General features: G+C 36.2%; 1 pseudogene; it reads right to left on the reverse strand.

Moving 5' to 3' along the window:
* Positions 1-349: 349 nt before the first annotated feature.
* On the reverse strand, positions 350-31238 carry LOC141487800 (solute carrier family 22 member 16-like; annotated as a pseudogene).
* Between the last annotated feature and the right edge of the window lie 40851 nt (positions 31239-72089).

The following is a 72089-nucleotide window of genomic DNA, read 5'->3' on the forward strand; positions in this document are numbered from 1 at the left end:
ATTTAACCTCTTTAGACCTCAGTTTCCTCATCTCTGAAAGGGGGGTGATAACAATACTTGCCTCTCAGAGTTGTTGTGAGGATAAAAATGAAATAATATTTGCAAATACTTTGAAAATCTAAAGGTGCTAATTAAGCCCTAGCAATTACTGTTTTAAATCTATTCTCAAAATGAATTATCTGAGAAATCACTTTAGAAAAAAATCTTGAAGCTCAAAAAGTAAGAAAAAGAAGGAGAAGGGGGGTACAAATTACAAAAGAAAAATATAGCCTCTTCCTAATAATAATAAATTGAGTAAAGAAATAAACATAAAGTGTCTGCCTATGTTTAATCTATTAGCAGATAGAACATTGTTTTTATAAAACTTCTTTATTTATAGAAAATATTTTCTAAAACTCCTTAAAAAGGAACAATACAAATATGCAGAAGAGGGGTAAATAAAATGATATTAATGGTCAATGACTTTTGAAATGACAATCAACATATAAAACATTTTTAGCCATGGGTATGAGAGGTCCCTTGTTGAATCATCTCTATTCTCTCTGGCTCCATATTATTTATTGTGGGAGGCAATTTGGCAGGAGAAATGGTTTTCTCCACTCCTAGTTTTTCAGCTTCCTCCCAAGTGTTGGTCAAAGGTTTCCCGAGAGTTTCGGGGAGCATCAGCGTTAACATTCCGGTCAGAAAGGCCATAATACCAACCAGCAACTAGAAGAGATAAAATAAATCAGCAAATCATCAACAAATCATTCTAGAGGGTTTTAATAAATGCCTACCATGTGCCAGACATGTGCTAAGCACCGATAAATGTAAAATGAGGGATAAAAAGTTGTTTCCAAGAGAAAACCAAAAAAAGAGCATTTTGGAATTTATATCAGAAGACGATGAATATACTGTCCTACTTTGCTATGATTTTTACAACTATGAGAAAGTGGTTACTTCAGATTTCTGAGGAGGGGGTTCTAAGGATCTGAAAACTTTGGGGGCCACTATTGTTTACACTAGGGGGCAGTGTGAAACCATTTACCTGCAGATGTTCAGAGTATATTGTGACATTCCAGCTCAAACTGATCATTAAAATAGAAATCTGACTTGATATATTAATAATTTACATTTACAGAGTACTTTAACATTTCTCATCCTTCCAATATCCCTAATTTAAAATTTAAAAAAGAACTGATAGCTTCAAGAAAAGAAAAGAACATTATATATATATATATATATATATATATATATATATATATATATATATTGATTGATTGGGGAGATGGGAACAGGATTCCCTAATTCCTAAAAATGAAACATTTTTTAATGATCTGGTTGAGTTAAATTAGGAGGAAAAAGGTAGGACTGAACTGTGAGACTTAAGAGAAATAGACTATACTGAGCATTCTCGGTGTACAGAGCACTGTTTTTGCTGGGAAGTGAAGGTTCATGCTCCTTTACTATTATGGAACAGCACTGCACCTGTGATTTTATTGGTACCCCCCCCCCTTAAGGGAAGACCTCTAATTCTGTACAGAGCAGTCAAATGAAGTAGAGACTTGCTGAGAACAGTGGTGTTGAATTCAAATAGAAACATATCCCTGAAGGTACATGCTGACTTGACCCACAAGTTAAAATTATCTATGTTGTACTGTATTTTTATTTCACTAAATATTTCCCAATAACATTTTCACATACCCAGGAGTATCACAGATTGCATATTTGACATCTCTGAGCAAGAGCACTGAGAGGTTTAAATGAATTAACCAACATCACACAGACATGTGAATCACAGCAAAGCTTCAATCCAGGTCTGTCCTGTCAACAAAACCAGCTCTACATCCAATTAAGTCATACTACCATTCTATTTATGATTATTTAAAATATTGATGGATATTGATGATTATTTAAAATATAATTTCATGATTTTTTCCATTTTTTTAGGTGTTTTTTTTTACAAGGCAATGGGTTTAAGTGGGTTGCCCAAGGCCACACAGCTAGGTAATTATTAAGTGTCTGAGGCCGGATTTTAACTCAAGCACTCCTGACTCCAAGGCCGGTTCTTTATCCACTATACCACCTAGCTGCCCCACTACGCCCACCTAGCTGCCCCTCCATTGTTTAAAAATAGATTGGAAGTTCCTATTCTCTCAGGCCTAACAAAGAAACTACTGCCTCCCTAGGTCTTATGACAGCCACACAAAAAATTCCTGAGAAATTTTTCATTGTTATTGAACAAATATCACAAAAAATAAAAACAAAGCATAAAACCTAAGTTGTTTGAGTTGCCTTAGCTGGTCCAAGAAAGGATGCTCAATTACAGAAAGTAAAAGATATTATTTAAAAATACATTTTGACTATGTCAGACTGCTTGCCAACTTGGGAAATGAGGAAGGGAAGGGAGAAAAGCTATTGCTTAAAAATATATTAGGTTCACTATATAAGACAGTTTGCTATCTTGGGAAAGGGGAAAGATGGGAGGGAAAAATTTTAAACTCAAAAATATTATAAAAAATGAATGTTGACGGGGCGGCTAGGTGGCATAGTGGATAAAGCACAGGCCTCGGAGTCAGGAGTACCGGGGTTCAAATCCGGTCTCAGACACTTAATAATTACCTAACTATGTGGCCTTGGGCAAGCCACTTAATCCCATTTGCCTTGCGAAAACCTAAAAAAAATGAATGTTAAAAACTATCAGCATATATAATTGAAAAAAATAAACTACTATTTATAAATCCGTATGTGTATATATTCACATATGTGAATATATAATACATATGTATACATGGATAGATAGATAAATAGATATAGTTAGATAGGAGATTCCCCCTCCCTCCAAGCTCCCAAAAAACCTACTTTATTCAAATATAGTCGAACCTTAGAATGCTATCTGATTGGAAGGAAAAGTAATGTACATGCAATCATATGTCCATATGTATATAGAGGAATAGAGACTGGACATGTGATTTGGTATGGGAAACATGTATATCAAGAAAACTACCTACATTAATGAAAGTCAGGAGCTTCTCTGCAATTTTAGTACTGAAAAATAATTAATTATAAACACACAACTTTTAAAGTTAATTGATGTAGAGTAAAGCCTATAATTTTCAATGAATAGAGTACTGTTTTTAATGAAGGATCCATTTGAATTTAAGAATCTTGAGAAATCTCTCCTTGTACACAAAGCCAGCACATATAGCAAACAGATTTCTCTGATACCAAGTATACCAAGTGTAAAGAAGCAACTTCCGTTAATACCTGGTTATCAAGAAAAATTGAATAAAATAGGAATATGTCAGAAGTCTTGATTCTCCAGCACACACTTGGCCAGGTCTTGTAGTTTCTACACCACTCCCAACCTGGTGGCAGCTGCAGGAACATATGGGAATGCTCTGCTTCTGTTTTCTATGGGGATTTTTTTCAGTGTTGGCCCCAAGTGAAAAAAAAAATTCACATGAGACTAGATATGAACTCAGAAAGATGAATCTTCCTGACTTCAAGCTCAGCACTCTCAGGTCAGGAAGACCTGAATTCAAATTCAGTCTCAGTCACTTGATAATTAATAGCTGTGTGACCTTGGGCAAGTCACTCAACCCTGATTGTCTTGCTTAAAAAAAAAAAGAAAGAAAAGAAGCAGGATGAATTCTGAAATTCCATTTGCTTAATTGCTTACTTTCAATTATTGAGAGCTCACTTCTTTCTTAGGAAAAAAAAAAGCTACACCATTCATTCCTCTATTGTTTTTCAGTGGTGTCTAACTCTTTGTGACCCCATTTAGAATTTTCTTGGCAAAGATACTGAAGTGATTTGCCTTTCCTTTTCCAGATCTTTTTTCCTTCTTCAGCTCTTTTTCCAGATGAGGAAACTGAGGCTAACAGAGTTAAGTGACTTGCCCAGGGTCACACAGTTAGTGCCACATGTCTGAGGCCAGATTTGAATTCAAGTCCTGACTCCAGAGCTGGTCCTTTATCCCCTTCACCACCAAACCTTTAATTTTTCTAGAAAAGAAAATTGATGCCCCTCCCTGGAGAGTAGGGGACCTGGTCAAGGACACAAAGGTACCATAAGGCTTTACTGAAATTGAGGCTGAGTTGGAATGGAGTCAAATGGAGGCTAAATTTCAAAAATCCAGACTTTTAGAATTGGAAGGGTTCACAGAGAACTCTTTGGTCAACTCCCATACTTTACAGAGAAAGAAATAAACTGGATTAATGTCAGAGCCAGTTCTCCTGACTTCCAATCCTACTTTTTAAGCAACATTGTTTATATAGAGTTACGCTGGCACAGAGAACTTATCCTTCCAATATAGCAGTGATTGGTCTAATAATAAATGACAAGCAGATAAGCAGTAACAGGAACCATCAATTCTTCCAGACAAACCCTTGGCCCAAATTACCCTGTTTCCTCTTCCTAATGGAAAATTTCAGCAGTTTAAGAGGTCAAAGCTTCAAACAAAAGAAATCCCAGGGATGGGGGGGGGGGGGAGATGCATATCCAGGAAGAAATGGGTCTTCATGGACTTCCCTTGCCTTTCCTCACCTAAAGTGCTCCTACTACTCCCCACTATCTATTCCCCTAGTCTGGGGCAGACCTTGATGCACTGATAGAAAACTAAGTAAATATCTTTTCCTCCCTCAACTAGTTCAGTCCCTATCTTCTGAAGGACTAATGACTTTGAAATGTCCCTCCTAAGTCCCCATGATTTTCAACTGAACCTCTACTACTCAGATAACTCATTATATCTACCACTATAGAACAAGATCAATCAGAGAGACACGAATTACAACTATTTTGAGGCTCTACTTCATACCTATTGGACTAGCAAAGATGACAAAAGAGAAAAAGGACAAATGTGGGAGGGATTGTGGGGAAATGGGCACAATATCAATTACTAATTATCAATGTGTTCAATTACTCTCTTCTCTGTCGGTTTTTTGGTACTACTCTCTCCTGGTTTTCCTCCAACCTACCCAACTGGTCCTTCTGAGTTTCCTTTGCTGGATTTTTATCCAAGTCATTTATCAACAACCAAGTCATTTTGCCAAGGTTTTGTCCTGTACCTTTTCTCTTCTCCTTCTATTCTGTTTTATTTGGTGAACTTGTGCCCTCCCATGGAGTCAATGACATTTCTATGCAGATGATTCTTAGTTCTTATATAGCCCTAACCTCCAGTCTCACATCTCCAACTTCTTAATACACATCTTAAACTAGATGTTGCACAGACATCTTAAATTCAACATATCTAAAATGAAATTCATTATTTTCCCATCCTCGCCTCTCTCAAACTTCCCTATTTTTATTAAGTGCAGCTGCATCCTCCCAGTTATCCAAGCTCACAACCTAAATGCCATTCTTATCACTCTCTCTCTCTCACCCCCACCCCATAATCTGTTGCCAAGTTTTACTGATTCTACTTTTGAAACCTCTCTTATATACATCCTTTTGTCTCCTCTGACTCCTCAGGTTCTTGTCACCTCATAACTAAACTATTGCAATAGTCTACTGATTGATCTCCTGGCCTTGAGTCTCTACCTGTTCCTCTTCATTCTCTTTTGGGTTATCAGACTAATCTTCCTAAAGCACAGGTCTGACCATCCCATTCAAAAATATTCTAGCATCTTCCTTTTACTTCAAAGACTAAATATTTCAGTTATATGGCATAGGAGATAGAGTTCCAGACCTGGAGTCAGGAAGATGTGAGTTCAGATATGACCTTAGACCCTGGACAAGTTACAGACCTCTTTGCCTCAGTTTCCTCATCTGTAAAATGAGCTAGAGAAATAAATGATAAACTACTCCAGTATCTTCGTCAAGAAAACCTCAAATGGGGTCATAAAGCATTGGAACAATGACAACAAAACTGCACTCAGATTTTGGGACACCTTATCTAAAAATCCTTTGTTTAATGTTACCTTTAATAACCCAATTCCCTTCTACTTTTCTAATCTTCTAACACATTACTCCCCTCCACTAAATATTCTATCCAAAAATACGGACCTTGCTATTTCTTCCACACAACTTCACCCCCACTCAGAACATTTTCACCACCTGGAATCCTCTCCAGCCTCATCCCCATCTCCTAGTTTCCTAGGTTTCCTTCAAGTAGCAATTAAAAATCTCAGGTTCTGCAATTCCTGTCCTCACCTTATGCTATATTTTATCAAAAATTTTCTCAATTTTGAGTGACATAATTACAGTCTTCTTATTTTTCCTCTTGCTGAAAATAATACTTATCCTTAGTTTTCAAAGAGGACCATATCATGACTTGAATATTATGTTTATTATAGTGAAGGGAGTGCTATACAAAGATAGGTCTCTCACTTGCCTTATCCAGAACCATTTCACTCCTTGCTAATATGATTTCTTACATGAATCATTCCCATATTAATAAGCTATCTTTGCACTCCAGTTATAAATACTTCTTGGTCATGCTGGTTAATATTTTATGTTCTGTTGATTTCTATTTTGGGACATTTTAATATCTTTGCATTAATATTAATTAATCATAGAGGTCCATCATTTTCTCTCTTAGCCTTGTCTTGTCAGGCTTAGTGATCAAAGCCAAATTAGCCTTGCTAAAAGGAATAGTCTACCAACTTTCTCTCCATACTGAAATGGTGTCTATATATATCAAAGCATAGGAGTGATTTTTTTCTTTAAGACTTTGATGACATTTTCATGTGAATCTGTCTGAACTCCATACTTTTTTTTAACAAGACAGCCCTATGCCAATTTCTACTCAGATTTTTCATTTATATTTTTAACCTTTTGTTGGGTAAAAAATTTATGGGATAAAAATCACTAACAGCTATGATGTCAAGGCACTACAAGTTAGCTACATGGAAAAGAAGTTCTCATTTAAGGAGAATCTGTTGTTGGACATGAGAAATTGGGGCCGATGGTTCTGCAGGAAATGGAGTCCCATTAAATTCAGGTCAGAATTCAGGGTTTGGAGAGTTATGATCATGTTCCAGAAGAAGATGACATGACTGTATTTTAATACATTTATTTTGTACATGAATAAATGTAGATTTTTGAACATGAATAAATGAATAAAAGTAGATTTTCAATCATGAAAAAAGACATACCTAAAAATAAACCCTAAGATTTCTTTTGGAGCAAAAATTAATATAAGAACTGGTCCGTGTGTGTGTGTGTGTGTGTGTGTGTGTGTGTGTATTATATGTAAAAAGAGAATTAAGGCACAAAAAATGACAGAAAAAATAATACCTTAAGAAAACAGAAATGACCTATATATACACTATATACACACTCTTTCTAACTAATAAATGAGACAGTTTGTATGAGTTTTATATATATATATATATATATATGTATATATATACATATATTTCTATATACTCTCTCTCTCTATATATATATATATATATATATATATATATATATATATATATTCTATATGTACTCTTTCTAACTATTAAATGAGAAAGTTCATATGAGCTATAGGTATAATCTTCCCATACAGGAATATAAACAGTTCAACATCATTAAGTCCCTTATGATTTCCCTTTCTGGTTCACCTTTTTATGTTTCCCTTGAGTCTCATATTGGAAGGCCAAATTTTCTGTTCTGCTCTGATCTTTTCATAAAGAAAGTTTGAGAGTTCCCTACTTCATTGAACGTCCATCATTTTCCCAGAAAGAATATGCTCACTTTTGTGGGGTAGTTGATTTTTTGGTTGTAATCCTACAATCCAAATTCTTTTGTCTTCTGGAATATTATATTCCTAATCCAATGATCTCTTAATGTAGAAACTGCTAAATCTCATGTTATACTTATTGTGGCTCCCTGATACTCAAATTGCTTCTTTCTGGCTACTTGCAATATTTTCTCCTTGATCTCCTTAATGATCCCTTATCAACTCATTTATCTTCCCTATTTTTTCTCTACCTCCCTTACTTGATTTTCAAAATCCTTTTTGAGCTCTTCTGTGACTTAAAACAAATTCTTTGGATGAAGGGACTTTGATTTTGTTATCTTCCTCTGTGGATATGTTTTGATCTTCCTTATCACCAAAGAAACTTTCTATGGCCAATTTGTTTTTGTCTGTTGTTTGCTCATTTCCCCTAGTCTATGACTTGATTTTAACTCTTTGTTAAATTAGAGCTCTGCTTCCAGGGTGGAGGGCACACTGTTCCAAGTTTTGGGGGTTTTGTAACTTTTCAGAGATATTTCTAGGGATCTGAAAGTTTTTAGTTCTTCCAAGTTTGATATGATCTAGGAAGGAGGTTTTTACCACTTTTCTGACTGGTCTTCAATCATCTCTAAGCTGCACCCAGTGCCAGCAGAGGGTTCTTTCTGACCTCTTGTCTGAACCCCTCACTGTCTCTGGACTAAGAACTCCCAAACTCTATATTACACTGTGGCCAGCTTCCACCCTGGTATCACAGACCTCTCCTGCTGATCTGCTAACTTGTCTTGGGCTGGAAAAATATTTCCCTTGAACCTTTTGTTGGCTCTGCCAAAATTTGATTTGGGGAATTATTTTAAAGTTGTTTGGAGGATGATGTTGAGAGACTTCAGCTGTATTTCTGCATGTATTCTGCCAACTTAATTTCACCCCCATCTAATATGTTTCGTGCTGTGATGCAATTTGTATTTTCTTTCTTATTTGTCCTTCTTTATATTTACCCTATTCTGATAGTGAGGTTCTGAAATCTCTATTATTGATTTTATTTTTTGATATTTCTTCTTATAATATCCTTTATTTTTCTTTTATGAATTTAGTGCAGAATTAATAGGTACAGAGGGCAGCTAGGTGGTGCAGTGGATAGAGCACTGGCCCTGGAGTCAGGAGGACCTGAGTTCAAATCACTTACTAATTACCTAGCTGTGTGACCTTGGGCAAGTCACTTAACCCCATTGCCTTAGAAAAAGAAAAAATATACAAAAAAGAATTAATAGGTACATTAACATTTTAAATTACCCTTTTATTTAAATAGATTCTATTAGTATAACAGTATCTTTTATTGTCTTTTCCAATATTTTCTGGTTCAAATTTAACTTTGATATTTTCCATGTAATCTTGTTTTTTGTGTTTTTGTAATAGATGGAAAATTTTATAAGAACTTTCATATCAAATACAAAGGACTTTAAATAGAAAGCACTATTATCAAATTCTATTTTCTGTTATTCTATGACTCATTCTTTTATCTAAGAATTCAGCTTACTTGTAGCATTATAATTTTTAGATTTTTCTTTTCTTCTGTCATTCTGTTTCCTCATCATAAATTGAATAGCAATTCAAAAAAGCTTTTCTTGTTAATAATAATCTAAACTCAATTAAAAATGGTGAAAACAAAATTCCTGCTTTATCCTAGTAACTAGTATAAAGAAGCTTTAAGAGAAGCTTTCTTTTTTCCTTGGGAATTATTTTTTCATGTGCATTTATACTTATTTTATTTTCTCCTTCTTTCTTTGTTTATATAAAACAGTTACATTTTCATTAATATCTATTTCTTCTAAATTTCAGAAGTATTAATTAGTTAAAGTTTTTATGTTTTGCATTTGGAGGTTAATTATTTAATTACTTCACTGAAGTTTTTGAATAATGTCTAAAAATAAGTCTTTAAAAATTAAGTTAAATTCCCCAATACATTTTAATTTTGTGTATACTATATTTTTATCATCCACACATATCTTTCTTAGGAATTCTAAAATCGATGTTACTTCCTATAATTGTTTCTTTTTGAAACTTACAAGATTTTTTCTTTTTTTCTTTTCATTATAAATTGTATTCAAACCATGATTCTTCCACTTTATATTTATGTGATGTTGGTCACATTATTTTATTTCTCTGAGCCAGTTTTTTCATGTGTTAAATGTTGGGGAGGAGGGTATTTGACTGAATATTTGCTGAGATTTTTTTCTAGTCTTAAATATATGATCTTTTTATCTCAACTGGAAGAATTAAATATTGTCATTTTTTTTTGCAGGGCAACTAGATGGATAGAGTACATGGTCTGAAGTCAGAAAGACTCATTTTCCTGAGTTAAAATTTGGCCTCAGTCCCTTATTATGAATGTGATTCTAAACAACCACTTCATAGTATCTTTGCCAGCAAAATGCCAAATGGGGTCATGAAGAATTGGACATGACTGAAATGTCTGGAAAACAATTTTCTTTGTCAGAGTTATATGGATTCTTTCTATTTATATTTAGTCATTAGTCTGTTCATTCTGAAAAGTTTTATTGAACAACTTCCTAGAATATATCAATTTTTTTGTTTTTCTAAATATGGAGTGATATCAGTAATTCTAAAGTCTTAACCTATTAATGTTCATCAGTTGAATCTGAATATTTTACAGTTTTTAAAAATAATTTGATAATTTGATGAGCTTATCTTCCATTAGTCCTGTGTATCCACAATTCTGTTTTTGTTTATTTTAAAATTTATTTTATTTATATAATAGTATTATCTGTTTTATTTATTAACAATAATAAACTATGGTTAGCTTTCTCATTGATTTTTAGCTTTTTCAGGTATGTTCTCCATTCCAAATATTATTTCCCTCTAATCTTTTTTAAAAAGTATACCCTGATTCTAGTTTCAATTTCTACCCGCAAAATTTCCAATTTGAGGGATACTGAAAGCTAGTTTGCTTCAAAATGCCTTCCTTACCAACCTAAAATTTATACCATTCTGACTCTGCTGGGTTAGATAAAAGCAGTAGAGCTATTTCCAGAAATTTCTAGTTTTAAAAAAAATTTCTTCAGAGCAAGCACCTCTTGGCACATTAACTAATGTATGAATTTGCTTATCAGATAATAATATCTGAGAACTTGGACACTGAAGGGTCCAGAGATTGGTTTCAATGATAGTGGCCAAGTTCATAGCCTTGGATGATAAAAGTAAAGGATGAGGAGGTCTCACCATAGAAGAATTTGTTCTGTCTAAGAAGTGACAAAAGATGAGGAAGTCAATGGATAGAGGGAAGTGAGAAAGATCTAATTCACTCAGTTTGCCTAGACAACCCTGATTCCAGATCTAACGAATTAATAAGGAGAAGATCATTTCAAAAATATGTACAATGAATTTTGTTGCTGAGTCATTTCAATCATATCTGACTATGACACAACTAGTAAGTGTCTGAGGTCACATTTGAGTTCAGATCCTCCTGTCTCCAGGTACTTTATCACCTTCCTGCCCCACACAACAATCATAATAATGTTAATATTAAGAACTCGAAAAGGAATTAAAACTTAAGTGATTGTAATAGTCAAATTTGGCTCAAAAAATAGATAATGAAAGCTACTTGCCTCTTTGATGAGGAGCTATAAAGGAAGCATGCTACATATGCTTTCAAAGAAAGCCATTGTCTCATTTTTATTCATCTATTTTTCTTAAAAGAGAAGATTTAATTTCAGAGGACAGGGAGTGCCATCTACATCTGAAAATGGTTGTGATAGGCAAACAAGGCACCAATAGAACTTTTTATGAATGATGGTTATAGTTCTGCTGTATACAGGTAAATGAGGCCAAATGTAATACCAATGGCAAATTTTCCTGCCATATTTGCCAAAACATTCAAAACACTGCAGTGCTGTGGAAATAATGCATTTCTAGAAGTAACAAAAGAGAATCATTTCAAAAAAACCAAATATTTTCTTAAATACTATCAACTGTTAATTATCTTACTGATTACTATTGCTATATTCTAAATTAGTATTATCATGAAAATGCTATTAATTAATACCTGCGGCATGAAGATCCACGTACTTGTGAGATAAACACAGAAAGGTGCAATCACACTTCCTATGTAGCACATAATGCTACCACTTCCTACAGCAAGGGACATAAAATTTTTTAGAAATGTTGAAAAAGCAATAGTACAGACGGTAAATACCAGATACAAGACAGAAAACTAAATATTTATGGTATTTGATTTGAACATTTGCTGCAGTTTCATAAGTGGAAGGAGTACTTCCCTTAACCTACAGTTCATAACCCATTCAATACCTTCACAAGAGGTTGTTTAGGAATTTCTGTGGTCAGAAATATTTCTTACTTGGTGGCCAACTTTCTGACAATAAGCCATTCAGAACTTAGCGAGAGAGGGTCATGGTCTGGAGACCCATAATAGTCCCATGCTGGAAGTGTCTCTGGTTGCCAGAACTCATGAACCATTGGTCAAGCATCATTAAACCCAAAGAAACCTCCACAGCCTAGAAAGACACAGAAGAAAGGACATATAATAGAAATATTAGATGAATTCAATCCAGTAATTTTTATAACATAAAAAAGTTTCTTTTAAAATGAATTTTCACTTCCTAATAAATAGTACTGTTTCACAAATTCAGTTGTTCACCATCTGGCATTTTCTTGAAGTAGGATGCACATCTTGTTGAAAAGAGACCCCCACTCTTCATACCTGGCTGCCATTTTAACAGAAATTCATAAATGATGGTTGATCTTGGTGGACACGGTACCTTGAAGCTAGCAAAAGTCATCATAGGATATTGGACAGTGGATATTCCACTGTCACTAGAAGAGGCCCAAGACAATTGAAGATTAAAGTTCTTTAGGCCTATGCATAACTTTAAAAAGTAATTTTTAAAAATAAATGTTTGAAAATAATTATTTATTAATTTTTCAGTGTCAGTGAACCATAACCACCTAGCATAATGCCAAGTATGTAGTAAGTGTTTAATAAATGTTTATTGGTTGATCGATAACCACAATCTTAAAGTAACAATATACCAGAACTTCTTTTACCTCAGACTTCTATTTATTTAGGATCCAATTAAACAAATGAAACCTAACTGTGATGTCCACTAAAGTTCCTTTCTAATGTCTCATTGTGGAGTGGAGGTGAAGTTGGGTTCTCTGCAACCTTACAAGTGAAAACATTGGCATGCCCTACTGAATGGTTTATTAACTGAAAAGCTTGTGAGTTTAGGTCTGGCAATTTGGATGATTGCCATCTTTTAACATTTGACAACAAGCCCAGTGAAATTCACAGAGGCTCTTCACCAGGTTGGTTAGGGTGGGGAAAACAACAAATTTTTAGTCATATTAAATTACAAGCCTCACCTTCTCAGGCATAGAGGAGAGTCACTATCTGCATCAGGGAAGGCAGTACCCACCATCAAGTCACATATACTTTGAAATATCAGGAAAACAGGAAGATAATTGAACAACTCTCACCATATGAATGATGGTTATAGTTCTGCTGTATACAGGTAAATGAGGCCAAATTTAATACCAATGGCAAATTTTCCTGCCATATTTGCCAAAACATTCAAAACACTGCTGTGGAAACAATGCAAATGTTTCATTCTAAGGAGTTTGCAATGTACTTTTGACTAATTATCTTCTTGGAAGCCCTGAAAGATAAGTGCTGCAGGTATTAATCTGCCATTCTATAAATGAAAAAACCAACAGAGAACCCATTTCACATTACAGCATTAGAGCCAGGATTCTAATCCAAGGATCTCCTAACTCCCATTTCAACATGTCGTCTCTTCCTTAAACCGCCTCTCTCTTTTTCTGTTCCTTCTTTATTTCCACTGTCACCACCCCAGTGGTGCCTAGAACCTAGAGGCAGAAAGTGAAATGGATGGAAGGCCATAACAGGAGTCAAAAAGACCTCACTTCAAAACTACTTCAAACACTTAATAACTGTTACCTTGGACAAATCACTTAACTTCTATTTGCCTAATAATAGCTGCTTCTCAAACTTGAAGGGCAAAGTCTTTTAGGTTTCCTGTTGCTTTCAAGACCAAATAATTAAGGTTCTCCCCTTCTTGTTCCCTGTGACTCTTCCTAGCCCTTTTATGTGCTCTATATTCCAACCAAATTAGATCACTACCTATTCTACTTTGAGATATTTCTATCTCACCTCTGCCATCACTCAGAGCTGCAATAAATTCAGTCCTCCAAATTTGCCTCTTGGAAGCTTTATCTTGATTCAAGGCTCAGTATAAGAATGACTTCCTATTTTGGTAACTTTTTCCTGTTACACCAGAATTATTATTTCTCACTTTCACTGAACAGAATATCTTGTATTTATGTATCATCTATGGACATGATCTAACCAATAGAGTAGAAGTTCTTTGAGGGAAGGAACTGTTTCAGTTTTTTCTTTGTATTCCCATTTTCTGGTGCTTCATAAATATTTTTAGTTCAAAGAATTTCAGTTCTACTATAAAAAGAATTTATATTTAAGTTTCAAGGAATTTGGTTTTCAAAAGAGTATAGATTATTATTATTATTATTAGATCTATTAGTCAATCTACTACTATTGGATCTTGCTATATCACATATACGTGGGGGGCGGGGGTGTACTGTCTGAGACCAGATTTAAACTCAGGTCCTCCTGATTCCAGGACCATATGTCACATAGTTCTAATGTCCAATGACTACTGACACTATTTCTTGATGAGCACAGCAGTTATCACTAAAATATTCCCAGTCCCTTGACAATATCTCTTGTTGAATAAGGAAAAGAAAGATTATACTTATAAAGCCACTTTACCTCTAATTTAGTGTATATACAACAGGAAAATAAGCATTTATATAGGGTCTACTGTGTGACTGACACAATCCAAAGTGCATTATGAGTATTATTCATTTAATCTTCACAGCAATTCTGTAAGAGAGGTTATTATTACCCATTCTATATTTACCATTTTACAGTTGAAGAAATCAATGCAAAAAGGTCAAGTGACTTCAGGGTCACATAAGCCAGAAATGTCGAAGTCTAAATTTTTTTTTAGGTTTGTTTTTTTTTTTTTGCAAGGCAAATGGGTCAAGTGGCTTGCCCAAGGCCACACAGCTAGGTAATTATTAAGTGTCTTAGACCAGATTTGAACCCAGGTACTCCTGACTCCAAGGCCGGTGTTTTATCCACTATGCCACCTAGCTGCCCCTAAATCTAAATTTTAACCCAGGTCTTCCTTACTCCAGAGTCTGTCCAAATGGCAGACTCATTTCTTGAAAAATAGTGTTAAAGACAATGGTTTTCTAAGTATGAGATATGAGTTTCCCCAGAGAAACCATGAAGTTTGGATGCTATGCTATTTCATGAGAAAGAAAATATACAAATAATTTAATATAAATTTTGCTTAGACAGTTTGCATAGTCTGTGCCTTTAAAAAAATTAACAAAACGTACATAATATATGTATGCATTTACCTCGAAATACACCATGGCAGAGAACTCAGCTCTTACAGAAAGAGAATGGTGCCTATGATACCCAGTTCTCCTTCAGTGCCAACTAAAATATTCAGTGTGCCTCTATTCCTCCCAGCAAAAAGATACTGAGTCTTTAACTAAGAAAAGTTGGAAAAAACATTGACTTAAGATAACAAATAACCCACCTGGGGAATCAGCATAATCATGGCACATATTAGGGAACTTGCAATATGAAATGGTGTCAGAGTGTTTCTTCTTCCAACTTTGTCCATACCAACACAAGCAATAACATAAGCAGGGAATTCCACTGCACCTGTCAATGGAAAATATAGCAAAATGGAGGGTAACATGAGGATAGCTAGGTGGCTCAGTGGAGATGCTATCAGATCTAGAGTCAGAAAGATCAGAGTTTAAATTCAGCTTTAGACACTAACAAGCTATGTGACCCTAGACAAGTCATCTAATCCTGTTTGCCTCAGTTTCCTCATCTGTAAAATGAGCTGGAGAAGGAAATGATAAACCACTCTAGCATCTTTGCCAAGAAAACTCCAAATGGAGGTGATGAATAGCCAGAAATGACTTAAATGACTGAACAACAACAAGGGCAAGAAGATAGGCCTTTAGTTATCAAAAAGAGGAAAGAAACTGAGGTTTCCATCCCTGTGTAGAGAAGCAAAATGATATAGTAGGAAGAATTCTAGATTTGGTGTCAAGGTACCAGGATTCAAAGCTTGCTACCTGCCACTGTCTGACTAACCTTACTACTTTCTCTGTCTCACCTTGGACAAGTTATTCTCTCTGGACTTCTCTTTCTCCATCTGGAAAGTGAATGGATGAACCTAGAGAAACTGTAAGGTTCCTCTCAGCTCAAACCCCTATGGCTAACATAATGAAAAATTATTCTGAATCTATTTTAACTGGATTCATTCATTTAGACCATTGACCACAGGCTCATGACTTTTCTGACCTTTTGCAAACTGATTAAGGAATAATAATCACATCCTTAGAAAACACATCCCCTGAACTTACAGATGTTCTGCCTGTAATTTAACAAAGATTCTAAATAAGGATAGCCTTTTCATGGGAAAATAAATTCTGGCTACAAAACAAATCCTTTAATACCAGGATCCCAAGTAAATTTTTCCAAAAAAGACTCCTCCCCTCGCCCTCATCCCTCCTGCCCAATAACACAAAAAAAAATGGAAAAAAAGAAAAGAATCTTCACTGGCACTGCCACAGGAAGTGGACCCACCAAGCAATGTAATTTGTCCAGAAGCTAGCTTATGAACGCTTCTTTAACAGTTTTGGTGGCACCATAGTTGGAGTACCAGTTCTAGAATCAGGAAGATTCATCTTTCTCAGTTCAAATCTGACCTCAGAAACTTCCTAGCTGTGTGATCCTAGATAAGTCATTTAACCCCATTTGCCTCAGTTTCTTCACCTGTAAGATGGGGTGAAGAAGGAAATAGTAAACCATTCCAGAATCTTTGTTAAGAAACCCCCAGGGGTGGCTAGGTGGTATAGTGGATAGAGTACCAGCACTGGAGTCAGGAGTACCTGAGTTCAAATCCGGCCTCAGACACTTAATAATTACCTAGCTGTGTGGCCTTGGGCAAGCCATTTAACCCCATTGCCTTGCAAAAAATCTAAAAAAAAAATAAAAATTAAAAAAAAGAAACCCCCAAATGGGGTTACAAAGAGTAGGGCACAACTGAAACAATTGAGCAATAGCAATACAGCATCAAGGAATCAAAGGCTCCCATTTTACAGAAGAAAAAAATAATTTAAAAATTTTGACTCTTCCAAGGTCATACATCTAGGAAATGAGGAATCAAATTCAGCCTTTCTTTCACTTTGTCCATACTTCTTTGCCTTCCTGATACTATCTCTAAGAAAGAGAAGTTTTACCAAAGGGATGGAGTTAATTAAATACAAGAATTTCTGGGCAACAAAGTTAACCAAACACTAGAATACTTCACCAATGATTTTTACTGAGACTCTTTCTTCAATGGTCTTTTGAGGTATGATTGTATAATAAAAATAGTTAACATTTACATAGTAATTTAAGGTTTCCAAAGTACTTTATGAATATCTTACTTGATCCTGACAATAACCCTGGGACCTGGATTCTATTATTAGCCACATTTTATAGAAGAGGAAACTGAGGCTGAGACAGATTAAGTGATTTGCCCAGGGTCACATACCTGACATTTGAGTTTGAATTTGACCTTAACTTCAGGTCAGTGCTCCATCCATTGTGTTGAAAGAGATATATTTTGAAATATATATAATGTAAAAACACAAGTTGTGTTGCTCATTAAAATAAAGGCAATGGGAGAGGGAAAGGGAGGAAAAGGAAGAGAGAGGGCAGATAAGAGGAGAGGGTGATAGATAATATAATCTTGGCTACCTCATACTGTAATTATTTGTGTACAGGTCTTAGCCCTCATTTCAGAATGTCAAACTAGAGGTTAAAAACTATAGTGATTAATAATTACAGAAGAATATTAGTTGAACAAATGAATAATACTATTTTTATCACTCTGAAAAAAATTGCTGCAAAAAAAATTCCTTAGTGGCAAAAGTTTAACATTCTGTCCTAAACAAAAAGACTGATACTTTGTTTTTTGTTAAAAGTGGTGATATTTTAAGTGAGAAGGTAATAGAGAAAATCCTTTATTAAGTACCTACCAGGTAGCAGACATAGTTATATACTTTTAAAATATTAAGACATGCTATCCTCACAACAACTCTGGGAAGGAGGTATCATTACAATTCACTTTTTCAAATAAAGAAACTAAGGCAGAGAGAGGTTAAGGCTGTATTCATGGTGCAACCTTGCAGCCTCTAAGAACCTTCCTAGTGGGATAGGGAAGAATATATACAGAAACAACTGTGACATAAAAATAAGAAAATGTTTAGAGAAAAGTATGTACCCTTTAGCTTTTTTAGTGAAAAATAATAGACTTCCTAGAGAAGATCCTCCTTCTTTCACAGGTACAACCTATTTATCACTTGGACAGCACAGGTTCTGTTAGTCTCAGAGTTGCAAAACAATGTGTTGAGGCACAGATAATCATTCTGGTGTCATGTGAAGATGAGATCAGAGAAGATAAGAGTAATGAGTGTTAAAGAGCTTAAGAAAAATTATTGATAAGTCTAAGTGGTCTTGGTTGGTTAAGAGTATAGAGGCTTTGTCTACATGCATCTGTCAATTTTGTCTTTTCATTTAGGGTTTGAACCTTGACTATGTCATCAACAATGCCCACCTTTTTAGTAATTTAAAAAGAGAATTTTTTATCATTTTCCTCTGAGAAATGAGAATTTATCACTACACATCCTGAGATCATCAGAGATATTCCAGTTGTCAAAAGACCAGGCCCCAAAATTACAACCATGCCTAAGCAATTTCAGAAAATGAAAACTTAATCTGTAACCTCAAAGGTTTGAAAACTATGCATGGTTTGGAAAATACCTTTAATCATTGCTCAATAATCTGCACAAATGGCAGTAAATAAGTCAAAATAATTTATATTCCGTTTTTGAAAGAATTTTGGCAATTAGATGAGGAGTGCCAGATCATCTGGGAATTTATGTCACTAACGAATATAGCAAATGTCTCCATAGTCTTCTCCTTTTCTCCCTAATTCATTTTCTTTCAAAACTATATGGGACTTTCTTCATGAGAATCCCATGAGTTTTTTGGTTATAGATGGAACTGAGGTTCTGAGAGGATGATTAAATGGGTCAGGATCAGATAGGCAAATGTCTGAGCCGGGAGCTGAACCCAAGTCTCCCCAAAAGATTCACAAGAAAGACTAAAGCAAGGATGGGCCATCTCTTAAAAACTTTCTGATTCACCCAATCCTTGGACAAAGGAATCCTGTAATTATTTTTTTCCTAAAAGACTATCTTTCTGGTCTCCCATAGAGCAAACAAAATTACATTTATGATAATATATTATCTAATAAACCAAGAAGTAATAATAACTGATATTGAAGATTTACACAGAAAATTCACAATGCAAATAAACCTTCCCACATAAAAAAATGTTCATCATAGTACATGCAAAAAAATATTGTAAAGTTTTCAATAGTTTACAAATATGTATTTTTCTCTAAATTGGACTTTCATGTCAAATACTGTAACACTAAGATTGGAAGTAATTCTATCACACAATGACAATGGAATCAAATGTACCTCATATTCAGGAGCATGACAACAATCTTATTAACTGTAGTTTGGCAGAGAAAGGAGAAAATGTCATTTTATTGGTTAAATGGCTAAAGTAAAAATATTTAGCATTTTAGAGATCAGACAGATGCCATGATAATGTGGTTAGCGGACATGTTCCTGGAATAAAAGGATAATGATATTGTACTTCACAAATTTGCTGAAATTCCCAGTGATTAAACTAATCATGTGATTGTCATCATAAAATAAATACTTACCTATGAGAAAGAGATTTAAATATTCATTGCCTCCCAAGTTAACAGAACTCAAAGAGAATACATAGTATCCCAAACTGCCAGTAAACCAAATGAGCCAGACTGTGAGGGTCCTTCTTGCAATATTCCAGTTACAAAACAGATGAAGTAGATTGTGAGTCTTTGTTCCAGACATGTCGTTCCCAGTGGTGGAGCCAATGCCACTATCCTGTTCTGCCGAAATCACGTCAGACACATTACAAGGGCTTGAGCCATTCCACTTTGCCATCATATCAATTACTGTCTGTGTTTCTTCATATCTTCCTTCTGAGAGAAGCTAAAACGGTGTTTCAGGCAATGCCCAGCAGCATAAGACAAAGGGAAGAGTTGTCATGGAAAGAAAAATCTGATAGAGCCACCAGGTCCAGACCAAATATCCCATCAGAGCCGCTATCATAACACCCATCGCAAAAAAGGCATGGACGTGCATAGAAGCCCAGGTCCGCACTTTAGTACCGATAAATTCTGTCACATAAACAAATGCCATCACTAGACACCCACTGGAAGCCTAGGTGGGGAAAAGAAAGAGAGACTGGTTCAGCTGATACAGCTTAATAAAGAAAAGGATGAAACCCAAGGCTGTGCTTATCTTTTCTCCAGTGATGGAGAACTTCCACCTACCAATAACATTCACAAATGTAGTATGGAAAGAAGAAAACATTACTAGAAAAGATTTTTAAAGTTTTCTTATAGTATTCTACAATCTTTCTCCTTAATTACTTGCAAATAACATTCAAGTTATTCCTTTCTCCATAATTACCTGTATTGCCCTTCTTTATGTAATTATTCTTTCACCAACCTCTCTAAATTCCTCTCTTAGGTTTACTTAGAGATTCTCTTTGCAGAACACACATGCTGTTCAGTTGTTTCATTCATCTCCAACTCTTCATGGCTCCATTCAGGGTTTTCTTAGTATCTTCCAGAGACACAGGAGTGGTTTGCTGTTTCCTTCTTTGGCTCATTTTAAAAATGAGGAAACTGAGGCAAACGGGATTAAGTGACTTTTCAGGGTCACACAACTGGTGTCTGAAGTCATATTTGAACTTGTAAAGTTGAATCTTCTTGACTCCAGGCCCAGTCTATCCACTGAAGCACTTAAATGCCCAGCCCAGCATGCAGGGTAAATAGCACCTAATTAATCATATAAATTTATTAAGTGTCTACTATGTACAGTGTGATTTGCTAAGCACTGGCTACAATCAGAGGCAACACAGTTTCTGCTCTTAAAGAGCTAACAATCTAAGGTAGCTTAACAACAATGTACAAACATGATAGATAGAGGATAAATTAGAAATAAGTTCTGAGGAAAGCCATTAAGTTTGAAGAAATCAGGATTTTATCTGAGACTTGCAGAAAGTCAGGGTAAAGTCAGGAGGCAGAAGTGAGGAGGGAGAACATTCTGAGCATAAGGAACAGTCAGTAAATAGGAGTTAGGAGATGAAATATCTACTGCAAGGAACAGCAAGAAGTCTAGTGTCATCTGATCACATTGGAGGGCAGGTAGGTGGCACAGTGGATTGGACACTGGGCTTGGAATCAGGCAGATTTATCTTTCTGAGTTTAGATTCACTCTCAGACACTTAGTAGTTGTGTGACCCTAGGTAAGTTATATCACTCTTTACTCTCAGTCTCCCCATCTGCAAAATGAGCTGAAGAAGGAAATGGCAAACCATTTCAGTATCTAGTATCTAAAAAAGTCCAAATGGGCTCATGAAGAGTCTGATATAACTGAACAACAGCAAAAAATGTGAGACTGGAAAACTAGGAAGGAACCAGGTTATGAAGGATTTTAAAAGTCAAACACCAATACAAACATCTATGTTCTATTCAATACTGGAAGGAATAGGGGATTTACTGAATAGGATGATGGCATGGTCAGACTTGTACTTTAAGAAAATCATTTGACAGTTTAATAGAGTGGAAAGAAACATAAAGCAAGGAAATCATCTAACAAGTTAAAATATTGCAGTGTTAGAACTATAAGGAGATGGGGGGCCTACAGCAAAATGGATATTTTAGAGAAGGGGATAAAGAAGATGATAATAAAAATAGAATAGCTGAATGACAAGTTGTATATGAAGAGTAAAAAAGAGAGATTCATCCAAGATGACCCTGGGTTATAAATTAACTGTGAAAATAATGGAATTCTCAATAACAATAGGGAAATTAGGAAGAAGGGAGGATTGAGGGGAGATAATAAATTCTGTTTTGGCTATTCTGAATTTAAGATATCTACAGGGCTTCTACTTGAAGATGTCCAATAAGTACTGGAAGATTTGAGACTGGAGGACAGGAGAGAGGTTAAGACTGGGAAAATAGAGCTGTGAATCACCTGCAAACAGATGATAATTGAATCCATGGGACCTGATGAAATCACTAAGTGAAATAATATACTATAGGGAGAAGAAAAGAGAGCTCAGTTCAGAACTCTGGGAGATACTCATGAGAAGGATAAAGTGTAAGAAGATGCATTAAAGGAAAGAAGGAGAAATAGTGAACCAGGTTGGAGGAAAACCAGGAAAGAGTAGACTCACAAAAACGTAGAGAGAAAAGAATATCTGGAAGAGGGTGATAAGGGCAGCTAGATGGCACCAAAGAATAGCACTAGCCATAGAGTCAGGAGGATCCAGGTTCAAATTCAGCCTCAGATATATTCTAGCGAAGTGAACCTGGCAAATCACTTAAACCCCATTACCTTTACATACATAACAAAGAAGAGCATGTGATAGACAAGGTCAAAGGCCAAAGAGAGGGCAGGAAGGATGAGGACTGAGAAAAGGCCATTAGATTCAGAAATTATGAGATCACTGAACTTTGGAGACAGCTCCAGTAGAAAGAGGAAGTTGCAAGCTAGAGTGTGGAGAGTTAAGAAGACAATGACAAAAAAGACAGTGGAGGGACAAATTGAAGTCAACCTTCTCAAGGAGTTTAGCTACAAAGGTGAGGAGAGCTATAGGATGATGGTTAGTAAGGATAGACAGACCAAATTGAATTTTTTAAGATTGTCAGAGACATATACATTTGTGGGCAATAGGGAAGCAGCCAGTAGACAGAAACGAACTGAAATAAGAGATTAATATTTTTTTCATTCATTAACAGTGTTTAACAAATGCTTTCTCATTCATTCATTCATTTATAATTTATATACCCCTCTCTCAGTTGATTTACTGTAAGCAGAGATCATAAAATAGCAAAAAATATATAATACATTTTTGATAAACAAGAATGCTAGAAAACTTATCTTTTGTATTTAAACAATATGCTAACTAGCTTCTTATTACTGCCCATTTATATTACTCTGTCATCTAGTGTCCTGCATCTACCTAAATGATGTTCAATAAATATTTGCTGCTAGGAATGACAATATTTTGTTCAGTCACTTTGGTTACATCTGACTCTTTGTGATCTCATTTAGGTTTTCTTGATGGAGTTGCTGGAGTGGTTTGTCGTTTCCTTCTCCAACTCATTGATGAGGAAACTGAGTCAAATAGGGTGAAGTGACTTGCCCAAGGTCACAGAGCTAGTAACTAAGGCTAGACTTGAAGTCAGGTCTTTTTGACTCTAAGTCATAGATCAAAGGAATTTGGTGGATCTATATGTGTGTCTTACAATGAAAAAGATCATAGGAAAGATTTACTGCTGGAAGGGACCTTGAAGATAATTTTATCCAACCCCCTCATTTTACAGATAAACACATTGAACCCCAGAGAAATTAAGTAATGTTTAGGGTCACATAGGTTGTAAATGGCAGAAATGGGAACTGTACACAGGTTTTTTGTTTGTAAAGCCAACATTCATTCCACTGTCCCATAAGATACTCAGACCTTGGGTCTTAAGCCATGTGTAATTTTTGCCTATATAAGATGAGATGTTGTTTTATTTTTTAAGTCCAATTTTTAAATTATTATGAGAAATTCTTAAGGGCATTCAATAAGACAAAAGATTTTTTCGATTAATGTTGATGGCAAAGGAGGTTTCTGAGGCAAAAATAACTACTCCAATTCTCCACTTTCAAATCTCTCCACCACTAATTCAACTACAGTTGTAATTTTAGAGGAACCACTTTATCTTGATCTCCCAATAGCAAATCTTGGATAATTCCCAAGTATGTATTTCTGATAAAGTATATGAAATTCAATTCATTTTAACATTTATGAAGTGCCATTATGTGTAAGACACTGTGTTTGATGCAAGGGATAGGAAGACCAAAAATACCCCCCCCCAAAAAAAAATATTCCTTGGGCTCAAAGAATTTCCACTGAGGGGATATGTTTACTAGTAAACACATTTATATTTGGTTGCCTGGATATAGTTTAATGTCTAAAATAAAATCTGTATTGTGCTTACTGCTTAAGTAAAATTTAGCAATTAATTTTTATCATTTAGTTGTTTAAGTTGCTTAAGCAAAATTTAGTTGTTTTAGTTTCTTTCCTTTTATAAATAAAAGTATGTACTTTACAAATGAATATTCAACAAATTCACCTTAAAATAATGAAAGTCCTTTAATTTATAGCCAAAGGAAATCTGTTTTGCACTATGTTGATTCTGAGTCCAGGCAAATCACTTACTTAATCTCATCCTCAATTTTTTTTATTTATAAAATGGAAAGTAGTAGCACTTATCTCACAGGCTTTCTATGGAAGTTCAGGAGACAGAGTCTTTATTCAGATAAAGAACTTTGCAAACCTCAAAATGATTTCTTTTATTATTCTATATAAAATGGCATCTTTGAAGAGAAAGGTACAAAGCAGAGATTTCGAAACCAATAGGAGGAGAGGGAGGATGTAAGGGAGGGAGGGACAAAATTGTGGAACTCAGAATTGTACTCATGAAAATGAATGCTGAAAATTGTCTTTCCATGTAATTTGAATTTTTTTTTAAAATAATAAATAAAAATAAAAAAGAACCAAAAATAGATTTTCTATAATGCAAAAGCTTCCATTTTCTGATTTTTCTATCACCTAGAGTATAACACAACAATATTTATACTGAGAAGTTTAATTGAAGAGTTATGTTTTTTTCCAGATACTCACCATAACAAGAAGAATGCATAAGGTTACGAAATTATAATAGTCAAATATAAAAGCGACAGCAACTCCCAGGATGAACTGTCCAGTTCTTGTGAACCACATCACAAACCGCCTGCCTAATCGAAGAATTGAACAATGGAAGAAACAAACTATTGGTATACAAGCACATTAAACAGGACTCAATTTGTCATGGACAAATATCACACCACTTAGTAATCAATGAAGAATGACAAACTCTGAGAGAACTGGCACTTCTTTGCTTCTACAACAGTTTTACCTTGCTATTTTTAGTAAAGCATTGCCTAATCAAATACTATGTACATAGAGTAAAACAAACACATTCTCTCTCTCTCAATTTCTGTCTTCTTCCTCATCTCCCTCTCAATCTCTTTTCTTTCTCCTCCTCCTGCTTCTTCCCTGTCTCACTGTCTCTCTTTCTCTCTCTCTCTCTCTCTCTCTCTCTCTCTCTCTCTCTCTCTCTCTCTCTCTCTCAATGTCTCTGTCTCTGTTTCTTTGCTTCTCTCCTTCCCCCCCTCTCCCCAACTACATATGTAATTAGTTGCCAAATGTTCTCAGTTCTAATTCCACAACCTCTCTTACCTCATTTCCCCTCTCTATACTCACGCAGTCACACACTATTCCAATAGCCTCCTAATTTATATCTCCCTTTCAAATATCCATCCTCTCCAATGCATGACTCACATAGCTAACAAAGAAATTTTCCCAAAACATAGACCTTGTGGTTTTTACCTTTGTAGGTGAAATTACATGGTGGGCATAAGAGGTGAGGATGAACTAGATTGAAATCCTCCTCAGATACTCCTAGCTCTATGATGCTAGGCAAGCCATTTAACCTCTCTCAGCTACAATTTCTTTATCTGTAAAATGAGACCATTTTGTGATCCCCTGACCAGCAGGGGTCCATCCAGCTCAGGAGAGAAAAGGAAATACATATACACTCAGGTGGGGAATATCAGCCGGAGGACTGACAGTGCCAGTTTATTGAAAACATCAAACAGTTCTTATAGAAGAAAGCCACACAATTAGCATACAGGATGAAAACAATGATATAACTTTATTATGAGTAGAAATGAACCCAGCAGGATGTGAAAACAGGTCAAGTTTGGAAACAGGGCTTATTGAATAGTGAGGCCAAGAATGACGTAGTTGTGTTATCAAATCAGAGTTCCATGGGAGCTTTCAGCTCAAGGGTCACCAGAGCTCAGGTTATTTTGTCCATAACTGGCCTCCTGACCCTGAACTCACTTGAGAGACCTCTAGAAGAAAATAATAACCCCTACTACTGAGCTGTTATGAGGATCAATTGAGAATGTGAGCTCCCTGAGGAAGAGAACTGTTTTGTTTTGGCATCTCTAGCACCTAACTGCTTAGTATTTAGTAGGAACTAAATAATTGCTTTATAAAAAAATTGAGAGCAGGTGGTGTTAAATGACTTACCCAAGGTCACATGGGTAGTAAGTGTCAAGTGTCTGAGGACAGATCTGAACTCAGGTTCTCCTGACTCTTGAGCCTGTTTTCTGAACAGATATATATATATATAGTCAATTGATGTATTGGTGTCTTTTTACATAAGTATGATACCTGATATTAATAGTTTACTTTAATACTATCATCATTGTGGGTACTCAGTCAAAACTATATACTTTCTTATCCTAAGTAGTACAGTAGCTAGAGCACTAGACCTGGAGTCAAGAAGACCTGAGTTCAAATCAGGTCTGAGATGTTTACTTAGTATGTGACTTAAAGAAATATCATTTAACTTCTCTCTGCACAATCTCCCAGAGTTGGTTGTTAGCATAAACTGTACCATTTTGGATGAGAAAGGATGTACCCTTAGACAGAGTACCCACATTGATGAAATGACAAATCCATGGAAGTGTTAAAGTAAAAACTATTAAAACACTATTTAACACTATTCCTCTTAGGTTTCATATAGTAAAGACATCAAGGAAGATAGGACTAGGAAATGCACCAGTGCATTAGCAGAGTTAAAAGTTTAAATCATTCTAAAGTACATCTTCTAGTAGACAAATCTAGGTGACAAACTTAGTGAAATAATTGTTAGAAAAACATTTGAGCACATGTGAAAGGGGGTTCTAAAAGGTTGTACAGACATTGTGTTGCAAAGGTATAATAGCTATACTTAACCTATCTGAAAGATCACCAAAAATTACTGCTCCCAGAAAGACTCCAAGCATGAAAGAAAGTTGTATGGATTTTGCAAACCATTCCCGGTCCAGATCCCATTCAGTCATCACAGTGCTCTTCCACTTGGTCTGGTCATAAAAGTAGCCATCAGTGCAAGGAAAGTTGGATTTGTTGCTATCATATTGGTACTCAAAATATGGATCCATCCTTTTGGACCTTCTGCACTGAGCAAGTTCCCAAACCTCTCCATTTTGCAGCTGCACAACCGAGTAATCTTCCCTGCTTGATGTGAACAGTGCCTAGGCATCCTCTATCTTCAGAGTAGATGAATTATAAAAGAGAATCTGACTTATATTCCCCAAGATAGCACAGGAAAACTTCGGGGTAACAGCCATGAATACAGAAGCCATGGATGCCACAAGAGATGATTTGGAAGACTGATGCAAATTGACAAATGCCTGGAATCTGCAAGACAGGAAAAGATGGTTAATAACTTCCCAATGAAACATAAAAGGTCTCTCAAATTAGAGACTGACACCTTTGGTTTCGAAATCAAATTTATTCCATGAAGGTCAGTCTTTAATGGTAGTAAATCAATCTATGGGATTGTTGTTCTTTCATTATTAAAGTGAATACAAGACATTTTCCCCATCAGGGTAGGCTTACCTAGAATTACTGAGGAGGCAGAGCTTGTCTTTACATATTACTTCCTCCATTAGGAGAAAACATTAACACAATTTGTATTCATTTATTTGATTTTACTTGTCATCAGTATTATAGCTTTTACTAATCTTACTCAGAACCTTTTTTACCTCCAAATCGTGAAATCATAGATTTAAGACTAAAAGGCTCATTTTACAGATGAGGAAACTAAGGACAAGAGAAATGAAATGATTTAACCCAAGGTTACATGGGTAGCAAAGGGCAGAGACCAGTTTTTGAAACTATATTCCTTGACTCCAGACCCTGAGCTCTTTCCTTTGCACCACATTGCCCCCCTTAAGGCTCCTGGTGGTCCTTTCTTTCTCATGGGATTTTATGACTCTTATTTTGTCCCTTTCCTCTCCTTTAAATTCTTCTCTTCCCTTGAGTCTCCTTTTTCTTTTTCTCTACAATTCCTTCTTTATTCCTCTTCCCCTCTCTGACAGTCTCTCCATTTTTTTCTGTCTCTCTTTCCCCTGCCCTTTTCTTTCCTTTAGCCTAGACATCATCATTTTCCTTACCTAGACATCATCATCATCATTATCACAATAATATAACAATAGCTAGCATTTATATAACTCTTTAAGGTTTACAAAGTACTTTACATTTATTTGATTTTCAACAACCCCATGATAGTAATAATATCCCCATTTCACAGATAAGGAAAGGAAATTTGAAAGACACTATGGTAATTTTCCCAGAATTATCCAGCTAAAATATGTCTGATGAAGATTTTGAACCCAGGTCTTCTGGACTTCAAATCCAACACTCTCTCCACTGTACCACCTAGCTATATAGAACTAAAGGATAGAGTCTATCATGTATTTACTGAAAAGTCCTGAACAGTACAGATTGAAGCATATTCTTTTTTTTACTTTTCTTATTTTTAATAACAGAGCAGTGTGAAAATACACAATACTCAGTAGTAAATGACCATAGTAATCTAGTGTTTGACATACCCTAAGATCTAAGATTTGGGGACAAGAAATCACCATTTGACAAAAACTCTGATAAAGACCTCATCTCTCAAATAAATAGAGAACTGATCCAAATTTATAAGAATATAAGTAATTAATTGCCTGACTGATAAATAGTCAAAAGATATGAACAGGTAGTTTTCAGAAGAAGATATCAAAGCTTTCTGTAGACATGAAAAATATTCTAAATCACTATTGATTAGAGAAATGTATATGAAAACAGTTCTGAAATACTTTTCTGAACTCTCACTACCTCTGCTCTGGTAGAGACATGCGGTGCTATTTCTCTCCCTTGTTACCACCCCACTGCGGGGGTCCAGCCTCCGCGGGGTCCTCGGAGACTGACAGGAAGGATAGAGTCAACGAAATGAGTTGAGTCAACAAGTGGGTAAAGGCAGGAGCAGGTTGACTGACTGCCAGCTGCTTAGATTTATTTTTATAGTCTTAAAAATCATATGAAACAAGCAAACTAAAATCATTTCCTTGGTTGCAAAAGTGTACAATTTTCATCATTAATCATATAGTTCATATGGTTACAAGTTTGATCATGTAGTGGTTACAAGTGTGATTATCAATCATGTAATTAATTTTCCTGTCCCTGCTCAGACCATGATGACCTCAACCTGCCTGTTGCCTAGTTTGTTGCTGCATAGTAAAGTTATTAATTAAACAGAACTTTCCTTATAATAATCTTGGATATAATTTCTTTAATGGAATGCTTTTATGTTTTTGTGCTGCATATGTAATGTTTTTCAATATGCTCCCTTGACAACCTATAGTGAGGGTAGTTAAGTTTGTCCAACTTTCCATTGACTCCTTCAATAACCAATTTTCCTTTCAGCCCTTGTTGGTAGACTCTATGGCTTCGATGACTTTTTATTCTTTGCCAATAAACTAAGGCTGTTAGAGTTCACATATTGGTTACCTATACTAACTATTCCTTCACCATCTTTATCATATATTCCTGTGTATGATAAGGGGGGGGGGCTGTTAATTTTCCCTGGAATTCTATCTGACCCATCTTGTATCTGGTTGGCCTGTATATATTCTGACATCTCCCTGGAACTCCCAGTGCTGTATCTTCCAGAGATTTCATAATGCTGAAGCCTTTTGTATGTCTCAGGGAAAGGCAGTCCTGTTGAATTTGGACAGAGTTCACAGTCTGTTTTATTCAAGGAATTTCTCTGAAATCCTTCCTTTATAGTCATTCCACTATTAGGATGAGTAAGTTTTGCAATCAATAATAGACCTATAAATATGGGTATACGTGGAATCCCTATACATAATGAAGAAGGAAATGTTCCATCAGGCAGTGTGACTGCCCTTAGTCTTCTTGCCACGACTGTGTCAAACAGCTTAGAGACCCTGGCTTGCAACACCACACAAGATTTAGGCTTCTAATAGAAGAAACAGTTAGTCGGGTTCTTTTCTCACTTCGGTGCAGTTATACCGCTCCTGCTTTAAAACTGAAGGTACTTTGCCTTCGTTTCAATCATTCATCCATTTAACAAGATGATTATTAGAAAAAGCGGCACTGTGGAGAACAAAAAGCAAAGCTCGAGAGGTGCCCCTCATGATCTAAAAGTCTTTCTTCAACAAATATTTACTGAGTCCCTCCTCAGGAAAGTGCAGGCATCCTAGATCCTAGGAGATCCTAGAAGTCCGAAGGGTTGGCAAGGCTTTGGAAAGGCCGCATTTGTTAGGGCAAGTGAGAGAAGGAGAAGACAAGTACTAGTAGTCAGACGTTAGAGGAAGGGTCTGAACGACATCAAGAGAAGGGCGAGAGCCCCACGTGTGGGCCACCTCCTCTGTGCTAGGGACTTGCTAAAGTTGCACTGCCAAGACCTAGCCAAACGGTTGGCTTTTCGGGAACTAGCCCCTGACCTGAGAGTTGGGGAGGAGGCATTCCTTCCCTGCCTCAACATCTGCAAGCTTTTTCCAGCGCCTCCCTTTCCTCTAGTCCTACACCAAGAGCAGGAGTCAAGTGAGGACAACACTCGCCTAGAGCCTTGCAAAGGAGTCTGGGGTGATGACTCCCCAGGAGAGGTAGAACATTGCCTCCGCGTCCGCGTCCTCAGCAGCAAGTCTGCAGGAGTCCCTCCACTCACAGACTCAAAACCACCGCGTACTTTCGGGGGTGAAGAAGGGAGAAACTTCCCAGACTCCCCGCCCCATGTTTGCCTCTTTTTCTGTTGAAGGAAAGCTTGAAGGGGAATAAGAAGAGGACAAGAGGGGGAAGAAGTCACAAGGAGTGGGAAGGGGAGATGGGGAGGAAAGAAGGGGAAGGGAGGGCAGGGGGAGAGAAAAGGGAAGGGAAGAAGTTGGGAAGAAGAGCAGAAAGAAAGGCGAGGAGGTGACTGGAAGAGGGAAAGGGAAAGAGAAAAGGGGGGAGGGAAAAGGGAGGAAAAGAGAGAGAAAGCGGGAGAGGGGAAAAAGGTAAAAGCCAAAAGGAGGCAGATCCGCCTCTTCTCTTTTCTTTCCCAAGAGAGGAAAGAAGTTAGAGGAAAAGGGGAGAGGGCAACTGCGGGGAAGAGCTTCTTGATGTCGAGGCAGGAACCGCTGCACCACCACCCCCCGCCCCCCCCCATACCTGCCGAAGTGTCCGACTCTGTCGAAGATCCGCTCGAAGTTGCGGGAACTCATCTCGCTGGGTCCCCGGCTCCGAGGGAGCGAGTGCGTCCAGGCGAGCGGCTGGGAGAGCCCTGGACAGCCGCCTTCCCTCCTTAGCCTGCCCCGCCCAGCCCAGCCTAGGGCGGCACCCCGAGAGACCATCCCCAAACCTCCCGCCCAGCCCAGCAGAGCCCTTGGGCATGCAGGCATCAGGACAGCCTGGCAGCTCCATCTGCTCCGCCAGCTCTGGGATCGCACCCTCCCCCCCCCCCCCCCCCAGTGCCCGGAACTCTGCTATGAGTGTGTGTGTGTGTGTGTGTGTGTGTGTGTGTGTGTGTGTGCTTATCTGTGTCTGTTTATATGTCTCTGTGTGTCTGTGTGTTTCTCTGAGTGTGCCTCTGTGTGTGTGTGTGCTTCTGTGAGTGTGCCTGTGTGTGTGTGTGTGTGTGTGTGTGTGTGTGTGTGTGTGTTAGGCAGGAGAGTGACTTTATCATCCCTTTTGCACCTGGATAGTCAGGACTGATAAACAGACTTGGAGCAAACGGTTCTCACCCCTAGTATCTCTGGCTGCTGCCCGCCTGTGCATCTGTCCTTTGCTTCCCTCTTGCCTTATGCTGGTTATTTTGGGTGATCTCCCTGCTGTCTTCTCCAGTGCCTTCTCTGTCTCCCTCAGTTGCACTCCCCCAACCCACTACACTGGCTGGCAACTAAGTGGGGCAATAAATATAAAACCTAATGGGACTTCAAATTCAGCCTCAGACACATACTAGCTGTGTCCTCAGTATCCTCGTCAATAAAATGGGAATAATAAAAGCACCTATCTCCCAGGGTTCTCAGGAGGATCAAATGAGATGGACAGAGATGGATAGATAGATAGATAGATAGATGATAGACAAATAGATAATAATGATGATGATAGATAGAGATTAGGTAGAGATAGAGATAGAGATGATAGAGATAGGGAGAGAGATAGAGACAATGATACAGATACAGATACAGATACAGATACAGATACAGATACAGATACAGATACAGATACAGATACAGATACAGATACAGATACAGATACAGATACAGATACAGATACAGATACAGATACAGATACAGATATTATGTCTGTTGTCTTCCTGGAGCCTGACTCCAAGACAGCAGAGAACACCCTGATTCTTAGTAAAAAGATGACAACTTCTCATTTTAAGTGATCTGAGTGGATACAAATGACATTGACAGAAGGAATCTAAAATACATTGCCAATGATTAAAAAGTTTTAGGCAAGAAACTGAAGACCACCAGAGAACAGATTGTTCCCCTCACTGCTGACAACTGAAGGCCAGGGATGCTAAAGAGAAAAATTAATTTGGGTTGTGAAGAGCCAGATAAGAAGGGGTGTCTAAGAAAGACATTTGAATTTCTGGATCATGGCTTACAACATAGTGTTGACAGATACCTGGATACGGATTGAGGACACCTAGGAATGTATTTTCTGGTCAATTTTGATTGCATAAAGCTGAAAATATTTTTGTACAAACAAAATAAATGAAGATAAAATTAGAAGGGAAAACATTAACTGGAAAAAAATTTGCAGTGTTTCTCTGATACATAATATCCTAATTCTAGCTTATATAAGGAACTGATCCCAATTTATAAGAATAAGACAAAATTTCCAATTAATAAATGGGTCAAACACAAACAGGAAATTCTTTTCAGAAGAAATCTAAGCAGGGGCAGTGGATAGAGCTGTGGCCTGGAGTCAGGAAGTCCTGAGTTCAAATTCAGTCTCAGAAACTTACCAGCTGTGACTCTGGGCAAGTCACCTAACCCCAACTGCCTCCCAAGAAAGAAAGAAATCTAAGTTACCAAGAACCATACAAAATACTTCAAATAATAATTTTAAAAATGGGGACAGTTAGGTGACACAGTGAATATCACATTAGCCCTGAGTTCAAATATAATCTCAAATATTTATTAACTATGTGATCCTGGACAAGTTACTTAACCCAAATTGCCTCCTAATAATAATGAATAGAAATTAAAGCTACTCATCAGATTGAACCAAAAAAGGGATATAGATGAATGTTGAAGGAATTAATGGGAAACAAGTGCATTAAATACATTGTTATTGGATCTATGATCCAACCTTTCTGTAAAACAATTTGCAACTATGACCCAAAAGGCATTAAATTGTACATTTCCGTTGAACCAGCAACATTACTATTAAGTCTATATTCCCCAAAAAATGAACAAAGAGGAAATGAAACCATGTATATATATCACCTTTTTGTGGTGACAAAAAAATGGTAATTAAGGAGTCATAAAAATATTGTAAGATTATTATTGCGCCATAAGAAATGGCTTTCAGAGAAAGTTAGAAAGATATATAGTGAAGTTAGAAGAACCAAGGAAATAATTTATACAATAACAATAACATTGTAACCACAAACAATTTTGAAAGACTTAAGAACCCAGATCAACAAAATGACTGCTCACAATTCCAGAGGATCCATGTTAAAAAATATGCTACCCACTTCCTGACAGAGAGGTGATAAAAGGACTTAAAGTATAGATTTAATATATCTATTATATGTATATAGCCACATGTCTTGACTGACTATTCATATCTGTCACCAGGATTGTTTTTCTTTTCCTTTTTCCAATGGGTGAGACAAATGAGAGGCAGAGAAAATAAATTTTAATTAACTGAAAAAATAGATTTTTTTAAAAAGTCCACTATTATGTTTATACTTCAAAGAAATCAGAGAAAGAATAAAATGATCCCTAGGTACAAAAATATTTATAGCTACTCTTTTTTGTGGTGTCAAAGAAATGGAAATTAAGAAGATGCCTATCAATGAGGGAATCGCTGAACAAACTGTAGTACAATAAAATATTATTGTACTTTAAGAAATGATGAAAGACAGTTTTGAGAAAACTAGGAAGATTTAAATGAAGTGAGCAAACACAGGAGAACAATTTATACAATAATAAAAACTATAGAACCTTAAGAACTCTGATTGTAGTGACTAAATAACTATTTCAGAGGACTTGTGATGAATCATGCTACCTTCCTCCTGATGTAAAAGCAATGGCCTCAAGTTGAAGAATGAGACATACAATGTAGGAAATTATTTCACTTGACTATATATTTGTTAGAACTTTTTACTTTCCATTTTCTTTTCCAATGTTGGAATGAAGGAGGATAGTAGGTAGGAAGGAGAGAAAATATATTCTTGATAATATTTTTTAATTTTTTAAGGTTATTAGATGTCTTACATGTTTAATTAAAAGTGTTTCAAACTTAAAAATGAAAGATGGTTAAAAGAGGAAATTATCAGTATATATTCTTGGAATTAGTTAGACAACCTCAAAGAAAGAAAGACCAGCAAGTGGCATGCCCACAAGAGATGACTGATTGAAGTTTTTCCTTTGTTCTCAAAAAAGACCATGACATCAGGGAGGTGATGGCATGGCATGCAAATGAGTTGAATTTAAATGAAGTACTGTGCAAAGTCTCCAGCCTCACTTTCTTCTCCAGAATCATTTGAGTCCAGGCAACAAGAATCTATACACAAAGGTCTAAAGTTTAGGCAACAAAAAAAAAGAGGAACAAAGATTGTCATGCAAGAAGTAAATTTTGATTTCATAGGTATTGCTGAGACTTGTGGAGATAAATCCTCTAACTTGATCACATCTCTGAAAGGATATGCCTTAGTTAAAAGAAAGAATAGGTTGAGAAAAAGGTGGGGTGGGACAATTTTAAGAAGACATATTCATGTAAGGAAATCCAGGAATCATAGTATAAGTGCAAAATATTTGGTTGAAAGTTAAAGAGGAAGAAACAGAAGGAATTTCATTACAAAGCCCCTAAATAGAAAGAAGAAATAGACGATAGTAGTTATGGATAACTTCAATTATCCATACATTTCCTGAAGCTCTTTCTCTTCTGCCAAAAATAGAGCAGTTAATGATTTTTTAACCTGTCTTACTGTTAATTTCATTCTTCAAAAGGTGAAATATTGTTCTGGATTTGATTGTCACTAACAGAGTTTACGCTGAAATGAGGAGGACCTTGTGAGAAAGTGACTGGTCTATCCCAGAATTTAAGAAAGAAATGGATAGAAGTGGGTATAATCTGATATGCACCCTAGATTTAGAGAAGAGAGATTTGAGTAGTTTCAGAGGAAAGATTAAATACGATGACAACTAAAATGTTTCAGGGGGAGTCAGTACGAGAGGGATGGAAAATTCTTGAGAATAAAATTCTGAAGATACAAAGATAAACAGTTCCAAGGAAGAGGAAAAATGGGATTTACCTGAAGAGACAAAAGTAGAGAAATATGAAGGAATTGGAAGCAAGGCCAAGAATTAGAGAATGAATAAGATGGTAGTACGGACCTTAAAGAGAGTGTGAGAAACACTAAAGCTCACAATGTGCTGAGGCTAATAGGGGACTTTTAGAGAACCACCAAAAAAAAAGGAGTCTTTTTTACTTATATTGGGAGGAAATGGAGGATTAAAGAAGGGTTGGACATTATTTGAGAGTGGATGATGCAAAGATGACTGCCAGTAAAGAGGTTGAGCTGTTCAGTATTTATTTTGCTCAAAGGTAAGTGACCTTAACATTGCAAATAACAGAATAAAAATGACAAAAATTGAGATAGAGATAGACTTGAGATAGTAAGAGAGCATTTAGTTATTTTGGTGAATTTAAGTCACCTGCCCCAAAATGAAGCGCATCTCAGATCTTAAAAGAAATGGCAGGTGTGATAACTAAGCGATTCAGACAAGATATTTAAAATACCATGGGAAAAGAAGGAGGTATCACAAGACTGGAGAAGTCAAATGTCCTGATTTTGAAAAAGTGGAAGGGAATAAATATTCTATTTGCCAGTAATTTGGCTTGAATTCTTGGGGAAAGTTTAGCCTGAATCATTAAAGAAATCATTGGCAAATATTTAGAAAGAAAATCAGTGATTACAAAGAGTCAGCATGTCCCCATCAATACAAGATCATGTCAGACAAACCTCAATTCATTTTTACAAGAGTATTAAATTATGAAAAGGATATAAATTAGACAATAATACAAACAAATGAACTGTGAGATGACCAGACTCAAAAGAATAGTTGTTAATAGTTCCTTGTCAAAACGGCAATAGGTCTCCAGTGTAGTATCCCAGAGACACATATTTGACACTTTGCTATGTTAACGCTTTTTTATTAATAACTTGTATAAGGCAAAAATTGGTATGTCATATATGTAGATAATACAAAGTTGGTAGGGATCGCTAATACATCTGATGACAGGACCCAAAAGAATTTTTTTTTCTTTTTAGTTTTTTTTGCAAGGCAAACAGGGTTAAGTGGCTTGCCCAAGGCCACACAGCTAGGTAATTATTAAGTGTCTGAGACCGGATTTGAACCCAGGTACTCCTGACTCCAGGGCCAGTGCTTTATCCACTATGACACCTAGCCACCCCAGTTCCCAAAAGAATTTGGCAGATTAGAGCATTAGACTGAATCTGAAAAGGTAAAACTCAACAGGTATAAATTTAAAGACTCACACTTAGATACAAAAAAAAAAGAACTTCACAAATATAAGATGGAAGAGTTATAGCTAACAAGTGTTTTGAAGAAGATCGGGGGGGTGGGTAGTGAAGTATAAGCTTAATATGAATTTGCAATGTGATGTGGCAGCCACCAAAAAGTATTGTGACTTTGTACTGCATTAAAAGGAGAATAGTTTCTAGGAATAGGAAGATGATAGTTTCAAAGAACTCTGCCCTCATCAAACTTTATCTGTAATATTGTGTTCAGTTCATTAACAACGTGGTTTAAGGACATTGTTAAATTGTAGAGTGTCCAGAGAAAGGCAGCCAAGATGCTGAAGGATCTTGATTTCTGAACATATGAAATTTGATTCAAGGAATAGGGCAGGTATAGCCTGCAAAAAAGAATTATAAGTGACAAAAAAGCTATATTCAAATATTTAAAAGCCTATAATTCAAAAATATTTGACTTATTCTTTTGGGCTCTAAAGAGAAGATCCAAGAGTAATGGATAAAAGTTGTAAGAGGTAAATTTAGGTTTGAGATTAAGAAAAATGTCCTAACAATCAGAACTGTCCTAAAATTAGATGGCTTGCCTCAAGAAGTGGTGGATTCTTTTTCCTTGGTGGTCTTCCAACTGACTGAACAACCACTTGTTGGCTATGTTATAGTGGGGGATTTGCTTCATGTATGAATCAGACAAAAAGACCTCTAAGGTACCTTACAACTCATAAAGACTTTGATTCTACTACTTCAAATCACCATAAAACAATAAAACTGCTTTCTCTTCTCACTGAATTTTCAACTTTGAGCATACCACCTTTTGTCCAAAACCTAATATAAATGCTGGCACATGGGAATTAAAAGACATTTGGCATTCTTGAAAGCAGTGGTAAGGAAGATATGTATTTCATATATGGGAGAGAGGACCACTGGTATGAAGATACTGAATTCAGAGAAAGAGTGTTTCCTAAAGGGAACTGTTAGCAAATCAGATCAACTGGAATAGGCAATGCTTAAAGGTGAGTAGCATGAAATAATTAGAAAGGTAGATGTACTACAGATTGTAGAGGACTTTAAATGTGGGTGTGAGGGATTTGTGTTTCATCCTAGAGACAAAAGAGAGATATTGAAGTATATACATATGGGAGTATGAGTGCATGTATGGTAGAAAGGATGCAATATGGTCAGGTAGCTGTGTTTAGGAAAATGGATCTGACAGCCATGTGGAGGATAGATTAGAGATGGGAGAACCTGGAAGTCAAAAGGTCAGTTTGGAGATTATTGCAGTGGTACAGGAGAGAGATGACAATGATCTGAACTAGAGTAGAGGCTATGTGAATAAAGAGGAGAGATCAGATTCCAAAGACAATGTGGAGGTAAGATTGAAAGGAGTTGGCAACAAGTTGGACATGAAAAGTGAGGAAGACGACAACATCAAGTTTGTGGACCTGGGAGAACAGAAGGTAGGATGGTGATATCACAAACAGAAATAGGAAAGTTTGAAGAAAGGATATGTATTGGGAAAATATATCATGTTATTTTTTGAGCATTGTTGAATTTTGAAATGCCTGCAGACATCCAAATGGAGAGATCTAACACAGTTAATAATATGGGAGTGGAGTTCAGGAGGGAAATGAGGGGTAGATATGTAGATTTGGGAGTCTGCATTGTCATGATAAGTGAAAGATGATATCACTGGGAGGAAAAAGGGTAGAGAAAGATAAATAATGTTTTATAACTCCTTGTCAGAAGTTACTAACATCTCATAGTGCCCTGTGCCATATCCACTATGTTTATTGCATATACTGTGTTATGATAATAATGAGTACATGTCTTATTACATACACCAAATTTTTAGTTGTTTGAGAACAAGATGTACTTTTGTTTGGTTTTTATATCTCAATATCAGTACCATGCAAATTGAATTTTCCCCGAGGCAAAGGATAGTCAGCTTCTTGGTGAAGAGAAAGGGAAAGCAAGAGTGAGGGTCTAGAAATACCACTATTCTGGGAAAACACTGACCTGGACCAAGGGTCCAAGAGGAAATTTCAGTATAAACACAAGGAATTTCAGTACAAAGATAATGAAAGGAAGGATACAAAAAATATTAAGTGCCTATTACAACCCTGGGAGGTAGGTGCTATTAATATATTCAACTTATAGATGAAGAAATTGAGGCAGGCAAACGTCAAATGACTTGCTCAGAGTCACCCACCTAGTGTCTGAGGGCAGATTTGAGTCTACATTTCCTCGGACTTCAAGACTAACACTCTAATCTAATTGGATCATGACATCTCAGAAAAGTACAGTTGGAAGATCTGTCTAGGCCAATCTTCATAGACCAAGATTTGGAGTTAGGAGACCAGGTAAAGTTCATGATTGTTGAATCTGTTTTATCATCTATAAACATGAGCAATTGCTGATATTATTATTTTGCAGATGAGTCTACTGAGACCAGAGAAACTACATTACTTGTTTAAGATCAAACCTAAAACAGATCAAAGCATGTTATTTTCACCTTTGTAAATCTGTTTTTTGCTTTTTCCTTCTTATTGTTTTCCCCTTTATTCTGATTTTCCATTTCACATATAGAAATATATGTAACACAATTGTACATTTATAACAAATCAGTTTAGTTGCTATCCTAGGATGGGAAGAGGGAAGAATGAGAGGGAGAAAACTTTATTATAAAAAGGAATGCTAAAAACTATCTTCAAACATAATTGAAAATATAAATTAAAATTAAAATTTTAAAAATATATCAGACCTAGCTTGTTTCAGAACCTAAGCACTGAAATGTTTGCACTGCTAATCCAAAATTCAGTAAGATACAGATAAAGTAAATCATGAAATTTTACAGTTGAAAGGAACATTAGAGATAATTTATACCGTGTCCTCTACTTTAAAGATAAGAATCCTGAAACCTGTAGAAGGCGAGTGAATTATCCAAAGCACCAGGTCATAGTAAGAGTTGAAATACTCATCTTCTGATCAATCCCATGCCCCTCAAAAGAATGATGAGGGCAGGACTCCAACTTGGTAAACTTGATTGTGGTTTGCAGGGGGAAATATATCATGGAATAAGCAAAAGAGTTAGAGGATCTGGGTTCACATCCTCATTCTCATTATTTCTGTATGATCTTTTAAACACTCTGGGTCTCAGTTTCACTGCCTGGAAAATGAAGGGGTTGTATTGGATCTCAAGATCCTTCCCATTTGAGGACCTGACATCTTTCTATATGATCTTATGAAAATGATAGTGGTCCCCTTACAAAGATATCTACCTCATTCTGGTATATGAAATTCTATTCTCAAAAGATTTATTATACTACCTCCTCTATAGGTTTTGGATTTTAAAAAACAAAAGTTGTTTCAAGAGGAGTAACAAATTTCATTAAACATGGTAATGTGAAATAGTTTATTGGTGGTTTTCCCAATATATTTGTGAGCTTTGGAGAAAAGCAGGGATTCTGGGTTCCAAAATGCCAAAAGACAATAACTGCATGGAGAAATAAGAAAGATATTCTCAAGTTCCTCCCTGAAGCAGGAGGGACCGACAGAAATATACTAGGAAGAGATCAGATCAAAGTCCTATTATTTCATCCTTATGGGCCAAAAGATTCGGGAGACACCAAGGAAGGTATGAATTGTGCTCTGTTTTGGAGGGTACAACCCAAAGAAACAAGAAAGCATATGGTACAATTCTTCCACCACTAGAATTAATTAATAATTCCTTTTCCCCTGTAAGTTTCTGTTCTGTAGTGTTTTGGCAGAAATCGGAGTTAGAAAAATAAAAGTATCACAAAGTTGGAAGGAATCCATTAAAGGTGATTGAATACAACCTGAGTTAGAACCTGCATCAGTGAGAACACTGAGTCACCAGAGTATCTTCTGCTCTGATAATAATACCTTGAATGTACTTTGATGGATCTGTGTTCTCATTTTTATGTGTGTATTCCTTCAGATGAAGCACATCATAACCCATCCATGACTGCCCATTCTGTTCAACAGTCTTTCATATTCTCCCTTAAAAATACCATAGGATAGTCATCAAAATACTAAGAATTTTCCTCAGATTCTCCTGAAGTTGTGAGGATACTGTATTAATATAATTTATCACTCATTAATAATCATTAATAACATTTATTTGATCAGTTCATCATCTGTTTTCCTTTTTATTTATCTGATGACTCCACTTCCATAGAAATCTTTATCTTTTTAACATTGCAGTCTATTCACATCTAATACATACCTCTTTTAGGTAGTCTTCAACTTCAATTCTTTGGGAAAAGTGGTGTGCTATGACTCAAAAACTGCATCATACAATGGAACAACTTCTGCATTTGGAGTCAGCGGGTGCAGGTTCACATTCTGTCTCAGTCCCTTATTAGTTGAGTGACCTTGTGCAAGTCACTTCATTTCTTTTGCTCCTAGTTTCTTCATCTGTAAAATGAGGGGCTTGAACTAAATTAGTACATTCCATTATTGATTTCCAAATGAAGGGTGATGGAGGATGAGGTTGTTGCACTCAGGATATCACCATAAAAATGTGTAGGCATTCTAAAAATACACCTGTTTCTGGCAGAAGTTTGGAACATTAAAAATCCTTGATAGACCATGGTAAAAAGAGGTTCAATGATGAATTGTTTGTGGAGTTCTGAAATGGACCAATCATTCCGCAAAGCAATTTGGAGCTATTCCCCAAGAGGTACTAAACTGAGGATACCCTTTCCATAATACGACTGCTGTGCCTATATCCCAAAATGACTCATATATACAAAAATATTTGTGGTGGCAAAGAATTAGAAACAAGGGGTAGTATTCATCAATTAGGCAATGACTAAACAAATTATGCTATATAAATATAATATAATATTATTGTGCTTTTAAAAATGATAAAAGAGATGATTTCAGAAAAACTTGGAAGATTTGCATGAACTAATGAAAGTAAAGTGAGAAGAGTCAAGAGAACAATTAACAATGATTAAGATAAACAACTTTGAACCACTTAAGAACTCTGATCAACACCCACCATTCCAATGGTAAAGTATGTCTGATAGAGGATGATAGGCTCAAGGCACATATTTTTTGAATATGATCAAAATAGCAAATTGTTTTGTTTGACATGTATATTTTATAAGGGCTTTAATTTTATTTTTTCCCAATGGTGGGAGGAGGCAAGAGGGAAAAAAAGCAGATTTTCATTCATTGAAAAAACTCAATGTGTTTTTAATTTATTTTTAATTTTGTATTCATTTTAAATTTAAATACAATTTGAAAAAATAACATCCATTTATACAAGAGGACATAGAGGATTTAATACAAAATCATGAATTTCCAATTCAGATGTGTACTTTTTGTAGTTTATATTCATATTTTTAATTACTTCAAATATGTTCCCAATTACATGTAAAGATAGTTGTCAACATTTATCCTTGTGCAAGCTTTTAAGTTCCACATTTTTCTACCAACCTATCTTCCAACTCCCTTCCCCCCTTGCAGTTAGTAATCTGAATTAGGTTGTACATATACAATTGTGTTTAACATATTTCCATATTACTTGTTGTGAAAAAAGAATTAGAACTAAGGGGGTAAAGCATGAGAAAGTAAAAATATAAGAAAAGTTTTAAAAAGTGAACATAGTATACTTTGCTCTTCCTTCAGAATACAGTTTTTTTCCCTTATGGATGTTTAGATGTTTTCTTGAAAAAAAAAACAACTTTGTAATAAACATTACACATTGCTTTCAAAACCCAGCTTTGTACTTTCTTCTCAGATTTCTTTAGTTCTCTGCCATGCACTATTTTTTCCTCTTACCCACCCAACCCACCCCAAAGAAAATTTACAATTAAACATGAAGATACAGACACACTTACATATATGTAAAATCATTCTATATATACTTCTAATTATCACTTCTTTCTCTGGACATGGATAGCATCTTCTTTCATATTTCAGAGTCTTTCTCATGCTTTTCTAAAATCAGCTAGCTCTTCATTTCTTATAGCACAGTAGTATTACATCACAATCATATATACTTGATAATGGTAATTTGATTTGATTTTTCTTTCTCTTTAATCAAATTAATGATAAGTTTATCTATTTTGCTAGTTTTTTTTATAAAAACCAACTCTTAGTTTTATTTATTAGTTCAATAGTATTATTTATAATAATTTTATTATCAATTATTATTTATTCTCCTTAATTTTCAAAATTTCTAAATTGGCATTTAATTGAGGATTTTTTAATTTATTCTTTTTCTAGTTTTTTTTTTAGTTGCAATGCCATGATCTCTTTCTCTATTCCATTCTATTAATTTATTCATTTTATTTAGAGATATAAAATTTCCCTTAAGACCTGATTTGACTGCATTTCATAAGTTTTGGCATGTTGTCTCATTATTGACATTCTCTTGAATGAAATTATTGACTGTTTTTATGATTTATTATTTGACCCACTCATTCTTTTGGATTAGATTATCCAATTTACCATTGATTTTTCTCTATTCATGGCCAGTTATTAATATAATTTTTATTACATCATTACCTGAAAAGAATGAATTTAATATTTCTACATTTTGTATTTGAGTGTGTTTTTTTATGTCCTTATACATGGACAATTTTTGTGTTTGTACATTGTACTACTGAGAAAATATTGTATTCCCTTCTATCCCCATTCATTTTTCTCCAGATGTTACTCATACCTAACTTTTCTAAAATTCTATCCAGTCCTTAACTTCTTTCTTGTTAATTTCGTGCTTAGATTTATCTAATTCTGAGGGAGGGTGCTGAAGTCTCTACTAGTATAATTTTCCTGTCAGTTTCTTCCTGTAACTCATATAACTTCTCCATTAAGAATTTGGATGCTACACCACTTGGTGCATATATGTATAGTATTGATATTACATCTCTGTCTTCAGTACCTTTTAGGAAGATGTAGTTTCCTTTCTTGTCTCTTAATTAGATCTATTTTTGTTTTTACTTTGTCTGAGATCAGAACTGATACCCCTAATTTTTAAAATTTCAGCTAATACATATCTGCTCAATTCTTTTACCTTTACTCTGTGTATATCTCTCTGCTTCAAATGTGTTTCTTCTAAACAACATATTCTAGGATTCTGTTTGTAATCCATTCTGCTATCTGCTTCTTTTTATCGACAGTTGTGATTATTAACTCTAAATTTCCTTCCATCCTCTTTTTCTCCATTTATACTTTTCTCTCTGCTTTCATGCTAACCCTCCCATCCTATTCCCTGCTTTCTTTGCTTTTGACCACCAGATATTTCAATCTGTCCTTCTCTCTATCAGTCCACCACTTTTTCTTTCCCTTTTCCCTTCCTACTTCTGACTTCCCTTCTGCCTTCCCTTCTCTTAGCCCCTCTGTTTCTTTTCTTTCTACTTTCTCCTACTTTCCTTGCAGGGAAAGATAATGTCATTTTATTTTATCCAATTACATGCAAAGGGGGCAGCTATGTGATGCAGTGGATACAGCACCAGCCCTGGAGTCAGAAGTATCTGAGTTCAAATCCGGCCTCAGACACTTAAAAATTACCTAGCTGTGTGGCGTTGGGCAAGCCACTTAACCCCATTGCCTTGTAAAAACTTAAAAAAAAACAATTACATGCAAAGATAGTTTTCAACATTCATCTTTTTGTTACCCTTTGAGTTCCACATTTTATTTTATATTACTCAGAGTAAGCAAACGTATCCTTGTGAAGCAAAAGCAGCCATGTGACCATGGTAAACAGTGTTGGAATAAAACAAGGGAATTAAAATGTAGTATTTCATCAAAGGAATGACGAGTTTTAAGATATGAATAAATAAATATTACAAGCATAGTTCCATCAATTTTTTTCCATCTATGGATAGAATGGACACTACTACTACAAAAACTTAGAAAATGCTACTGTGCAGATGAATGTTAAAAAAAAAAGTAAAGAATGTAAATTTGTGATTTCCACATTGGCTGCCCAGGTGCCCACCTTAAAGAGAACCCTGATTACAAGTGCCATTCATCAAAGTCAACAAAAAATTAGGTATCAGATCCAGCGAACCAGTGTCAATCAGTTGAGTCCCACCACTGGTTCTGTCATTCCAGAATCTGTTTAAAGGATTGATTTAACATTCTTTACAAGGGAACTGGGAAGAATGGTCATATAACATGTTTAGTTCTTCCTCATTTGAAGGGCTTTTATTATTTTAGCCCATCTGATAAATGTAAGATAAAATCTCAAAGTTGTTTTAATTTGCATTAATATTAATTTTGTCATTAAAAATGGCTTATTCATATTCTTTGACAATTTTATCAATTGGGGAATGACTCAAATTCTTATAAATCTGGCAAAGTTTTGTATATTTTTGAAAAATAAGACCTTTATCTGAGAGATTACCTTTGAAAATTTTTTCCCACTTCTCTAATTTCCTTCTAATTTTGGCTATATTTTGACCTCTTGCTAGGAATCAGGTCACACAATGACCCTGACTTTACAGCTAAAATCTGTCAAGGAATACACCAGATACTGGGAGACCTTGACTGCTTTTTGAATGTTTAGAAAGTAATGCTATTTAATGAATTCTGATGACAGGGATACTTAGAGTACACATATGTGATATATGGATAAGGAAGGGAGATGATTGATTATGATCTCCCCAATCTAAATTGTGAAGTGGATTATTTTTAGATCACAGAACTTTTAATCAATTTTCTTTTTATATCAGATACCAGGATGGTCAGCAAAAGGAAATGCTTCTGAGTAAATGTCATGTTCTTGCAGCCAAGGAAGCCAAGATGTCAGGTGACTGGGATGGGCAGCCAAAAGGGTAGTTTCTCAGTATGGCTGAGGTTGGATCCTTTTGACTTGATTTCCACAAAATGACATTTGGATAATATCTCATCTGGAAGAATAAATCTGGCCTAAGACATTTGACTTACCCACATGACCTCTGCCTGGACACTGAAATTCAATACTTATATCTGTAAAGGAATTTTCCTTTAATGTCCTGTTACTAATGTTAGTTACTAAGCAAACTAGAAAAAGAAATTTTAGGTGAATTGAATCTAATAGCCAGAGAGAGGTTAGGTGTGTTAGGTGTGTGGCTCTGACACCTGCTAACAGCTACATTTTAAGATAGGAATTAAGTTTCTTTAATTTTTAGAATGGATATTTAGCTAAAAAGAAGAATGGGAAATTCTTAGGATAGTTATAGTTTTAAGGCCTAGCTTAAGGAAAGGAATGTGAGTCAGATAAGTATATCAAGAAAAGGAAATCAATGGTATATTTGAGAGTATTTTGAAAAATTTCATATTGGTTAAGGATATTTGAGCCATTATTGTAATAAGTACAAAGGCTAAGATTGTTTTATTTTGCACCATATGCTGAGTACTCTGAACTAAGACAGTATGACAATTCTCATTGGGAGTTTGCTCATATAGTAAAACACTAGTGAAAGTTTATTGTGTTAAAGTGAAGTATGTGCATCAATATGGCAATAAGGCAAAATGTAAATTGCAATAAGCTCCAAAATATCATTGTCTTATGAAGAAAACATGTGTTTTGATCTGAGTAAAATATTAAGCAGATTCTTTACCAGAAGACAAAGTCTCAACTAGTCACCTGAGCTGGAGAGGACTTTTTGGAACAGATTTAGAAGATGCAGAAGGACATCGGAGGTCTCCAGGAGAGAAGAGAAGAAAGGAGAGACACTGGACCAGTTCATCTCTACCATTTCTCACCAATGTATACATTGTATAGTCAAGGGATCTGTTTTTATACCCCCCTTGATTCTTTAAGTGTGACACCCCTAACTTATGTCCTTCTCCTTATGAAAAGGAGGAGAGGCAGGGTGCAGATGTTCTCCATTGAAAGAAAAGGAGGAAGACTATTGGGTGGTGTTTATATCCTATCTAAGGAGAGTCTTATCTCTGATTTAGCTGGCCTGTACAACTTAAAGAGATAGGTGGATTGAGATGTAATGATGATACCTGGATCCTTTGTAAAGATGCCTGCTGTTCATGCTTGTCCAGGTTATAAAGATAATAACTCAAGGGTTTGAGTTATTTTGAAAAAAAAGTGTGGAATGAAGTACAATATCTATGTTTGTGAAATTCCTGTATAGAAAGGGGTCCCCGACATCCTTCTTGGCCCTAGGAATTCCTTAGAAATACAAATTTGGCCAGGTGCCTTTGTTTCTGAAAATAATCAAGTACTCAAGTACTTGACCTGGGGGTCCAGGATATACCATAAAATAGTCTGAAGATTCACAAGCAACCTCATCAGCCTAATTATCTTGCTGTATCTGTTAAATTCCAAAACTGCCTCCCCATTCCCCAGGTGTTACTGGGACAATAAGATAATAAATTTCTCAAACCTGTGGGAAGCCTATGAATATGTGATTCCCTCCATCTCATGAAATATGTTCAAAGACCACGGGACCTTTTTCCTACTCTGTCTATAGGTACCCTATATTTATATGTGATAAGATGATCTTTGCTCCTGTATCCTGCTTGCTCACAGTATCCCCCCCCAAAAAAACACTATAAAAACCGTATCCCTTGAACACTCAGGGACTGTCTGATTTGGGTACTGTTTTTTTTAGGATTTTGCTGGGCAAATGGGGTTAAGTGGCTTGCCCAAGGCCACACAGCTAGGTAATTATCAAGTGTCTGAGTCCAGATTTGAACCCAAGTACTCCTGACTCCAGGGCCAGTGCTTTATCCACTGCACCACCTAGCCTCCCCTTGGGTACTCTTTATCCACAGGGAAATAAAGATCTCCAGACTTATCAAAAAAATAATTATAAAGATTTAATCTATTTCTTAGAGTTGACATATCCACCAGTTTTTACTATTTTACAAAATGTGGCATCCCTACAATAAAGGGGATTCTGCCTTTCTGTATCAAACATTGCTTCTTGTTTTTACACATGAAGGACTTTTAAAAAATCAACTAGTTTTAGAATATATTAAAAATAACAATTTTCTAACTTCTTTCTGCACCCTTCCCTCCCCCAAATACAGTAGCCCTTTTAGCATAACACAAGTCAGGGATATCTGTTTGATTAGGTTTTTTTTAGATTATTCATTAAATGCATAGAGTTCTATACTTTTCCTAAATTTTTTTTCTTAGGGAGGACATCTTTTAGGTCCTTTTTCCTAACTAGTAGTGATTATTTGAAAGTTCTAAAGTTTCTAGGACCATCTGAACTTCCCTGATGGTAGTCTGTTCCATTCAGATCAGGATTTTGGACCCTGGAGGGGAGTCTAGATATGATTTGTTAAAGCCCTTAATTTTGTAAATGGTAACATTTTCTGATAAACACTGTGGGCAGTGTTACTTTCCTACATTAATGAACAGCAGTCATTAAGTGACAGAGATTCAAGATTCCAATCTGACTCTAAATACTTGCCAAGTTTCACAAGGTAATATCCAAACCAAAACACAAATAATGTCAAGCATTCTTTCTGGACAGAAGACAAATTGTTCTCCCTTGGCAACAATTTTATACTGAGATTTGTTACAAAATTTATAAAAATGAAAAGGCTCAAATAGATGACCTCCAAGGTCACTTATAACCTTAAGCCAATCTTTTCAAAATGTTTTGTACTCTCATGTTCTTATAACAAAATCAATATCTGCTGCATAAGGTACCACTATGAAAAATGTTGTTAAGTTTGGGAGCCCCCCAACCTGATAACCAAATCAGAATCAGTTCAATTTTCAGAAACGTTTTGATAGTTTATGGTCCAAACAACTCTTTGAGATGGGTATTCTGGGAAGAGAAATGAATTTGAAGTCGCGAAACTCAGATTTAGATCAGCTATTTTCAGGGGTGGCTAGGTGGCAAAGTGGATAGAGCACCCACCCTGGAGTCAGGAGTACCTGAGTTCAAATCTGGCCTCAGACACTTAATAATTACCTAACTGGCCTTGGACAAGCCACTTAACCCTATTTGCCTTGCAAAAAAAAAAAAAAACTAAAAAAAAAAACCTAGATCAGCTATTTTCTATTTATAGAACTTTAGATATGTCACCGGATATTTATGAACTTCAATGGAGTAATGACAATTGCACTACTCAGCTCAAAAGAATATTGGGAAGATCAAATGAGATAATGTAAATAGTTATTTTATACCTGTAAAATATCACTTAAGTAAAAGCTATTATTAATTAATACTTTTATGACTTCACTATCTTTCCTGTGAGTGGCTTCACTAACTGAATTAAATCTCTTCCCTAAGCTACTCCCAGTGGTTTTTTAATATTTTCCTGCAATTTTCTGAGAGAGAGATTATGTTTTTCTTCCCCTCAATCAATTAATCTATAAGCATTTAATAAGCTTTTATGTTCCAGATTCTATACAGGAATGTACATTTTTAAAATGAATTTTCTCAGTTCTCAATGAAAATATTACATTCTAAAGTTCTGAGGGCAGCAGATAAATATGTAAATTAGATATAGCTATATCTATATATTTCTATTGAGAAAAGGAAGAAGAGGGAGAGGGAGGAGACGGAGAAGTAAAAAGGGAGAGAGAAAATGAGACAAGGAGAGAGAGAGAGAGGAGAGAGAGAGACAGAGACAGAGACAGAGAGATAGGGACAGAGTCAGAGAGACAGAGACAGAATGAGACTATAAACAAATGCAAAGGAAGTCAATAGAAAATAATTAGGAAGAAAGTGTGCTAGCTTTGGGGAGGGGGATCAAGAAAGGCTGTATACAGAACAGGGGTGGGGAAACATTTTTTCTGCCAAGGACCAAACCTTAAAAATTAACCTTCTATAGTTGGTTAAACAATTAATTCATTCCGAAAAACTCCGAGATTTATTTTATTTCATGTCTGGCCTGCGGTTGCCTTGGCAATGCCAGACCACATGATTTCACCAGCCTTATTAGTCCTGGGGCTGGACTTTCCCACCCCTGATGTAGAAGGTGGTGCCTAAGTTATGCCTCAAAGGAGGAAAGGAATTTTATAACATGGAAATTGAGAGGGAGAACATTCTAGCACTGAGTGATGGTCAGTGTAGTCTAGGAAATGAGAGGTGAAGGACCATGTGTGAGGAACAGAGAAAAGGTCAATTTGTCTGGATCAAAGAGTGCAGTAAGAGTGGGGGTATATACAATGCTGCACAAAAGATAACTTCCAGGAAAGGTTTGAAGAGCTCTGAAAACTTAGCATAAGAGTTTCTATTTAATCTTAGAGGTGATAGAGAACCAAAGGAACTTATTGAGTAGGGAAATGAGATAATTAGATCTTGCTTAATAATGTTTGCCCTTCACTTTTGAAGAAGACCATGACATCAGGGAGGTGATGCCAAGACAAGCACAAGAACTGGATTTGACTGAGGGGGGTGTCGTGATAGCTCCCCTGCCTCACTTTCTCCTCCAGAGCCATCTGGCTTTAGTAGCCAAGATATTAATCACAATGACTGGAGATGGTGCTAGATGAGAGGCAATAAGTTTGAAGGGACTTACCCAATGTCACACAGCTACTAAGTGACAAATGTCTGAGACTGGAATTGAGCTCCAGTCCTTCTGATCCCAAGACTGAATGAAGAATGGACTTGAGGTGGGGGAGGAGATAGACAGAGACACAATGAGACTACATGCAAACACAAAGGAACTCAATAGAAAATAATTAGGAAGAAAGTGTGCTAGCTTTGGGAGGGTATCAGGAAAGGTTGTATGCAGAGAGACTAGCAGACTATAATAATTTAGGTAATGGAAAAGAGGGCCTAAACTAAGGTGGTGGATTTCCTGAGTAGAAAAAGGGGTCAGATGTGAAACATATTCCGGGGTAAAAATGACAAAATTTGACAATCAATGAACTTGTGGGGTGAGGGAGAATGAGGATAACCAAACTTAGAAACCTGTAAAAAGAGAAGAATTGGTGATACTTTCAAACACAATAGCAGAGTTTGAAAGAGGGGAGGACTTGAGTGGAGGGAAAAGAGATTGAATTCCATTTGGGACATGTTAAAATTTTCTATTCAAGCTATCCAGGTTGAATGTTTAATAGTTGGTGATGCAGAACTGAAGCTCAAGAGAGAGAATAGTATAGATCCATAAGTCATTTTCATAGAGATGATAAATAAAATTCATGGGAAATGATGAGGTCATCAAGAGAAAGTATAGAAAGAAAAGCCAAAGGGCGGAACATTTGAGAATACCCACATCTAGGGGACGTGTTATATAGCTGATGAGACAGCAAAGAAGATTAAAGATTGCAAGGACAGCCAGTTAGAAGGAGAACCAGGGAGAATAATGTCATAAAAAAACCTAGAAAGGAGAGAAAGAAGAAAAGCAAAGTTAACAGAATCAAATTCTAAATTGAGTAGATTTATTAAAGTCTTACTATATGCCTAACCTCTAAATTTAACCTCTAAATTCAATTTAATTAATCAAATATTTATTAGGTTTCTCTTGTGTATAAGTCACTATACTAAATGCAAGGGATACAAAAGCAGATGTGGAGATGTCTCTCCTTAATTTCCATGGGGGAGCTAAAATAAAAATAGCAAAATATAATCAAATGGTTTTATGATCTCATTATTTTGGAAATTCCCTCTAGACTGCTCTTATGCAAGTCTTTACTTTGTCCTTTCATTGGAGATCACCTAACAGATGGAAGATGGAGAGAAGGGGAGAGAGAGAGAGAGAGAGTAAAGGGGACAGGGAAATGGGAGAAAGGGAAAAAGGGAGAGGAAGAGGAGAGGGAGTGAGGGAGAGAAAAGAAGAAGGGGAGGGGAGAGGAGAGGAGGGGGGTGGGAAAGAAAGGGGAGGGGAAGGGAGGACAAGGGAGGGGAGGGGAGAATAAAGTGGGGAGGAGGAGGAGAGGGAAGGGTAGACTATAACCTGAAATCCTGCAAATGAACTGAAAACTTTAAAATAGCGAAAGTCTTCAAAACACAATGCCTGTTTTTCACTCTGCTGGAATTGAAGTCCAAGTATCCTTGTTAAAGTATTGCAAACTTCACTTTAAACCCAAAGAGATAATACTTTCAATTATCTTTCAGACTTTAACCACACAAGATTAATTACCTGCATCAGGATTCTTCATACACCACTGAAAGAAATTAAGTCTTTGTTACTGATTGTGGAAAAACTTTGCTGTGCAGATCATTAGCCCTACTGCTCAGCTCAGATAATAGTAAGTCTGAAGTTAATGATGAGCTGTGGCTGCTATTTTCTGCCTCAACTTAATTTAGTTTTTTCCAGAATAAGCTTTCAATGGCTGAACAAAAGATAGATCCTGAAGTTCAAGGCCTTCCAGTATGAGAAACACACAACAGTCCCTCAATACCTCTAAACCTATAACTTAGAGAGTAAGGAAGGCAGACAGGCAAGATAAAGATTACTTGCCCACTCCTTTCAGTGATCTTTCCAGGGAATATTTTGCAAGGACCAGAGCGAACATAAAGGGAGTAGAAATGAATTGAAATTGAATATTTGCCTCCTAAATCAAAAATCAGAAAGTGGCAGCTCAGGAGCATCCCTTGGAGAGTAATGTCTACAGTCTTCTCTGACTAGGACTGAATCATCAAAGATTTGGGATACCCTTTGGACTAGGAACAAAAAGATCTAAGAGACCCCTTTCCCTGAGGGTCTGTGAATACCAGAAATTAAAGAGTGCCAGAAAGCAGTTGAAGTCAGTACAAAGCAGATGGTAGCCCAAGAAGGCACCCTGGCAACCGTCAGCAGGTGAGTTCAGTAGGTCTGGAGGGATGGAAGGGAGGTCAAACAAAGGGAGAAAGAGGTTCCAGCTGCCACACGGTCCCAGGACTACAAGTTGTCCTGGCTATGGAGTTCTCTCTCTCTTTCATCAGGCAGTGTACCCTTCTGTGAATGAGGGGACTTTTTCTTGACAGTTATTTCATTCTGTAATTATTTAAATGTCTCTTGCTTTGTATTGGACTTTCTGGTTGATTTAGTAAAAGAAAAATCAATGGGAGCTTCTGAGATATAGTTTTGAATAAAATGGGCCTTATATATGGGAGAAATCATATATGAAAGTTTTCTGGGGCTCTAAGAGCACAGTCGAATTATATTTGCTATACTCTAGAATGTATGAAAAAACTAGGTGACTCAGTGATAGAGGGCTAGGCCTGGACTCACAAAGACCTGAGGTCAAATCTGACCCCAGTCAGCTACTGTTTGTCTCAATGTTCTCACTGATAAAATGAACTGGAGAAGGAAATGGCAAACCACTCCAGTATCTTTGCCAAGAAAACCCCATAAGGGGGTCTCAAAAAGTCAGACATGGCTGAAATGACTGAACAAAGGCAATAAACTGAATACTTGCCAACCAATGAGTTTAACCAATACTGTTAACTAATGCTCTTAAGGGTCAGTAAATACTAAGCCCTGAGTTATCCATAGGAAAATCATTGATTGCTTTAAGACTAGTAATGGAAATTTGGAAAAAAAACAAAGAGGGTGTATTAGATAGAATGTAGAATGTTACACCTGGAATCAAGAAGACCTGAATTCATGTCCAACTTCAAAGACTTACTAGTTGTGTGACCTGGACAAATCACTTAACATCTCTGATCTCAGCTTCCTCATCTACCAGAACAAAAGTACAATATCTGTGTCACAGTGTTGTTGTGAGGATCAAAGTGAGATGAAGTGATATATAAAGTAATTTGAAAACCTTAAACCACAATCTAAATGCTAACTAATCACTATAAATAAATATAGAAAATGTGTTTTTATTTTAAACATAGTAATTGGTGGAGAGAGTGCAGTGACAATCTCCAAAATGCACTCAAAACCTGTTATGTTCCCCTACTATGTAATCTTTCTCTTGTCTAAGTAACACTTTAAAATCTTACTTCCCAAAAATCCTTTTGGGCTATTAAAAGGAAAGAGAAAAATTCCCTAAAAGCCTCTGAATTTCTTTCTCATCATTCATCCTACCAATGCATTCTCTTTTATGAATCTATTTGAAACCCACAATAGATCTAATGTTTAGTGCTTATATATTCTTTTCTCATTTGTCCAGGTCAATATTTCTTAGTCTTAGACCATAAGTCTTCAGTGGATAATGGTATGACTGACTTTCAGTAAAATTGGGCAGTTGACAAACTTTTTCTTTACTCCTCTTAGACTCTGTACCCTTTTTACACTCAGTGACATTTCCTTCCTATTCTCCTTTCTCACCCCAAATTGCTCATAATTTCGTGCCTCTCAACAGCCTATCTTTATCCTCTTTCCCTATCAAAGTTGGTTTTCATAAAGAAAAGAATTCATCCTGTTTATCTTTTTTCAAAGGTCCCTCAGTTGTTGTTTTTTTTTGTTGTTGGCAAGGCAATGGGGTTAAGTGACTTGCCCAAGGCCACACAGCTAGGTAATTAATAAGAGTCTGAGACTGGATTTGAACTCAGGCCCTCCTGACTCCAGGGTCAGTGTTCTATCTATTGCACCATCTACCTGCCCCTGCTCCTCAGTTTTTCAGTAACTCCACTGAATTGTGGCATCTAGAATGGAACATAATCCTCACATGTGGTCTAACAGCTTGGATTATTTATGGGACTAATACACCTTCATATTCTGGACATTATATTTCTCTTTCTCCCTCTGCTGAACTCAATCTCTACATTTCCAGTCACCTGCTGGACATTTCAACCTGGATGCTCTATCACCTCAAAGACACATCCTGACTTTAAGGAATACAAATGCTTTTTTAAGGAATACAAAGAAACCTGGCTAGAACTTTATGAATCAGTTAGTCAAAAAGGAATTATTGAACATGGATTATATAACTAGAATTTGTCAGACCCTAAAAATATTTGCATGAAATAATATAAAGAGAGCATAACCAGAACAATAAAAAGAAAAAAGGGAGAGGGAAAAAAATGTAAGAATACTTTTGATAGGGGGCAGAGCCAAGATGGCAACAAGACAGAATCGAGTCTTAGGCTCTCTCTGATAAAACTTCTATACTAAGGACTCTAACTAAACTTTCAAGAGACAGAACCCACAAAGGGACCCAGAGAGGCAGTTCTCCTACTCAAGGTAACCTGGAAAAGAGCAGAAAGGCTCTACTCCCCGGGGTCAGAGGGGCGGCCTGCCAGAGGGGTGGCCCACCAGAGTGAAAGAACTTCAGCCGCCTGGAGGCAGCCCCAGGGCACTGGGAGCCCCAGCTCACAGCAGCGGGGGGAGTCTCCTGAGCTACCCCCAGGGAACACCAGGCACAAAGTTGGAGAACAGCAGGGGACATCTGCCAGAGCAAGCATGTGGAGCTCAGCCCTCAGGGCACACAGCCAGCAGAGTGGTCTTTAGGCAGACCAGATCCAGGAACAGAAGCAGGAGGAGCCAGTAAGCAGGAGCCTCCAGGGCATGAGCCCATTGAGCTGAGAGAGGGGAGTGAAGAGACACTGCCCAGCTGTGTCCTCTGCCTCTGGAACAGGACTCTGAGGCTCTGAACACATTCAGACACTGATCACAGTATAGGCCCCCCACACAGAACAGCAGTGGCCCCCTCCACCTCAGGCCCATGGCAGACAGGAGCACATATGGTTAGTCACAGACCAGGAGAGAGGACAGAGCCACACACACTGAGACCCTTGTGGGAGTGCGCCCAAAACTCAGGAAGTACCCCCAAAACAGGCTTAGGCTGGGAAAATGAGCAAGTAGAGAAAAAAGAGGAACACCATTGAGAAATACATTATCTATGATCCCAAGAAGGATGAATATACTCAGTCTGAAGATGAGGAAACACAAGCTCCTGCATCTAAAGACTACCAGGAAAAACAGAAATTGGGTTCAGGCTATGACAGAGCTCAAAAAAGACTTTGAAAATCAAATGAAGGAGTTGGAAGAAAAACTGGGAAAAGAAAAGAGAGAGATGCATGAAAAACATGAAAATGAAGTCAGCAGCTTAGTCAAGGAAATCCAAACAAATGCTGAAGAAAATAGCATGCTAAAAAACTAGCTTAGGTCAAATGGATAAAACAGTTCAAGAAGTTATTGAGGAGAAGAATGCCTTAAAAAGCAAAATTGGCCAGATGGAAAAAGAGATAAGAAAACTCTCTGAGGAGAACAAATCCTTCAGACAAAGAATAGAATTCAGGGAGATTGATGAATTTACCAGAAATCAGGAATCAATACTTCAAAACCAAAAAATGAAAAATTAGAAGAAAATGTGAAATATCGCATTGAAAAAACAACTGATATGGAAAACAGACTTAGGAAAGATAATTTAAAAATTATTGGAATACCTGAAAGTCATGATCAGGAAAAGAGCCTTGACATCATTTTCAAAGAATTAGTACAGGAAAATTGCCCTGATATTCTAGAAGCAGAGGGCAAAATAGAAATGGAGAGAATCCACCGATCCCCCCGAGAAAGAGATCCCAAAAAACCAACCCCTAGGAATATTATAGCCAAGTTCCAGAACTCCCAAGTCAAAGAGAAAATATTACAAGCAGCCAGAAGGACACAGTTCAAATATCATGGAGCTGCAGTCAGGATCACACAGGACTTAGCAGCAACTACATTGGAAGCTCGTAGGGCTTGGAATACAATATACCAGAAGGCAAAACAGCTTAGAATGCAGCCAAGAATGAACTACCCAGCAAGGCTGAATGTCCTCTTCCAGGGGAAAAGATGGACTTTCAATGAACAAGGGGAATTTCAAATGTTCCTCTTGGAATGGCCAGAGTTGAATAGAAGGTTTGATCTTCAGATACAGGACTCGGGTGAAGCATAGACATTGGAGAAGAAGGGAAAAATATGAGGGACTTAATGAGGATGAACTGCATGTATTTCTGCATAGAAAAATGACACTAATAATACTCATATGAACCTCCTCAGTTAATAGAGCAGGTAAAGGGAGCTTTTATAGTTGAAGCACAGGAGAAAGCTGAATTTGAAGATAAAATATGATGTAAAAATGGAGTCAATAGAAAAAAGGGAAATATAATGGGAGAAAGAAAAAGGAGAGGGGAAATAGACCGAGATGTTTCATATAATAAGATTTTTCTTTATTACAATGAGCTATTGCAATGATATAGAAGGGGAGAGGCAAGGGGGAATGAGGGAACCTTTGCTCTCATCAGAGGTGGCTAGGAGAGGAAACAGCATATATACTCAATGGGGTATAGGCATCTGGAGTAAGAAGGAGGGGGGAGCAGGGGGAAGGGGTGGGGATGTGAATAAAGGAGGAGAGGATGGACCATGGGAGGAGAGTGATCAGATATAACACATTTTCTTTTTTACTTCTTGAAAGGGGCTGGGATTGGAAGGCCTGTCCAGGACCATAGGGCCAGGTGGATTCTGGGCCAAAGGGGTGGTATGGGGGCTCAGTGCTTCTTGGCCCCAGGACCAGGGATCTGTCTGCTGTGCCACTCAGCAACCCTAAAGCAGAGTCAGAGTGAAAGGAGAGAGAAAATATAGTACATGGTAGTGGAGAAATAAGAAAGGAGGGAGTTGCGATCAGCAATGTCAATGTTGGAAAAATATTGAAGTAACTTTTGCGATGGACTTACCATAAAGAATGCAATCCACCCATGACCGAGTTGTTGGTGTTGGAACAAAGACTGAAGCACATTTTATTATTATCATTATTATTATTATTATTATTATTATTATTATTATTATTATTATTATTTGTGGGAGGGTGCAGGGCAAATGGGGCTGGGTGGCCTGCCTGCGGCCACATAGCAGGGTGATCTTTGGGTGTCTGAGGCCGGATTTGGACCCCGGTGCTCCTAGCTCAAGGGCCAATGCTCTGTCTGCCACCCAGCCACCCCGACTATTATTACTATTTTATTTTATTTTGGGTCTTTTTTTCCCCTTCTTTTTGGTTTTTGCAGGGCAGTGGGGAATCGGGTGGCTTGCATGTCACACAGCTGGGTGATTGTTGGGTCTACGGGGCTGGATATGGGTTCCGGTGCTCATGACTCCAGGGCTGGTGCTTCGTCCATTGCACCACCTGGCCATACCTACAATTATTACTATTTTTTTATTTCAATTTTTTTTCTCTCCCCTTTACTCTATCGCTCAAGCAAGTCTATATTCATGGGGAGGGGAGGGGGTATTTCGTTTACTCTTAAACAAGAATATTTTATTAATGTAAAAAAAACATTTGTTCAAAATGAGAATAAAAAAATAAAATTTGTATAAAAAAGAATACTGATGATAAAAAAGAATACTGATAATAGGATTCTTTATAGGCCTAAGTTAATTGATTTATATGTTGCTAAGTTACTAAGTAAATTTACAATTTGATGTTAATTTTTTAAAAATTAAATATAGATATTTGATTTTTGACTGAACTCATAATCTTTCCTGCATTCTCCATACTTTTCTATTACTGCAATTGGCACAGTAATCACCCCAATCACTCAAATACATTTTTCATACTTCCATCTCTCTCCTTAGCTACCCTGGCCCTATAGTTAAATTCCAAGTCTTTTTAATTCTATCTTCCAAAAATACCTCAAAGAGGTTTCCCTCTGAAATGTTGCTGTTAACCATTCTAGTGGAGGTCCATATTATCTGCCACTTTATCATTGTATCAACTTACTACTTGGTCTTATATACTTTATGTTTCCTTTATCATATCTGCATTATATATAACACTGCCAAATTTATCTTTTTAACATAGAAATATGATCATATTACTCTATTGCTCAAAAAATTTCAATTCCTATAGCTCACAAGTTACATCATAATTTCTCAGCCAAAAATGCAAAGCTAACTACAAACTGGTTCAATCCAACCTCTTTCCTAGTTTATTTCACATTACTCTAACAATTCTCAAACTTTTTGGTTTCAGGACCCTTTTTCATTCTTAAAAATTCGTGAAGACTCCAGGGAGCTTTTGCTAATGTTAGTTACATCCATCAATATTTATCATATTAAAAATTAAAACTAAAACATTTTAAAATATTTATTCATTTAAAAATAACATTAAATCTACTACATGTAAATGTAAACAACATAGTTTATGAAAAATAACTATAATTTCCCAACAAAAAGTTTACTAGGAGTGGCATTGTTTTACACATTTTTGCAAATTTCTTTAGTCTGGCTTAATAGAAGACAGATGGATTCTCATATCTGCTAATTCATTCAATCTGTTACATTGTCATTTTGAGTGAAGCAGATAAAGAAAATCTGGTCTCACACAATTATGTAGTTTGGAGGATGATCATCTTAATATCTTTATGAAAATAGTTTTGACCACTCAGCAACTCCCAGGCATCCTCAGACCATACTTTAAGAAGGGTTGCTCTACTCCATGTCTTTATTATATTTTAATCAAAATGGACCATATCCCAAACACATCCTTCATTTAACCATCTCTATATGTTTGTCTATGATAACATCTACTTTTGGCTAAAGTTTAGTACAAAGGTATTATTATTCACATGATAAAAGCATATATTTAAAGCTAAGCCAATGTGGTGATGTCAGACCTTAAGGGAAAAGTATAACTGTCATAGAATAACAGAATGTCATAATGGGAAAGAACCTTAGAGATCATCTAGCCCAGCTTACCCTAGATTTATAAATAAGCAAATTGAGATTTGGAGAGGTAATGTGACCAGGTCATACAACTAGTAACTGTAAGAGATAAGATTTAAACCCAGATTTTCTGAATCGAGGTTTAATGTGCTCTCTGCTCTCCTTAAAAAAATAAAATAAAAACCAAAAAAATAAAGAATATATATATATATATGTGTGTATATATACACACATATATATATATATCCCCTCTCAATTCTTCTACTCTTCTTTTGAGGGGAAATGAAATGAAAAAATTAAAAATATATGCAGGACTTAGAATTGTTAACTCTTCTGAGTTATGTAACAGGCTTAAATCAACATCCTACATGTAGCCTCAATGAAGTTAAATGACTACACTAGGTGACAGCCACACCAATCCTCACCCTTTTCTATCTGCTATTGATTATTTCCTTATTAATTGTTATTCTGATCTTTATTATTTTTATCAATTTTATTCTAAGAATTAATAAGGTGCTAAAGCAACCAAGAGAAAATTTTGAAGTTTCATCATAAATTAATAGAAACATACACTCCTGCTCAATTGATGATGATGGCATTGATCCTTCATTCTCAAAGACTTTGACGTTAAGAAGGTATGCCATGATAAGCATGTGAACTGGATTTGAGTGAAGGGATGCTGTACCAAGTCATCAGATTCACTTTTCCTCCAGAGTCAGTGGGTTCGTCAGATATAAATCAGGACTACTGGAGATAGCCCGCCCTAGATGTGAAATAATAGGGTTAAGTCACCTGCTCAAGGTTACACAGCTAGTAAGTACCTGAGACCAAATTTGAACTCAGGTCCTCCTGAGGGCTGGCATTCTACTTTGTCACTGTAAAGCTGCCCCATCTCAATTTATAAACTGAAAAAAAATTTCTCTAAGTTTCTCTGTCTCTTTCACCTTTCTCTCTCTCTCTCTCTCTCTCTCTCTCTCTCTCTCTCTCTCTCTCTCTCCCTCCCTCTCTGGTCACTAACATCTGTGCAATTGTTTATATAGTTTATTTCACTAATAAAAAAAAATAGGGGCAGCTAGGTGGCACAGTGGATAGAACACTGGCCCTGGAGTCAGGAGTACCTGAGATCAAATCCGACCTCAGACACTTAATAATTACCTAGCTATGTGGCCTTGGGCAAGCCACTTAACCCCATTTGTCTTGCAAAAAACCTAAAAAAAAAAGTCATAGATAATAATTAAAATTGAGCATGTTCAGAGCCAGAATGATCACTGTGCTTTTCAAAAGTAGGAGAAAGAGATATGAGATAGAATATTTCTACCAACATTGATACTGACATTGCAACTCAAGAAACATACTTCTCTCAGGCTAGTGATTCGAATTCCCTCAAGAATTCTCTACAGAATTTGGAACTAAGCCCAAAGGGCAATAAAACTGTGCATAACCTTTGATCCAGCAATACTGTAAGTAGGTCTCCCAAAGAGATCAAAAAAAGGGGGAAAGACTCATATGAACAAAAATATTTATAATGGTTCTTGTTGTAGTGGCAAAGAATTAGAAATTGAGGGGATGCCTATCCACTGAAGAAGGACTGAATAAGTAAGTTATGGTATATGAATGTTATGGAATACCATTGTTCTATAAAAAATCATGAGTGGCTGGACTTCAGAAAAACATAAAAATACCTGTATGAATTGATCCTGAGTGAAGAGAACAGAACCAGGAGAATATTGTACATATTAACATGATCAACGATTATGGATGCAGCTCCTCTCAGCAATGTAGTGATCAAGGACAATCCTGAGAGATGTGCAATGAACAAGGCCATCCACATCCAAAGAAAAAACTATTGAGTCTGAATGCAGAACAAAACATGTTCCCTTTTTAAAACCTTCTTTTATGTTTTTTATTTGTTTCTCATGATTTTCCCCTTTTTTTGTTATGATTCTTCTTTCACAACATAACTAAAATAGAAATACGTTGAATACAATTGTACAGGTACAACCTGTAACAGATTGCTGGCTGCCATAGGGGGAGAGGGAAAAAGGCTGGTAGAAAATGTAAAACTCAAAAACTTGCAAAAGAATGAATGTTGAAAAATATCTTTTCATGTAATAGGAAAAACGAATGAATGAAAGAGAAAAATTTTAATTAAAATAGAATTCTCTGCAAATTATCTCCACAACACATTTTCTTCCCACAATAAGAAACTCACTTCTCTCAAAATGATTCTTTAGTCTTCCTTTTCTCTCTTTTAAACATTTTATAAAAGTGTTTTGTTTCTACATTATATTCCTTGCTCCCTATTTATTTCAAATTGTTACCTTTTTTCCTTTAAAATCTTCTCTACACTATCCCCTTTCTAAACTGAGGGTCTGTTTTGCTTATGACTAATCCTTTCCTGTAAACTTCCTGTTATAATCCTCTTTTCCCTCATCCTGTTCCCATCTCTGTCTCTATTGAGTTGCATATGTATATATATATGTGTGTGTGTGTGTGTGTGTGTGTGTGTGTGTGTGTGTGTGTGTGTGTGTGTTTCCAACACTAAACTCTATTTGTTCTACCTACTCTTAACTAGTCTGCATGAAAGTGAAGATCAAAAGCTCCCTTCCCTTCATCCATGTTTGTATGCAGTTCTCCTTGTGTTATCCAATTATATAATAACAAGTTCTTCAAATTTCTTCACACACACACACACACACACACACACACACACACACATATACACATTTCTTTTTCTTTTTTCTTATAGTATCTTTCTGAAAGATGACAGCTAACTTCCCCAGTCTCTTAAGAAAGAAGCTCATAGTCATACAGTTAAATCTCTTCAGATTAAAAGTTCAAATATGTTATGTCAAAGACATTACAGTACCCATAACCTCTATGGGAGGAAGTACTGAAATTTGAGAAATAAAAAAATAAATTTTTTAGATGACTTGATTACATACTGAAAAAAATTAATCCCATGGTCAAAGGATATTTGTTGTTGTGTTCAGTTGTGTCTAACTTTTCATGACCCTGTGGACCATAACATGCCAATACTGTGCAAGGATTCTTTTTTAACAAAGATATAAAAGTGGTTTGCCATTTCTTTCTCCAGTAGATTAAGGCAAAACAGAGGCTAAGTGACTTGCCCAGGGTCACTGAGCTGTCTGATAAATATTTGAACTTAGGTCTTTCTGACTCTAGGTCTAGTGCTCTATCCACTGAGACAACTAGCTGCCTTATAGGAAAGGGAGAAATAAAAAGCAGATTTTATAGAAACCATAATTACATACTGGAAAATTTCTTCCCCAAAGTTAAAAGAACATTAGTAGTTTCAAAAGAAAAAATGCAAAAAATCATATGAAAGGTGCTACAAATCATTAAAAATAAAGGAAGCACAAATTAAAACTACCCTGATATTTCATTTCATCTTAATTAAATTAAGTCAATCAATTAAACAACTCTTGTGTGTCAGGCACTGTGTTAAGTTCTAGAGACACAAATAAAAGAAAAGAAAGACAGTCTTCAGCCTCAAGGGCTTACAATCTAATGGGGGAAGATAAAACATAAAAGGAAGCTGAAGAGCAATGGTTAGGAAAAAAGTACTCAATATGTTGGGGAAATAGGCTTGGTGGAAAAGTAGTCAGAGAAACAGCCAAATAGTGTAGTCGACTGACAAGTGAGGAGAGGTCTGAACTGAACTTTTTCCTTAAATTGGAGTTCTCCAATGAGAGGCAGAGGGTACTGATGAGGCAGAACACCAAGGCTGATGAGAACTTATGGACAATTAGGTTATTCCAACAATGAGTTTCCTGGGGCGGGATAGAATAATACCAAAGGAGAATAGGCAGGTGAATAATGAGGGGGGAAAATGATAGAAAATAGAACTCATCTTTATCAGAAGGGATATGGAAAGATAGTCACACTAATCCACTGTTGGTCACACTGGACTTAATCCAACTATTCTGAAAAAGTTTGGAATATGTGAGAAAAATCAATAAATTATTTCATTGGACAAAATGAAAGATCCTTTATACAAAAATATTCATAGTACCATTTTTAGTGACAAAAAAACTGAAAGCAAAGTAAATGACCATTAGTTAGAGAATAGCTGAACCAATTATGGCATATGGCTATAATGGAGTATTGTTTCCTCATGAGTAGTGTGGAATATGAGGAATTCAAATGAGCATGGGAAGACTTGGATGAACTGATAATATTCAAAAATGTAAGCACACAGCATGAGCACCTATGTGACACAGTAGAAAATGTGCCCAGACTTGTCCTCTTGAATTTAAATCCAGCCTTACATACTTGGTAGCTATGTGACCCTAGGAAAGTCACTTAACCCTGTTTATCTCAGTTCCTCAATCTGTAAAGTGAGCTGAAGAAGAAAATGGCAAACCACTCCAGGCTTTTGCCAAGATAACCCCAGATGAGGTCATAAAGGGTTGGAAATGACTAAAAAATGATTGAACAACAATGGATATCAATAGACATTTAATCAATAGATTAATGCACCAAGCCCTTCTAAATACTAGAGCTATAAAAAGAGGCAAAAGAAAGTCCCTACCCTGAAGGAGCTTACAATATAATAAAGGACACAATATATGTGAATGGGGGGGGGGTCAATATACAGAATGGGTAGGAGACGCTGGAACTAAGAGAGATTGGGAAAGACTTCCTGTAGAAAATGGGAATTTTTTGTTATTGTTGTTGTAACTTGAAGTAGCTGAAGGAAGCCAGTAAACAGAGACAAAGAGGGAATGTGTTCTAGACCTTGGAGACAGCACAAGAAAATGAGGAGAGGAGAAAGATGCATTGCCTTGTTTGTGCAATAGCAGGGTTACCTGTCATTAGATCAAACAGTACATAACTGACAATAAAATATAAAAAGACTGGATCAGTAGAAAGGGGCTAAATTATGATGGGCTTTCACTGCCAAGCAGAGAATTTTGTAGTTGGTCTGAGAGGCAAAAAGGAGACACTAGAATTGATTAAGTGGGAAAGAGATAGGGGGGTGACATGATGGGACCTGACCTTTAGGAAAATCACTTCATTAGCTAAACAGAGAGTGTATTGGAGTAGGAAGAGACTAGAGGCTGCAACAATAAAAAAAAATCCAAATTCAGAATAATTACAATGATCAATCTTGTTCTCAAAGAACAGAGGATGAATATTCTTCCTTTCTCTCAGTAAGGTTGCATACACTGTCAAACATCAGTGGTTTTGCTTAGCTTTTTTCCTAATATATAAACCATTACTGTAGTAGGATGGGATTAGGACTTTTGGAGAAATTTTTTTAAAGAGATCATTAAACTTTTTATAGAGAAAGAAAAAATCCAGTGAAACCAATAATAAAATGAATAGCAGTATAAAATGAATCAATATTTAACAAATGTTGTGTTTCGGTCATTTTTCATTCGCATCTGACTCTTCACTACATTGTTTGAGGTTTTCTTGGCAAAGATACTGGAGTGGTTTGTCATTTCCTTCTCTAGTCTGAGCTGAAAAGAAAACTGAGGCAAATAGCATGAAGTGACTTACCTGGGATCACACAGTTAGTAAGAAAGACCTGATTTAAACTCAAGAAGATGAGACTTCATGACTCCAGGCTAGGTACTCTATTGATTGTACACCTAGCTTCCATATAGAAATGCTAGGTATTATGGCCTCTACTTGTTGCATTCAACAGTGCCAGCAGGCTTGATGAGTTTCCCAAAATCAGTCCTTGTGAATATTAAAGTAGTTAAATATTAATTTGACTCTACATCTTATATCATATACTATGACAAATCCCAGAAATGTTAAAAAGTCCTATGATTTAAAAAATGATCTATTTTTAAAATTTGGAAGAAAAAAATAACATTTATCTCAGATATGAAAATATATAAATTCCTGACAGAAATGAACGGTGAAGAAATATTTAAAATTAAAATTTTTGCATAAGCAAATGCAATAAAATTAACTATCTAAATGCAATAAAATTAACTATCTAAAGGAAAACAACAGACTATATAACACAATGTATATAAATAATATACTTGATAAAAGTTTAATACCCAAAATATAGAACTGATATTCTAAGTTCTCAAGTGAAGTGAAAAGAAGTTTACGTGTAAGGAAATATAGACAACAAATTACACTGAGGCAAAAAAAAATAGACTTTCTTAAGAAAGGACACCATAAACAATCACCAGGTATTAAACTAGCAAAAATAAAGTAAAAGTATATCAGAGGTTCTGTGGAGAAATAAACTCTCATACATTACTGATGTCATTGAAAATTAGTTCAACCATTCTGTTGACAATGAGTAACAAGAATTTTTAAAATGTTCATATAAAAAAATGACTTAACCAGGGTCACACAGATAATTGGAATTTGAACTCCAATCCTCTGACTTCAAAGCTTCTTATCTCTAGTCTTTAAGAAAGGATAATAATTTCATTAACTCTGGTACAAAGCAGAATAAACTAAGATGCAGAGATGAAGGTCATACAAGTAGCATGAGCACCAGGCTCTCAAAGGTAGGTCTTCTAACTCTAAGACCAATTTACCATTCTGCTTCCTTTTAAGCTCTAGCAGCTAGCTACAAGGCAGGGCATAGATAGCACAACATTATCTGGTAGGGGACTAGCACTGGAATAGGAGGAAACCAAAAGCAAAGTTTCTCCTATTTTTACAATTTTGCCAAATTAGGCCCTGTGCCTCTATGAAAATAGGTTACTGTGCTATGATATTGCAGAGAAAGGCAAGGCTAATCTCTAGTTTTCAGTTCCACATGCAGATGCTGAAGCTAATGGAAAACAACTATTTATTCAATTGATATTATTCCAGAGATGTTTCCTTCCAATTTCCCATTTTGTTGTTTTGATTGACTGAAAATTCTTGCTGTTCAGTCATTTGATCCCATTTGTGGTTTGCTAGAAAAAAAAACATACTGGAGAGGTTTGCCATTTTCTTCTACAGCTCATTTTACAGATGAATAAACTAAGACAAATAGGGTTAAGTAACTTGTGCAGCATCACACAACTAACATGTTTTTGAGTCTAGATTGGAATTCAGGAAGATGTGTATTTCTGTCTCTGAGTCCAACATTCTCTCTATGGCACCACCTACCTGCCCTTGCTTGAGAATAAACAGGATCAACACGGTGAGCCCATGTTTTTTCCGTATTCATTTCCAGTCAATGAGAAATCACTCCTTCTTAGGGAAAAAAAAACCATTCCACCATTAGACAATTAATTGTAAGTGTGAGAAAGTCCTTGCTTAAACCGAGTCCCAAGTGATTTTCTGTAACTTTCTTTCATTAGTCCAATATCATAACTTTCCACATGACAGCCATTGAAATATTTGAAGACAGCTACCATTATCCCCTTAGCCAGAAATATATACAGTTCCTACAACTCATAAGCAAATACCTGGTGTCAATCTCTTTCACCATCCTATTTATCTTTATAAGGATGATATCCACTTGTCAATATTTTTCTTAACATATAACATTCAGAAGTAGAAGCCAATATTCCAGATATGTTTTCACCAGGAAAGATTATCACTTTCCTTCCTCTGAATACTATTGTTTATGCAGCCTAAGCTTTGATTCTTTCTTTTTTTTTTTGCATGCAGTTGATATAGAGCTTCCTTTTTTTAACTTGATACAGGGAACAATTTGTGAGGAGATTTCTTGTATCAATACTGATCAGCAATTTTTGTATAGCATAAATATTAGAAAATTTGATTATTATGAATACACAAGCTTAAAAAATAAAATGACAGATGAAGAGAAACACCAATTGCTTATAGATAAATGGATAAATAGAAGTTTGTACAGAATAATTTTACTTATAGTTTATGTGTGTATCTGGTATACCTATTTGTATCTAATGATAGCTATCTTGGGGGTGAGGGAAAGAGAAGGAAAAACAGAAAAGCAAATTAACATGATAACTTTATTGGATATATGGAGGAAATAATATACATGGTAGATGTGAAGTTTCATGTGCAATCATCTTTCTTTTGTTATCCTGTGCTAAGGAAATACTTGTTTTGCTCCATGAGTTGAAAAGAAAAGGAAAGAAAATTGCCTGGGACACCAAAAAGACAAAGGACATGCCCAGGGTCACACAAGCCATTATAAGTCAAAGAAAGGAATCTAACCCAGCTCATTCTGCCTCCAAGATCAGCTTTCTATCTTTGTCCATGGTCCATGGTCTTCCAGACGGAGCTTCTACAGGTTTCTTTCATATAAATGGTTTGCTATTTAGCCAAGATTCCCCTAAATCTTATTTTTGAGTTAGAAATTGAATTTTTTTCATTTAACATCTTATTGCTAAATAGACATGCTTCAGATAATCATTCCATCAGAGGAAAGCAAACCTGGTTCCTTTCTGACACCAATATGTACTAATTCACAGAATACCAAGGATATGAAATTCAATCTTTCCCTGACTTTTCAGGGAATTCAATTATCACCAGATTGTAACTGGTGATTTTTGGCTATTGGTACATGTGCATGTATGGTATATAAAAATGAATTGCTGTGTGCTGAAGGAGAGCATGTTTTTCCATCATTGTGTCTCTTTTCATGTGGGTAGGAAAAGAAAAATGCAAGTGCTAAAAGGTAACACCACTTTCTCCCCCTGGGAAATTTGTGTGCTTTAAGCTATTTTATTCTGCCAATGTTTTACTTTTTGAAATATATAATGAAGCAAGGGGGAAGGAGAAAAACTGAGAGAATCTCTGCTAAATGGAAGGGAAATTAAGCCTTAAGAAAATTGGAGGGGAAAATGGTTTAAAAACATCTGCTCTCAAACTTTTATTGCTGTTCACTCAAGAAATGCATTAAAAACAAGGGAAAGCTATTTATTCCCTCAGAGAAAATGATTTAAGTCACTATAAGAGTTTCCTAGTCTCAGTGGCACTTGAAGAAAAAAAAGTGTTTGACTTTGACAGCTGGAATGTGAATTTCAGTCTTGGCCATGCCAACTGAATCCTAGAGGGGCTTAAGCAAATCCTTTAAAGTCATTGTCCTTCTATTTGCTCATTTGTAAAAGGGAGATGCAAGTCTTCTTGACAAGAGAATGAGGTTCTTAATGTGAGTTTCACCATGAAGACTATCAGTGGAATGGAAAATGGGTGTCATCTTCATGCCAACTTTCAGAAACTTACCTTCTATCTGTGTCAGAGGGGTCATGAGTAGCAAGCAAGTGGTTTAAATTGGACAAAGTCAAGTCAAAACCATTTATTAAGTATCTACTATGTGCTTATAAAGGCTTGAATATGTAGCCTGTATAGTCAGACTTGAGCAAGCTGTAGCAAAGTCTAGAGGGTCATATATAGTCATCAAGGAAGGGATCAGACTGTCTAGAGTCAATGCTGTATAGTTAAGCCTAAGTCTGCATAAGTAGCAAGGTCTGGCTAAATCATGTGTTAAGGTAGAACTGATAGCCACCACCACCACCACCCCCACCACACGCAAAAAATAAACAAGCAAGCATGGTATCCAAGAAATGGCCAAGATAACAGAATAAGACAAAAAGTCAAGAACCAAGAAGATACCAAGAGTTACAAGAATTCAAGTAAGAGCTTATCCCTGTGTCTCTTCCCTGCCCCTGGGACACAGCTGTTTCTTATCAAGAGTATAAATTCTATGAAGACAGGGACCCTCTTCTTTCTAAGTTCCATAGCATCCCCTCTAATACTCAGTTCTTAGAACAGTACTCTAACAGTAGGTGCCTGATAATTGTTCATTAAGTGAATTGAATTTTCTGAATAAATGCTTCGTAGAAAAGATGAATAAAATTTTTCTACAGTAATACCATTATTAATATCTTCAAAAACAATTACTTTTGATCATCTTCAATGTATCTCTTGACCCTCTATTGCTGACCAGAATAAGATCAGTCTTTCTGGATCAATGACTATACCAGGAATAACTGTATATTCTGAATTGAAGAGCTGCAAACTGTGCTTGTAGAACTTTCTTTAATTTTGTTTTATTTTCAAATCCAAATTCCCTTCCTCCCTCCAACCCCTTCTCTGCCCACTAAGAAGGCAAAAAATATAATGCCCATTCATATATGTACACACATACATATCTGTAAGCATGCAAGATAGATTTCTTCACTGTGGTTTAATTGTTTTCAGCCATGTTTGACTCTTTGTGACCCCATTTGGGGTTTTCTTAATAAAAAATACTGGAGTGCTTTGCCATTTCCTTCTCCAACTTATTATATAATTCTACATTAGTCAGGAACATTCAGTGAGGGGGTGGCGGGTGAGGCAGAACTGAGCCTCACCACTGATTGCAAAGAATACACTAAGTAGGCATCAGAATATTTGTGCTCAACCTTTAGCAATCAGAGATGAGGCTCAGCTTTCCTTCACCCGCCACCCCCTCACCACCTATCCCTGCCACTAACTACATTCCAAAGAAAAGAAAAAGACAAGAGAAACAAAAAGAAAAAATTCTTCAGTCTGCCCTCTGAGTCCATTAGTTCTTTATTTGGAAATAGACAGTGTTTTTCATCTAAGTCCTTTTGAATTAGGGTGGATGAGGGCAATGATCAGAATTACTAAGTCCCTCACAATAGATTATTTTCACACCATGCCTGTTATTGTGTAAATGTCCTCCTGCTCACTTCACTTTGCATCAATTCATAAAAGTCTTCTCAACTTTTTCTGAAATCAACATAATCATAATTTCTTAAAGCACAATATTGTGTTCCATCACATCCATATACTTGTTCAGCCATTTTCCTTTTGATGGAAATTCTTTCAGTTTCCAATTCTTTCTCACCAAAAAAATTGACTCCTCAAAACTTTAAAGGCTAGGTCACATTAGGTATCATCTTTGTCACAAAAGTCAAACCCTAATAAAACAGAAAAGGGAAGTGACAAATGTGGGAGGGGATAAGGGAAAAATGAAACACTAATGTCCTGGTGAGGCTGTGAAATGATTCAACCATCTATAAAGCAATTTTCTATTATACCCAAAGGATTAAAAAGAACATGCATGCCCTTTGAGGGGATGCCCATCATTTGAGGAATGACTGAACAAATTGTCATGATAATGGAAAGTGATTATGATGGAATACTATTATGCTATAAGAAATGGTGAGCAGGATACTCTCAGGAAAGCCTGGACTTAGAAGTCATGCAAAATAAAATTTATTGTATATAAAATAACAGCAACGTTTTAAGACGATTGGCTTTGAATGACTTACCTATTTCCAGCAATACAATGATCTAAGAAAACTCTTAAGTAATTAGGATAAAAAATAATATTCATCCCCAGAGAAAGAATTGATGGTATCGGAATACATACTGAAGCAAACTTTTTTTTTACTTTATTTTCTTGAGGGTTTTGGGGGGTCTATAAATTTTCCATGTTTTCCATACGTTTTGGGTCTATATGTTTTCCATCATTACACATGTATAACCTTTATTGCATTGTCTTCTCAATGAAGAGAAAAATGAACAGAAAAGAGAGAAAGGAAGAGAATCTGGAACTCAAAGTTTTAAAAAATGAATGTTAAAAAAATTGGTTTTACATGTAACTGAGAGAAAAATACTAAATAAACTTTTCATAAAAAGTCAGAACTTTAGGGGCGTCTGGGTGGCACAGTGGATAGAGCACTGGCCCTGGAGTCAGGAGTACCCGAGTTCAAATCCGGCCTCAGACACTTAATAATTACCTAGCTGTGTGGCCTTGGGCAAGTCACTTAACCCCATTGCCTTGCAAAAACATAAAAAAAAGTTAGAACTTTAGAAGTAGAATTTTTCAGAGGGAGAAAAATAGTTGTTCTCCATTCTCAGAGTTTGTCTAAACCATAGGATTCAGAACTGGAAGGGACCTTAGAGAAGTCTATTCTAAACTATTCACATCATGGATAAACAGTCTGAGACTCAGAAAAGAAATATTTCACAATGGGACTTATATAAAAGTTAAAGTGGAAATATCTCTGCAGAAGATGGGCATCCATCCCATTAGAGCAACTGTCATCGGGAAAGCCTGCATCAATGATTATCAAAAGTCTTATTCATCTCTTTTTGGCTAGTGATAGCCCATAGTTAAGCAAGAATACAAACATCCCTAAGAAATGTGGCTTCTGGAATGATTTTACTCTTCTTGGCTAGAATATTATTCTAGAACAAGGATTGACCTTGAAGTCTAAAAACCTGGAATAAACTCCTGATTCTATCATTTGCTACTCACAGAATCATGATCAAGCCACTAAATTTCTCTAAGTCTCAGTTTCCTCATTTATAAAGTAAGCAATAAGGTGGCAGTAGATTCTGGAACTAAGAAGATGTGACTTCAAATACAGTTTAAGATTTTTTTTTTTTTAGTTTTTGCAAGGCAATGGGGTTAAGTGGCTTGCCCAAGGCCACACAGATAGGTAATTATTAAGTGTCTGAGGCCGGATTGGAACTCGGGTACTCCTGATTCCAGGGCCAGTGCTCTATCCACTGTGCTACCTAGCCAGCCTCCCAGTCTAACATTCTTAAGGAGTTGTATGACTTTAAGTTAATTACTTAACCTCTGTCTGCCTCAGTTTGTTTTGAAAATGAGTATAGCACCTACTCAGCGTTGTTATGAACTAGATGGTTCAGAGAATAGATTAGTAGACATGAGATGAGGAAGAACTGAGTTCAAATCCGGCCTCAGACACTGGGCAAATCATTTGACTTATTTTTTTTTGCAAGGCAATGGGGTTAAGTGACTTGCCCAAGATCACACAGCTAAGTAATTATTAAGTGTCTGAGGCCGGATTTGAACTCAAGTCCTTCTGACTCCATGGCTGGTGCTCTATCCACTATGCCACCTAGCTGCCCCAAATTATTTGACTTCTATAAATTCAGATATGGCCATATCATTCCCCTACTCCATAAATTCCAGTGATTGATTCCCTGTTACTCTGGGACAAAATACCAACTTTGACTTTGCTTTAAAAGTCCTTCAGAACTTG

The sequence above is a fragment of the Macrotis lagotis genome, chromosome 5, assembly GCF_037893015.1.
Source record: "Macrotis lagotis isolate mMagLag1 chromosome 5, bilby.v1.9.chrom.fasta, whole genome shotgun sequence".
Lineage (NCBI taxonomy): Eukaryota > Metazoa > Chordata > Mammalia > Peramelemorphia > Peramelidae > Macrotis > Macrotis lagotis.